Below are 72,089 nucleotides of genomic sequence, written 5' to 3'. Positions count from 1 at the left end.
ACCGAAGAGGCTCGAAAATTGCGGAAAGGTAAGTGTGCGTATAATCCATGGACTCACCTTAGTCATAAAGAAATCATATACTTATTGCAAAAATTTATTAGCCCTCGAAGGAAAGTACTACTACGCATGCTCCTAGGGGAAGGGTTGGTAGGAGTTAACCATCGGTCGATCCCGACCGCCACACAAAGGATGACAATCAATAAATACATCATGCCCCGACTTCGTTACATAACGGTTCACCATACGTGCATGCTACGGGAATCACAAACTCCAATACAAGTATTTTTCAATTCCACAATTACTCAACTAGCACAGCTATGATATTACCACTTTTATATCTCAAAACAATTATCAAGCATCAAATTTCTCATGGTATTATAATTAAAGCAAATTGCCATGCTGTTTTAAGACTCTCAAAATAATATAAGTGAAGCATGAGAGATCAATTGTTTCTATAAAACAAATCCACCGTCGTGCTATAAAAGATATAAGCGAAGCACTAGAGCAAAACTATATAGCTCAAAAAATATATGTGAAGCACATAGAGTATTCTAATAAGTTTCAATTTATGTGTGACTCTCTTAAAATGTGTGTACAGCAAGGATGATTATGGTAAACTAAAAAGCAAAGACTCAAATAATACAATACGCTCCAAGCAAAACACATATCGTGTGGTGAATAAAAATATAGCTCCAAGTAAAGTTACCGATGAAAGTAGACGAAAGAGGGGATGCCTTCCGGGGCATCCCCAAGCTTTGGCTTTTTGGTGTCCTTAGATTATCTTGGGGTGCCATTGGCATCCCCAAGCTTAGGCTCTTGCCACTCCTTGTTCCATAATCCATCAAATCTTTCACCCAAAACTTGAAAACTTCACAACACAAAACTCAGCAGAAAATCTCGTGAGCTCCGTTAGCGAAAGAAAACAAAACACCACTTCAAGGTACTGTAATGAACTCATTCTTTATTTATATTGGTGTTAAACTTACTGTATTCCAACATCTCTATGGTTTATAAACTATTTTACTAGCCATAGATTCATCAAAATAAGCAAACAACACACGAAAAACAGAATCTCTCAAAAACAGAACAGTCTGTAGTAATCTGTAACTAACGCAAACTTCTGGAACTCAAAAAATTCAGCCAAAATAAGACGATCTAGAAAATTTGTTTATTGATCAGAAGCAATTGGAATCAATATTTTATCACGTTCTGGTGATTTTTAACAATTGTTTTCGTGAACAGAAAGTTTCTGAAATTTTCAGCAAGATCAAATAACTATCATCCAAGAAGATCCTATAGGTTAAACTTGGCACAAACACTAATTAAAACATAAAAATAAATCTAACCAGAGGCTAGATCAAATATTTATAACAGAAGCAAAAATCAAAAAACTAAAAATAAAATTGGGTTGCCTCCCAACAAGTGCTATCGTTTAACGCCCCTAGCTAGGCATAAAAGCAAGGATAGATCTAGGTATTGCCATCTTTGGTACGTAATTCTTCAATAAGACACCTATTACCCTTAGGAGTTTCTTTCTCTTTATTAATTATCAAACTTCTAGGCACAAAATCGAAAAAATCATTTGTAGCAAATGGCTCCTTAATGATAGCAAAAAGATTGGGATGAATACTTATAGATTTGAGATCCGCAGTTTGTTTACTAGAGGATTCACCTTTATTTTTAGGAGCATACATAAGCTTGGCAATTTTAGTTGGAGGACTTGGAGTATTTTTTCGGAAGAGAAAGCGGTCCCCAAGTTGGTAATGATACCCTCAAGTTTATCAATTCTAGTGGAATCCTGATTTATTCTTTCATTAACTATGGGTTCCTTCTCCTTAATATTTTTCAAAGTGACTCCTACTTTAGATCCATATTGGGTAATTTGGTTGTGGATCTTTTTATCCAAATTTTCAATTAACTCTACGGTAGCAACTTTATTTTCAATAATTTCAAGTCTTTGCATTACATGCTCCAAAGTTAACATAGTTCCATTAACCAAAAGAAGTGGTGAGCCAAACAAATCTATCATAGCATTATAAGAATCAAAAGTATGGCTACCCAAGAAATTCCCTCCGGTAATGGTATCAAGGATATATCTGTACCAAGGAGTAGCGCCTACATAAAAATTGCGGAGAAGAACGGAAGTAGATTGCTTCCTGGTAGATCTATTTTGAGCATTGCAAATTCTATACCAAGCGTCTTTTAGATTTTCTCCCTCCATTTGCTTAAAATTAAGAACTTCATTCTCGGGAGACAACGGAGAAGATAGAGGATTAGCCATAATGACAAGCAAGCGAAAAAGAGGCGAACGGAAAAGAGAGGGCAAATAAAACGGCAAGGGTGAAGTGGGGGAGAGGAAAACGAGAGGCAAATGGCAAATAATGTAATGCGGGAGATAAGGGTTTGTGATGGGCACTTGGTATGTTGACTTTTGCGTAGACTCCCCGGCAACGGTGCCAGAAATCCTTCTTGCTACCTCTTGAGCACTGCGTTGGTTTTCCCTTAAAGAGGAAAGGGTGATGCAGTAAAGCAGCGTAAGTATTTCCCTCAGTTTTTGAGAACGAAGATATCAATCCAGTAGGAGGCCACGCACGAGTCCCTCGCACCTACACAAACAAATAAAATCCTCGCAACCAACGCAATAAAGGGTTGTCAATCCCTTCACGGTCACTTACGAAAGTGAGATCTGGTAGATATGATAAGATAGTATTTTTGGTATTTTTATAATAAAGATGCAAGGTACAATGAAAGGCAATAAAAATAGCTCAGTGTTGCAATATTAATATGATGGAAAATAGACCCGGGGGCCATAGGTTTCACTAGTGGCTTCTCTCGAGAGCATAAGTATTACGGTGGGTGAACAAATTACTGTTGAGCAATTGATAGAATTGAGCATAGTTATGAGAATATCTAGGTATAATCATGTATATAGGCATCACGTCCGCGACAAGTAGACCGACTCCTGCCTGCATCTACTACTATTACTCCACACATCGACCGCTATCCAGTATGCATCTAGAGTATTAAGTTCAAAAGAACAGAGTAAAGCTTTAATTAAGATGACATGATGTAGAGGGATAAACTCATGCAATATGATATAAACCCCATCTTGTTATCGTCGATGGCAACAATACAATACGTGCCTTGCTGCCCCTGCTGTCACTGGAAAGGACACCGCAAGATTGAACCCAAAGCTAAGCACTTCTCCCATTGCAAGAAAGATCAATCTAGTAGGCCAAACCAAACTGATAATTCGAAGAGACTTGCAAAGATAACCAATCATACATAAAAGAATTCAGAGAAGATTCAAATATTGTTCATAGATAAACTTGATCATAAACCCACAATTCGTCGGTCTCAACAAACACACCGCAAAAGAAGATTACATCGAATAGATCTCCACGAGAATCGTGGAGAACTTTGTATTGAGAACCAAAGAGAGAGAAGAAGCCATCTAGCTAATAACTATGGACCTGAAGGTCTGAGGTAAACTACTCACACATCATCGGAGAGGCTATGGTGTTGATGTAGAAGCCTTCCGTGATCAATGCCCCCTCCGGCGGAGCTCCGGAAAAGGCCCCAAGATGGGATCTCACGAGTACAGAAGGTTGCGGCAGTGGAATTAGGTTTTTGGCTCCATATCTGGTAGTTTGGGGGTACGTAGGTATATATAGGAGGAAGAAGTACGTCGGTGGAGCAACGTGGGCCCCACGAGAATGGAGGGCGCGTCCAGGGGTAGGCGCGCCCCCTACCTCGTGCCTTCCTGGTAGCTTTCTTGATGTAGGGTCCAAGTCCTCTGGATCACGTTCGTTTCAAAAATCACGTTCACGAAGGTTTCATTCCGTTTGGACTCCGTTTGATATTCTTTTTCTGCGAAACTCTGGAATAGGAAAAAAACAGCAATTCTGGGCTGGGCCTCCGGTTTAGAGGTTGGTCCCAAAATAATATAAAAGTGTATAATAAAGCCCATTAAACGTCCAAAACAGAATATAATATAGCATGGAACAATCAAAAATTATAGATACATTGAAGACGTATCAGTCACCACCTCTTCACGCGCCCGGACAGCGGCAGGAGGGCGGGCCTGCAATTCCTCCCGCAGAGCAGCCTCGCTGGCGAGGTCATGTTCATGCGGTGCGGGAAAAGAACGGGAGGAGTCCATCCACCCACACACCGCACGGATAGCTGCATTTGGTGTTAACAATGGTGCGTGCGTAGTAGCAGCAGGCAGGAATGAATTAAAATGTGTGCTCGTGAATCATGGATGACGTGCTACTAATGCAGTGGGGATGGAATATTTGTTTACAATGCATTAGATCCTAATCGGATGTTAGGGCTCGTGAAAGAACTAGTATATATAATCAAGTAGTGTGGCTTTAAAAATTAAGCAGATACAGTATAACAGTGAGGAGTGCAGCCGTGGGTAAACCGCGCGCACGGTGGTGTAGTGCGTAATCGGTCAGCTCGAAAAGGCTAAAAGCTATGAGATTTTATGGCCAGTAATAAAGGCGAATTTGACATTTTTTGCCATTTCGGTTGCATCCATCGATCCATCGCTTTTGCTCCGTCGTTGTATCTGGCTGCTGTTGCGCGCATGGTGAAAAGGAGGAGAGCCGTGCGCGCGTGGAGGTCCGGCGGACGCGCGACGGCGACGTGGGACGGCCGCAAATCTGCAGGGCGCTATCACCGTCGCTACAGCGGCCACTGGCCGGACGACTTTGCCGAGTCCTGTCGACTCGTCCAACGTACACATCCGGCCGGGCTGGCCAAGTGAGGTGCTGTCGGTTCTCGCTGGCTTTTCCTAATAGTGTCCGGCATGCCTGATCATCATTGATACTACAAAGACAGAGGAGATTTATTTATATATTTTTTGCGGGGACAGAGAAGATAGTTAGTACGTCACCCAACAATGGCCAAAAGCAAGAGTGCGACTGTTGTTGAATATTCTACTTGGATGCTACTCTCTCCGTAAACTAATATAAGAGCGTTTAGAATACTAAAATAATGATTTAAATGCTTTTATATTAATTTACAGAGGGAGTACGTCATATATATGGAATGCTTCTAGCTAGCTGGATCCTCTTGGCAACTAGCGAGCGCCGAGCGGTATAGTGCAAGACAAGCTAAAACTACACTCTGCTTCAGTAACTAGCTCAGGCAACTAGCTAGCGACAGCGATCGACCGATGGAGTGGCGCAGACCCGATCGATGTTGCGGCGATCCACCGTGCAAGTGGATCGATCGTTTTCCTATAAGATGAGCACATATACGTGTCTCGTTTTGGCCCGTATTACTGACGATCTGAGTCAAGCGAATAATGCATGCATGCGATGGGCGCATCTCTAGAATCCGGACGGGCTCCAGACCACCCCTTTCATGACGTAAACGATAAGCGCCTAGCAACCAACATGGCCACGTGGGTACACTGTCAGGAACAACAACACTGCTCCGGGGGCACACTCCGGGAGCTTTCCGCGCATGGAAAGGCCGTCGTACGCATGGCAACCAGCGTCGCCGGCCGGCCGGAAAAACACTTCATTTATAGCTTGGCTTGCGCTGACAACAGCCCCTGTGGCCTTGTGCCCATCTGCTCAGAAAGGCAGGAGAGTCTCAGCTCGAAACTGTCCGTTATCTGCCTAGTGCGTGTGCGCAACCAGCGATCGCAGGCCGGCCGGAAAAGTACTTCTAACACAACACCCTGTGGTACCCATCTGCTATGCTAGGAGAGTCTCAAGTCCGAGCTGTCTGTTCTCTTCTCTGCCTAGAGAAATCAGGGTGGGCGTGTAGAAAAGCTAGGCTTAAGTGTATGCACCTGCAGGGACGCGTGCGTGTTTATATGGGCGCAAGGCCAGAAGATTTACAGAGTTGGTTAGGCTTAGATTGATCTCCAAGTAATCTATCTATCTAACTACCATGAGATCATATCTCTAGCCTAACCGGTTGTTACAACAGATATACACGCGCGCACACAATTACAATGTTTAACACTCCCCCTCAATCACAACTTATCTAAGCTGAGATTGTGCCTAAAAATCTCTAGCTACCGCAAGGAGAGGGGTTTAGTAAACCCATCCGCAACTTGGTCGCTAGTAGGTATAAACCTGATGTTCAGCAACTTGTCAGCCACCCATTCTCGAACTAAGTGATAATCAATCTCTATATGCTTAGTCCTGGCATGGAAGATAGGGTTGGCAGACAAGTATGTAGCACCAAGATTATCACACCAAAGTGATGCTGCTCTAGGGTGAGAAATACCCAACTCTGTTAACAAGTTCTGTACCCAGATAACTTCAGCAGTGGCATTGGCTAGAGCTTTATATTCAGCCTCTGTACTTGATCTAGATACAGTTGGCTGTTTACGTGCACTCCAAGAAATCAAGTTACTCCAAAGAAACACTGGAAAACCTCCAGTTGATCTTCTATCATCAGGACAACCTGCCCGATCAGCATCTGAGAAAGCACTTACAAGCATTGGGTCGGACTTGCCAAGTCTGAGTCCATGACTCTTTGTTCCTTGAAGATATCTGAGTATCCTCTTTACCGCTGTCCAATGTGTACTAGTAGGAGCATGTAAGAACTGGCATACCTTATTAACTGAGTATGAAATATCTGGCCTAGTTAAAGTCAAATATTGCAATGCTCCTACTATACTCCTGTACCTGGTAGAGTCCTCTGCTCCAAGCACTTCTCCATCATAAAGAGACATCTTCTCAGAAGTAGGCAAAGGAGTAGACGACGGCTTACACCCTTTCATGCCCATTCTTTGGAGTATCTCTTGAACATATTTTTCTTGTGATAGCAAAATTCCACTCTTTAAATTTTTTTACCTCAATCCCAAGGAACAAGTGAAGGTTGCCAAGATCCTTCAACGCAAAATCTTTGCTCAAATCCGCAAGAAGAGCTTCAACTGCTTTAGAGGACGAGCTAGTGACAACAATATCATCAACATAAATGAGCATGAAAATAGTTATCCCACGTCCGTGATAGAAGAACAACGAGGTATCTCCTGTAGAAGGAACAAATCCAAGTGACTGCAATTTAGAAGAGAGCCGAGAATACCAGGCTCTAGGTGCTTGCTTCAGCCCATACAAAGCCTTATCAAGCTTGCAAATATAATGAGGTGCCTTAGGATGCTCATACCCAGGAGGTTGCCTCATGAACACTTCCTCTTCCAGAAAACCATGCAAAAACGCGTTCTTAACATCTAGCTGTCTGATGCACCAATTTCTAGATACGGCAACTAAAAGAATTAACCTGATGGTAGCTGCCTTTACTACCGGACTAAACGTGTCCTCGTAATCAATCCCATACCTCTGTTTGAAGCCTTTTGCAACTAGCCGTGCCTTGTACCTATCAACAGTGCCGTGAGATTTCCTTTTCACCTTAAACACCCACTTACAGTCAATTATGTTTTTGCCCTTGACTGGTGGGACCAAACGCCAGGTTCGGTTTTTCATTAAGGCAACATACTCTTCATCCATTGCTTCTTTCCACCGGGGTTCACCAAGAGCTTCACCAAAACTTTGCGGTTCACCTGTTGCACAAAAAGAGCCCCAACGAACACAACCATCTTTATATATTTTGGGTTTAGCAATACCGCTCCTTGATCTGGTGTGAGCAGGTGCAGGAGGAGGCGGCGCCGGTCGCTCAATGTGTTGTTGGAGGCGATTAGGTAAAACAGGCGACCCTGAATCTGCCACAGAAGATCCTCCAGGCGACTCCTGTAGCAGATCCTGCTGGATCCGAGGCGCATCAGGCACGGGGGAGGCCTCCTATGCGGAACTGCCACTTGGCGCTCCAGAAGCGCGCCGCAGGTGCTGGTCGGGGGCGCGCGCCACGCCCGAGTACGCGGCCCCGCACGGGTGACGTGGCTCGCTGCAGTCCGCTCGCGGGGTTGGCCCGCCTGGCCCCGCAGACGAAAGCGGCCGACCGAGTTGACGCGCTGGGGCCCCGCCTGGTCCCGCCACAGGTGAGGCCCGCCTGGCCACCGAATCAGGGAGGGGCGGTTATCCCGCGGCGGATTCTCCTGCCGCGCCTGGCACCTCTGTCGCGGCGGATCCCGAGGCCGATTCACCCTGATCTGCATCGGAGTCAGCGCCAAGATCATTTGTGCCTGTATACATAAAATCATGCGCATTTTCTCCATTTTCTTCATTGAATTCCTGCATGCTTGCATCAGAGTTTTGGTCAAAGGTATTGTTGTTAGACATTGACATGCGATCACCAGTATCTAGTACTCCCCCTTGATCAAAACAGGATGCTGGGAGAAGATGAGAGGGCAAGAGAACAAGCTCCTTGCCGAGTTGTGCGTCGGCATTAGGGTGTGGTGTGGCGAAGGGAAAGACGTGCTCATCAAAAACCACGTCACGAGAAATATAGACTCGACCGGTATAAATATCGAGACACTTGTACCCTTTGTGGAGGCTACTGTACCCTAGAAAAGCGCATTGTTTTGACCGAAATTCAAGTTTGTGCTTATTGTAGGGACGTAGATTTGGCCACACAACACACCCAAAGATGCGAAGAAAGGTGTAGTCAGGTTTCTTGCCAAAGAGGCGCTCGAGAGGTGACTGATTTTTGTTGACACGGCTAGGCACACGGTTGATAAGGTAGACGGCGGTGAGAAACGCCTCATCCCAAAATTTCAAAGGCATAAAGGCATGAGCAAGTAGAGATAGACCAACTTCGACTATATGCCTATGTTTGCCCTCGGCAAAGCCGTTTTGCTGATGTGCGTGGGGGCAGGAAACGTAATGGGTGATCCCAATGCGCTCAAAAAAGGAATTGAGCTTTTGGTATTCACCCCCCCCCCCCAGTCTGTCTGCATAGCAAGGATTTTACGATCAAAGAGGCGTTCAACGTGTTGTTGAAAGAGACGAAATTTCTCAAATACATCAGACTTATTTTTGAGCAAATAAATCCAGCTAAACTTGCTAAAATCATCAATAAAGCTCACATAATATTTTTGTCTGCCTACAGAGACGGGTCCAGGACCCCACACATCTGAAAAAATAAGCTCTAAAGGAGCTTGAGATTCACTAAACGATTTGGGATAAGGAAGTTGATGGCTCTTAGCCATCTAACAAGCATCACAGACCAATAAGTGGTCCTTTTTATTCGATACGGGAAGACAAAAATCGCGAAGAATTTTCTGGACCACCGGTAGAGCAGGATGTCCTAGGCGCTTATGCCACCGTGAAGTGGATGGTTTGACCACGCTAAGAACTTGACCATGAAAAGGAGCATCTTGGCGGCCGGAGACAGGGAACAAGCCATCCCTACTCCCGTTTTGCAGAATTGTCCTCCGAGTGGCCCGATCCTTAACAAAAAAGGTTTCAGGGTAAACTTCAAGAAAGGCATGATTATCTTTGATAAGTTGATAGGCAGAAAGTAAACTCTTATCTTCTTGTGGAGAGTGAAGGATATTGTTTAGGTTTAAGGAGCCATGAGGAGTAGATAGAACTGAATCACTACTGGAATCAGCTACTTTGCCACCTGCCAGCTCTTTGCCGTCCGCTAGCTGACGGCAAAGAAGCTCTTTGCCATCAGCAACCCAAAAGCAGACGGCAAAGAAACGGCAGACGACAAAACAGGCCTTTGCCATCTGCCGGCTCTTTGCCGTCAGCCAGCTGACGGCAAATAATCTTTGCCGTCCGCTGGCTAACGGCAAAGAGAGAGCTGGCCCCCACCCCCCCCCGCCCGTTTAGAAAAACTTAACGCCCCACCTCTTTGTCGTCTGCTAGCAGACGTCAAAGAGAGATAAAGGCGGACGGCAAAGATTGGCGGACGGCAAAGAGCAGACTAACTAACGGCCCCCACCCCCCCCCCCCCCCCCCGCCCGTTACTCTCTCTTCTCTCCCTTCTCTCCCTCTCTCCTCCCCGACGCGCCCCGCCACCAGATCCCACATCCACCGCCGCCGCTGCCGCCCGCCGCCGCCCCCGCCCCCCGCCGCCGCCCGGCGCCGCCCTCGCCCCCGCACCCGCTTGGCACGTCGCCCCACCACCCCTCCGCCCCCACCCCACCCGCCGACGCCCCGTCGCCCCGCCACCCGCCGCCCGGCACCGCCCCCGACGCCCCGTCGCCCCGCCACCCGCCGCCCGGCGGCGCCGCCCCCGCCTCCCGGCGCCGCCGGCACCGCCCCCGCCGCCCGGCGCCCCCCCCGCCACAGCCCCTGCCGACCGTCCCATTGCTCCGGTGAGGGACTACTTCTTTTTTTTCTTCTGTTTTTTCATTTTTTTCTGTTTAATTGTTAGTGCTAGATTGTGTTAGTGTTAGTGTTAGAAAAGAATGAGAAGAAGTAGAAGTAGTAGAAGAAGTAGAAGAAGAAGAAGTAGAAAAAAGATGAAAAAAGAAAAAGAAGAAAAGAAGTAGAAGAAGAAGAAAGGAAGAAAAGAAAAGAAGTACAAAAAAGATGTAAAAAGAAGAAGAAGAAAGGAAGTAGAAGAAGTAGAAGAAGAAGAAAAGAAGAAACGAAAAGAAGTAAAAAAGTAGAAAAAAGATGAAAGAAGAAGAAGAAGAAAGGAAAGAAGAAGAAGAAGAAGAAGAAGAGAAAGAAAGAAGAAGAAGGATAGAAGGAAACACCCCGACCCCTTGACCCCGACACCCCGACCCCCTGACCCCGACCCCCTGACCCCGACCCCGACACGACACCCCGACCCCCTGACCCCGACACCCCGACTCCGAGACCACACCCCGACACCCCGACCCCGACACGACACCCCGACACCCGACCCCCTGACCCCTGACCCCGACACCCCGACTCCGACACGACACCCCGACACCCCGACCCCGACACGACACCCCGACACCCGACCCCCTGACCCCCCAACCCCGACACCACACCCCGACACCCGACCCCGACTCCACCCCGACACCCGACCCCCTAACCCCCTGACCCCGACACGACACCCCGACCCCCGACCCCGAAACAGCACCCCGACCCCGACACGGCACCCCGACACCGACACGACACCCCGACCCCCCACACCTCCCGAAAAGGTGTTCTTTGGCCTTGCAGAGGCCGATGGGGTCATATATTTGTGAATTATTAGTTAGGTCATATATTGTTCGATTTTGTTATGAAAACATCATATATAATTGTGTTGATCGGGTAGATTTAAATGTGCAGTTGTTTCATCGCTGCGAGGTTTGGTGGTCGACGACCTCGCCGTGCGTTTGACGAGCTCTGCCCCTTCGTTCGTGGGTGAGCACAAATGACATGTCCTCCTCCCCCGTTAATTATTTGCTCTGTTCCGGTGTTCGTGCCGATGAAACTTGATAGCTAGCTATATATGTGTCTTGAATCATCAGTATGCGTAACCAATATGTGTCTCCCGTTCGAAAGCGTCATAGTTATAAATATGCATGCATTTGCATATTTATAACCTTGATTCTTTCGAATTGTCCAACGCTATCCATGGACAGCCCGAGTATGTTTAGATTGGGTTCGTTTTCCCATATGCTTTGCTCCGGATCTGACGCATAAGTTTCGTCAGTGCCTCCCCTGTTGTTCTTCGGGTACACATCCTCTCTGTTTATTGCAGAGACGTGTATCAGGAGAACAGCGGGGAGGTGCTGCCGAAATTTTGCATAGGATCCGGAGCATAGCATGGGAAAATGAACCCAATCTAAACATACTCGGGTGGGATTAGGACCTATCATTACCTATTAGAGTGTAGGTTGCATGGACGTAATAAAATTGACAAAGTAGATCAACTGATGAATATATACATGGTGAATTATATTTATATATATATATATATATTTGTTGTGTGTCTAGTAGCTCTGAAAGTCAAGATGAGTGATCGTGCGTGGATGTACACCGGTCACACTGGTCAGAACAAATGGAGCACTGAATGGTTCACAAAAACCAAGGGGTTTGTGCAAGCCGCATTTGCAAATGACCAGAGGAAAACCTGGTGCCCCTGTTTACGGTGCGGCAATTGGGAAAAGAGGACAGAGGCTGAAATGGGCAAACACCTGCAGAAGAGTGGTTTTACGCCCGATTATACGGTGTGGACATTTCATGGTGAGTCTGCCAAACGTGACCGAGCTGAGGTGGATCGTCGTCGCACCGACGAGCATGGTACCGGGATGGAAAACATGGTGCAAGACTTCGATGATGCTCGGGATTCGGACGAGGAGATGGAGGAATATGCAAAGGCCTTCAATGAAATGTTGGAGTCTTCAAAACGTCCGCTCCATGAGCACACTGAGCTTTGTCAGTTGGATGCCATCTCACAAGTAATGGCTCTGAAGGCTCAGTTCAACTTGGGCAGAGAATGCTACGATGCAATGATGACAGTATTTGGACGCTTTCTACCCAAAGGCCATGTAATGCCTGCAAACCTGTACCAGTCGGACAAAATCCTCCGTGCACTGAAGATGCCCTATGAGAAGATACATGCCTGTGAGAAAGGATGTGTCTTGTTTAGGCTTGACTATGCGGACTTGAACTATTGTCCCATTTGCAAGTCTTCCAAGTATGTTGTGGTAGACAACGGTATGGGTGAGAAGACACAGACCAAAATCCCCGTTAGTGTTCTTCGGTATATGCCAATCGTACCAAGACTTCAACGTCTTTTCATGGTCGAAGAGACAGCCAGACAGATGACATGGCACAAAACGGGCAAAAGAACCGAACTAGATGCGGATGGGAATCTGATGATAGTACACACATCGGATGGTGTTGCGTGGAAAAAGTTTGATGAATTACATGCTGACAAAGCGGCAGATCCAAGGCATCCTCGAGTTGGCATCAGCACGGATGGGTTCAGTGTGTTTGGTATGACGGCAGCCCAATACAGTTGTTGGCCCGTATTTGTCTTTCCACTCAATCTCCCCCCCGGACAGATTATGCAAAGAAAGAACATTTTTCTGACGTTGATAATTCCAGGGCCCAACTATCCGGGGAAAAATATGAATGTGTACATGCAGCCGCTTAAGGACGAATTGCAAGAAGCCTGGGATAATGGGTTCAAGACATACGACGCCTATAGCAAACGGAACTTCATAATGCGTGTCTGGTACATGTACTCGACGCATGACTTGCCGGCGTATGCGCTATTCGTTGGCTGGTGTGTGCATGGAAGGTTCCCGTGCCCCACATGCAAGGGAGCTCTTGAGTTTCGTTGGCTTCAGGCCGGTCACAAGTTTTCTTGCTTCGACATGCATAGACAGTTCCTGAATCCTCGCCATAAGTTCAGGAAAGACAACTCGACTTCATCAGAGGTCGAGTTGTCAAAAACTCTGCACCACCTACATTGACAGGCCAACAAACCCTGGATCAGTTAAACGCTCTCGAGCCAGATCCAGAGCGTCCAGGGTACTTCAAGGGGTATAATTCTAAGCACGCCTGGACTCACAAAACATGCTTATGGGATCTGCCTTACTTCAAAGACCTCCTTTGCCCACACAACATCGACGTGATGCACACTGAGAAGAATATCGCTGAGGCACTTTTTGGTACATTGTTCGGCATAGATGGGAAGTCAAAGGATAATACTAAGGCTAGAGTCGATCTGGAGGCGCTATCTGATAGGCCGTTACAAAACATGAAAGAACCGAAAGGAAAGCAGAACTGGATGAAGCCAAAGCCATGGTTCAATCTTGGAAGGCCAGCTATGAGGGAAATTATCTTGTGGGTGAAAATGCAGTTGATGTTCCCCGATGGGTATGCAGCGAATCTAAAAAGGGGAGCCAGTCTTGATAAATTGAAGATATTTGGTCTCAAGAGTCATGATTGGTACATATGGATTGAGCGGGTAATGCCGGTGATGTTGCGTGACTTCATCCCTGAGGATGAATGGCTAGTACTGGCAGAACTCAGCTATTTCTTCCGTGTTCTTTGTGCGAAAGAACTATCGCCTGGCGTGCTAGAAGAAAGGGAAGAGTTGGCGCCGGAGTTGATCTGCAAGTTAGAGAAGATCTTTCCACCGGGCTTCTTTAATCCAATGCAGCATTTGATTTTGCATCTCCCGACCGAGGCAAGATTGGGGGGGGCCGTGCAAAATCGTTGGTGCTACCCAACTGAGAGGATGCAGAAGACGCTTCGACAAAAATGTAAAAATAAACGTATAATTGAAGCATCGATGGCTGAGGCATTCATCACTGAGGAGGCGGCAAACTTCGTGACAGCACACTACGAAGCCAAAAATCGTCACTTGCATAATCCGAAGCCTCGGTACAATGTTGACGACCCTAAAAAGGGTGGATCCAACCTCAGCCTATTCAAAGGGAATCTCGCACCAGCTAGTGTTTCAAATCCAGTATCTTTGGATAACGAAGAATGGCGGACCATTTCGTTGTATATCTTCAACAACCTGATAGAAGTGTGGCCGTACATCGAGTAAGTTCTCGGTACATTGTTTCGCAAATTCTATTTCCTTTGAACTGCTCTTATTCCTGGATATTTCATACAGTCGATACGTCGCCTTATTCTCGTATGGAGCGGTGATCCAAAAGGATTCTGTCGAAGAGTATGAGCTTCTCGCAAAGCAAGGAGGCGGCTATCCCGGTTTCATCTCTTGGTTCAAACAAACGGTAATTTCTATTAGACAATTTCATTTCATTCGCTAATTTGTGCGTAATGCAACAATCCTTTCATATTAAACTTGTAGGCTAATTCAGAGTCTATGGACGCCGAATTGAGACAAGTCGCTAATGGTTTTGACTATAAGGTCCGTTCATTTGACAAATACGACATCAACGGGTATCGCTTTCGTACCTATGGCAAAGAGCTATCTATGGCCGACCGAAAGTCTACAAATTGTTGTGTATCTGCTATCGGCGAAGGAGGTACCGAGTATTATGGGAGAGTTGAAGCAATTTATGAACTTCTATTCTATGGTGAAAACCCACCGAATGTCGTAGTCTTCAAATGTTATTGGTTTCAGCCGAAGGAGACTAGAAGGACTCATGAACATATAGGGCTAGTTGAAATCAACCAAAGCACCCATTTAGATGTTCCTGATGTCTATATTACGGCTCAACAGGCGACCCAAGTATTCTATCTACCGTGGGCCTGCCAAACTAATCCAAATCTGAAAGGTTGGGATGTCGTTTATGAAGTGCCGCCACGTGCTAGACTATCTCCCCCAAAGGAAGAGGATTATGAACCTCACATTAACCCAGACACATATGAAGGAGAATTATTCCAAGAGACACGTCTTTCCAAAAAGCATTTGAAGAACCGCTATACTTCACCCCAAAACATTGAAGTAGACAGCGACAGTGAATCCAACATCACCCCAGAGGAGGAACAAGAAGAGCCGGAACAAGAAGAGGTTACTGCTGCGGATGACCTGTCAATGCTTGACCGATTACGTCAAGGAGGCCTTCCACATGTTGATGCCACTGAACCCTATGAGCCCGTCATTGATTATAGTGATGATGATGATTATGCATTTATTGATGATACGGATCGAGATTATTAGTAGTGTCAGGTATTAAATTTTTTATGTTGTACTTGATGATGATACACTTAAGTGATACACATATTATTATTCATGTCGGTCTTTTTTTTATGTTGTACTAATTTCGTTTACTGTTTGTCATGGCAGGTGTTGAAAGATGGTGGGCGCTGGTCGGGAGCGCGCCGAGGCCCCTTCTTCATCGGCGCGTGGTATGAGGTCTTCCATTCCAAACGCACCTCTCCGCCGAGCGTTGCTGGACAGTATGGCGACACCGCCGGGCCCTTCTTCGTCGAACGCGGTGCCCAGCAGGGGACGAGGTAAGAAGAGAGGAGGTGGGGCACGTGGTCGCGGGAGAGGAGGTAGGATGACTGCTACGGCGCCTTCCTCGCCGCCACCCCCAGCTGTTTCACCCGAGCACGTGACTGCTAGGGTGGACTCGTCCGAGGAGGAGGCTACACAGACTCCGGTCCACGAGCCTCCGGTCCACGGGTCTTGGGCCCACGAGCCTCGGGTCGACGGGCCTTCGGCCCATGAGACCCCGGAGGAGCACACGTCTGGATGGGGTACCTGGCCGGATCAGCCCGAGGAGCCGAGTGGCCATGCTGATGATGGCGGGGAGCCGACTGATATTGAGGAGGAGGGGGCACCGTCTACCAGCGTGGTTGTACACGGCTCCCGTCCGTGCCGGCGACCCGCGAGCAGAGGTGGTTGATTTTCCCTGATGGGGAGAGGTAAGTGCATTTAATATTTTTGTACCTTCTGCATTCACATTTCTTCAAATAACTAATGCGTTGGCCTTGTCATGCTGCAGGGGTTGGGACCACCATCATAGTGTCCGCCGGCCCAACTCCGTCCTTGGAGTTCTTTGTCGGCAAAACTTCCCGGAGTTTGTCACGTTGCCTGGTGAGGGTCAGCTTCCAGAGCTTGGATTGAGCTGGGAGCACTACTTGGCTGCCTCGGCCCCGCCGGATGAGATTATTGACGGTGTCTTGTGCAAGACGAGGGCAGACGTGGTGATCAGAAAGTTCTGGGTAATTTCTCCTTTACACAATTAAAAATCTTGAACTAGCTAGTTATTAATTGTACTAATCAATATTGTCTCATTTGATTGCAGACATTCTACAGGTGTGAGGAGGGATACGAGGAGGACGCGGCAAATGTTATCGATAACGTCTGCAAGCGCCTACTACATAACTTACGGCACGAGGCTCGGGTGCAGGCTGTTCGAGACTACTACGCCTTGCGTGGTATCAAGAAGACCAAGTCGGCGTGCCGCGGGAAGTTCCTGAGTAAGGAGCAGTACATGAAGGTAATTCTTAAGGCCTTCTACTTAAGTTCCTTCATTTAGTAATTCTTAGTCGTAGTGCTCAAGTTTCTATTTGCTAACTTAGGCGCCTCCAAGATGGTGTGCGGATCGGATGGATTGTTAGGAGGTGTTGGTCAATGAGTGGTGCTCAAAAGAATGGCTAGCCCTCCACAATGAGGCCTAGGACAAACATGCCCAAATGGAAGGTGTGCCACACCATCAAGGCAGCTCCAACTTATATCAGTTCGGGCGGAACTGGGTATGTGGTTTGCTTCATGATTCATGCAATTCATTCATCATGCTAGCTTGAGCCCTTTAATTACTAATTTACATTGTTTCTCTCTTTCAGGCACGCTACAATAAGGTGGATAATGTGCCAGAGGTGTACGACCTGTATGCCATGGCCCACACTGCCTCTTTCAAGAAAGTCAAGGCATTCTCTCCGTCTGACCTCGATGATGCAAACAACTTCACCAACATCTCCTCCCACAACAAGCTCGTGAGATATAGAGATGAGGGGAAGGCGAGGAAAGGGGAGGACTTTAACCCGAGCCAGGGTCCCATTGATCCAGAGCTGGTGATGATATCTGGTGGCAGGAGGTCCCATGCGAGAAGACCGGTCAGACCGCTCCGCCGATGCCAGTGATTGCTCCTGGGACCACGGTGAGTTTAATTTGAATGGACATTACTTGCTAGTCTTAACATTTGAGTGTCATCATGCTAACAAGACATTGGAAATGATCTTTGGTGCAGCGTAACTCCAGACAAGCATCGCACGATCCTTCTCCAGCTACCGACACGAGCCAGCCCGCTCCTACACCTCCTGGATCATGGTAAGTTTATCTAGTGTTTTGCTTAACACATGCATAAAGACCTAGACTTAGCTTTATTTCCTCCAATGCTTACCATAATGACCTAGACTTAGCTTCTTCTCCTCCAAAATGACTTAATAAGCTTACTGACCTCCAAAACCATCCATTTTACCTAAGTTAGCTCTAAAACGATCTGTACTTAGCTTACTTATGTCAAAAATTGCATAATTAGCTTAGTTAGCTCATAAACGATCCATTTTACCTAAGTTAGCTCTAAAATGACCCATTTTACCTTGGTTAGCTTATAAATGATCCAGTTCATCCAAGTTAGCTAAAAAATGACCCATTTTACCTAGATTAGCTCCTAAATGATCTATTTTACCTACGTTAGCTTTAAAATGACCCATTTCACCTAGGTTAGCTCCAAAATGACCCGTCTTACCTAGGTTATCTCATAAAGGATCCATTTCAACTAATTTAGCTCATAAACGATCCATTTCACCTAAGTTAGCTCAAAAACGATCTATTTCACCTAAATTAGCTCTTAAATGATCCATTCACCTAAGTTAGCTCAAAAAGATCCATTTCAACTAAATTAGCTCATAAATGATCCATTTCACCTAAGTTAGCTAAAAACGATCCATTTCAACTAAGTTAGCTCATAAATGATCCATTTCACCTAAGTTAGCTAAAAACGATCCATTTCACCTTAGTTACCTAAAAAACGATCCATTTGACCTTAGATAGCTCATAAACGACCCATTTCAACTAAGTTAGCTCATAAATGATCCATTTCACCTTAGCTAGCTCATAAACGACCCATTTCAACTTAGTTAGCTCATATATGATCCATTTCACGTCATCTTCTTGTTCTTCTCTTCTTGTTCTGTCTTCTTATTCTAGTCACCTATTTCTAACTTTCTTATTTTGCCATTTTGCAGATTTCATTCACTTCATGGAAGCTAGCTTGCTATGGAGTGCTTGTTTTTTCTTTCATTCTCTTCAATTATTCTTCTAGCTTGCTATGATGGAACTTGCTATCTTGATGAAACTTTGCATTGTAATATGTATGGATGGAACTTGCTTATGTATGAATGGATGGAACTTGCTTATGTATGAATGGATGAAAGTTATGTGCTGGATATGTGATGTGTTTGCTGTTAAATAGGCCTGTGAAATATATCTATATATGTCATATATATTTGCTGTGAAAATTGTTGGATTTAATAAAAACAGAAAAAAGAGCCAATATGCAGGCTCTTTGCCGTCTACCGCCGACGGCAACGGGCTCTTTGCCGTCAGCCGCAGACGGCAAAGAAGCCACGTGGCAGCCAACTGTGCTTCCTGGGAGCTGACCCATTTGGTCAGTTTGCCTACAGTGGCAGACGGCAAAGACACTAGAAAGTTTGCCTACAGTGGCAGACGGCAAAGCCTTTGCCGTCAGCGGCGGACGGCAAAGGCCTGCCGTTAGCCACTTAACGGACTGACAGCGCAATTATTGCCGTCTGCTCTCTTTGCCGTCCGCTGCAGACGGCAAAGGCCCTTTTCCGTCAGCCGCCCGGAAGCAGACGGCAAAGTAGCTCTTTGCCGGACCTTACTTTGCCGGAGCCTTTTGCCGTCCGCCGTGGCAGACGGCAAAATAGCTGATTCCTGTAGTGAATGACCAACATGAGCAATGTTCATACCTTGACCACTTGCAGTGTGGATTTGCTCGGAGCCGGTGTAGCGGTCATGGACGGCAAGTTTTTCAAGTTCACCCGTCACATGGTTGGTTGCGCCAGTGTCAAGATACCAGTTGGTATCAACTCCATAGGAGTGAGCAGCGTTGGCCGAGCGGTTGCCACCACCGCCATTGCCTCCGCCACCACCACCCCCAGCAGGATTGCGTACGTTGTTGTTGAAGTTGCGATCATAGCGCCTCCTGCAGCGCCATGCCCCGTGCCCTTTAAGCTTGCAGATTTGGCACTTCTCGCGGTCACCGCGGTCACCACGAGGATCGCCGCCGGAGTTGTTGTCGAAGAAGCGGCCCCCCGTGTTAGTGTTGTTGTAGCCACGGGAGCCACCGTTGTTGATGTTGTTGCCGTTCCCCAAACGGTTGTTGTTGCCGCGGCCTCCACCCTTTGCAGCAAGATTGGCGGAGTAGGAGGAGGTCTGCACGGCGATCCGTGATTCCGCCGCGAGCAGCAACGAGAACAGCTCGCTCAGGCCGATCGGCTGATCGGTGATGGTGCGTGTGGAGACGGCAGAAACGAATCCGCTGTACTCTGGCTCGTGCATGAGGCCCTGGATGATGTGGGAGACAATATCATCATCGTCCAGGGGCCTCCCGGCGGCGGCGAGTTCATCAGCTATCCCCTTCATCTTGGTGAAGTAGGCAGTTGCGGAGAGATCACCCTTCCTGGTGTGGCCGATCTGCTCCCGAAGCTGGATGATGCGAGCGCGGGACTGCGAGGGGAAGCTCTGGAGAAGAGCGCTCCAAGTTGCGGCGGCCGTTGAGCAGTTGCTGACCTGCAGAAGGACTTCTCGAGAAAGAGTTACGATAAAAAACGAGAGCACCTGCTGGTCCTGGGTAACCCAGATGGCATGCTGCGGGTTGGGGCTGATGGTGACCGTCTTCTTGCCGGCGACCTCCGTCTCCGCTTGGATCTCAGCGGCGGGCTCCTTGACAGAGCCGTCCAGGAAGCCCATCATGCCGGCCGCCCTGATGTGCGGCAGCACTTGAGCCCTCCAGACGAGAAAATTCTCCCGGTTCAACTTTTCGGTGATGGTGTGGCCAAGGGAGGCGAGAGTGGGCGTGGCCATGGCGGAGGAGGATGAAGACATAGCGAAGCTAGATGCGATGGAAGAGACTAGCTCTGATACCATGTAGAAAAGCTAGGCTTAAGCGTATGCAACCTGCAGGGACACGTGCGTGTTTATATGGGCGCAAGGCCAGAAGATTTACAGAATTGGTTAGGCTTAGGATTGATCTCCAAGTAATCTATCTATCTAACTACCATGGGATCATATCTCTAGCCTAACCGGTTGTTACAACAGATATACACGCACGCACACAATTACAGTTTTTAACAGGGCGGGGTTAGCAGAATAATCCAAGAGGATTAGCATGATGCATATACATGCGTCAACGGTCCACGCGGTGCCGAAACAAACCAGCAGCCCACATCCACGCACAGACCGACAGCTCACTGACGGCCACACTTGCTGTTAATAGTTGATGGTGCATGCAGTTGTAGTGGACATAGGATGTTATTGTAACCCCGCAGTTAACAATGCATAAGCCAACGTAGCAGTGAGGGTTGGAACATGGCGCGGGAGACGGTAGATCACCGGCGTAGATAGGGATACGTGTCTCGTTTTGGGCAGTCGATGGCGATACGGCACCCCCTCCTGGGCCAGGTACACCGTCATGGAAATTTTGGCGATACGTAGCACACTTGCCGGAAAAAAGGAGTATCGCTGCGTGTGTGCGTGGTGTTCAGAAACAAATTCGATTCCTTCGTCCTCAACACTCCTTCGACAGGAAAGAGGGGAAGAAAACATAGCAGAGCAAATGCACTCTGCCTCGTGAAGCAAGTCGGGATCGCCGCCCTTCCAAAAGGCCACGAACCTGTGACGTGATCTTTGCTACATCTAGCGCCTAATCAATGCATCTCTATCAACTTTGAACGTAAAATAATGGGAGAGAAGTAGCGGTGAGACATGCATGCCGCATGCGTGCGTCAACGGTCTATAAGGTGCGATCACAAAGCAGGAGTACATCACCAGTTCACCACACTGAGACTAGCCACAATGGGAGGTAATTTAGACTATGTTACTAGTCTATGTTACTGCCTCTATGGTAGGAAGTAACATATGTGTGGTAACATGCAACACTTCATTTATTAGGTTATGATATGTGTGATGTTACTACTAGTAACTAGCTATGTTAGGCTAGTCACAGTGAGGAGTAACTTAGACTAGTGTCATGCATATGCCACTGGTCTTTGTTACCATTTTCATAGTGCAAAATAACATATAAGTAGTATCATAAATAATATCATTTATTATATTATAGACTCATTTTGCTTTGGATTGCGTTTGTTACAGTAACATATTATGTTACTTCAACACCTCTCCCCTTATTAACTATATACCACATAAGCAAACTTGTCTTGAAATGCGCGCGTGCGTATCCCGCGACACCTGCCGGAAAAGTTGAGGCCATAGAGCGCGTGCGAGGACCCCAGGCACAAATTCGATTCCGTCTTCCTCGACACTCTGTCATTGATCGGTCTCGCACGAAAGTGTGGAAGAAAACAGAGCGGCGATGTACCACGAATCTATGACGTGATATTGCTGTATCTTGCGCCCAACCAATCAATCTCTATCAACTTTGAGCTCCGAGCTGTCCGCTCTTTGCCTCGAGACCGAAATCACGGTGGTTACGGTAGTGTTCGTAGAATAATGTAAGAGAATGGGCATGCGTGCGTCAACGACCCATGAGTCCATCCACACACTGATCGATCGATAGCTACACCCAGCTGGCGAGCAGAGGAGGAAACTAAAAAATGGTCCATTGGCAGCCTAGCTAATCCAAATTCTCATGCGTTGATGGATGATAGCACCAACCAACAGAGGGTCGACCAATCCACCCATGCGCATCTTTCCTTCTTTCTTTCTTACCTGACTTCGGCGCGTCCACGCGGCCTCCTCTTTGGGAACCGAACTTGCCCGATGACCTCCGGCACCGGGAAATCCACGACAGAAGAAAAATGGTGTAGCGCAAAAATCTCGGTCGCGGTCCAAAATATTGATGAAGAGATAAGCTCGAAACCCTTTTCTCATATTGGGAAGGCCTACGCAGCATCCATCAACATCATCATGTCCTTCCGATGAGATGGCTCGATGAAAATCGGCCGTGATGCCTAGAGAAATCGAAATCAGGGTGGGTTGGTGGGGCTCGTAGAATAATGGGAGAGAACTAGCAGTGCTGATGCATATATTGGCCTTACTGCTGACGAGTCTAGCATGCTTGGCTCTGGAGTCGTGCCGGCCGGCATCAGACCGATCTTTTGATGAGGTACGTATAGATGAAAGCGCACCCTTTCCTTGGGCGGGGTGCACTGTCGTGGAAATTTGTGTCGACAGTACTAGTACTACTCCAAGAGCACAAACAATCAGGAAACTTTCCGCGGTTTGGAAAGGCGCACACATGGATATGCATGCATATCCTGCAGACAAAGATGCCCACCCAAGTGCTGTGAAGTCGAGAGCCGGCCAAGGAGATCGGCGCGTGCGACAGGGTACCACGAGTCCAACATCGTCGTGCACGGACCAACATGCCCCGTGCGTGTCAATCTGCTCAGCTGGATAGCTACATTCAGGCAAGGAATGAGATAAATGCCCATTTGGCTGATCGAAGTTCTCACGCGCCGGTTAATAATGGAGGGTCGGCCAATCACCCAGCAGATTCGTATTGCCGCGGCCAACGTACGAATTGATAAATAAGACCCGCATTTAAAAATGCGTTCGGTCATAATCAGCTGTTAGGACTCGAGCTGTATATAAAAAGTAGCTAGGGGTTAAAAAATTGAGCACATATGACAGTGAGGATTGCAACCGGCAGCAGTCATTAACTAGTAAATCAAGTTAACTGGTGCAGAGTTTGTTCATGTCCACCAGCGTGAAATGAAACAAGACAATGAAACATGTATTAGCCAATTTGGCCGCATTTTCCCTTCTTTGTTGGCCTCCTTCATGGAATAATGTGCGCATCTTTCCTTCTTTGTTGGCCTCCTCATTAGGAATCCAACTGTGTACTACCTGATGACGCCCTGCATCAGAAAATTCGCGACAGAATAAGAACACTAGCCCAAAATCTCGGTTGCGTCGCAGTCCAAAATCTTGATGAAGCGATATGGTCGGAACCCTTTTGGCGTTTTGGGAAGGCCTACGCCGCATGCATCAACATCAATACATCATCATGTCTTGCCGATGAGATGGCTCGATGAAAACCGCACGTCGCTAAGGCCAAGGACGCGGCAACGTGCGGGAGAACCTAACCCAAGTGTGCGCGTGGGTAAGGAAGAAGCATGGACGGGCGAAAAAGGAAAAAGAAACGATGGTGATTGGTCCTTGTCTACCTTGCGAGCCAAGGACAAGGTGATTATCGACGTCAAAAAGATGGTAGTAGCACTGTAGGTGGCTACATACCCCGAATCTATGTCGAAATCTTTTGCTCTAGGCTCTAGCTAGCGTATAGGCACGCATGAAGCCATGAAGGCACCAATACGATACCTAGCTGGATCCATCTCCTCTGGTCCCAGCTTTGAACTCCTCCGTTCTTTGCCTAGAGAAATCAAGGCGAAGGTTTGTGCAATAATGATGGAACGGGAATTAGTGTGATGATGCATGCAAAAACAACGGTCCATAGGAGAACAAGCTAATACCAGGCATCACAATCACGAATTATTGTGGAGAAATATATGGTAATTAACCTGCTCTAAATTCTCATGCGGCGGGCACACTGCAGACAACAATGGAGGGTAGACCCATTCCAGTGCGGATTTGCATGCCCCGTGCCTACGTATTATGAAACTGATTAATAACTAATTAAAAGGTGTTGATGGATGACGTGCAAGTGCAGTGCGGATGGAATTTTATCAGCTTATAGCACGCGGTTAACAATGCATTTGGTCATGATCAGATGGTAGGACATGTCAACTGAAGATTTTAAAATTCAGCAGATATAACAGTGAGGAGTGCGACGTTGGAGACGATACAAGTAGAACCGTGTGCGGCTTCGGAGGGCGGTACAATTACCCAGTTGTTGCTTGTTGCAGAGTTTGTTCACATCGATCAGCGTGAGAAGAAACGCAAAAAATGGGCAACCGAATTGGCCGCATGTGCACCAGGGACCAATGCTGCTGCATGTGCCTCCAGACGGCCTCCTCTTTAGCAACCGAACGTCCTGCCTCCCTCTTGCCGATGCCTTGGGGAATTTTTCGGCAGAGTCCAAAAATCTCGATCTTGAAAAGATAAACCCCAGAAGATATTCGTGCCGATCACAAACACGGACGCGGCAAAGTGCGCCAGAGCAGCTAGCGCCCAACCCCAAGTGCGTGCGTGCGTAAGAAGCGTCGCCGGAAAAAGAAAGGATGGTGACTCGTCGTCCTGGCCGGGGCCGGGCAGATGGGGACGCAGCAGCGGTACCTTGGCAAGCAAGGATTTTTTTACGTCAAAAAGGCTACGGGGCTACGTACCACGAATTTATTTCCATGACGCAGCACTCTAGCTGCTAGCTCAGCTTGCGCCGAATCAATCTATCGTGCGTGCATCCACTCCATATTGTATCCTGCATCGATCTGCACGCAAGTTCTTTTTGAATGATGGAGAGATCGACTTGGCCGGTGTGGGGTTTGTGTAGAATAATGGTGGGAGGAGTGTTATTGAATTAGTGGTTGATGCATGCAACATGCCAACGAGGGTCCCTGGGGGAGGACAAATGTGGCGGAGTCCAATCTTTCTGATAGCTACGTGCCGGTGCCGGGCAGGAAGAACGTTTCATCCGGTTCGCCATGGTTCACATCAATCAACGTGAGGATCAGGGAAGGAGCCACAAAAACTGAAACATGGATTGGCCATTTGGCCGCACGAGGGCGCACTAGACCAGGGAATAATTGTTGCATGCTTGCATCTTGGCTGACTTCAGCAGGTGCGCATCCGGACGGCCTCCTCCATCTCTAGCAACCAATCTAGTAGCTTTAACTTTACATGACGCCGTCCTGAAATTTCACCACGGAGGAAAGATAGTCGCCAGCTTTTCAAGCCTTGGAGAGGCCTACACACGCCATAGCATCTGAGTGTATATCTACTGCGAGTCGACTGATGGAAAAGACCCGCCATCCATCTCCACCGAGGAGGACGCGGCAACGTGCGCGCGCCGCCAGAGAAGCGAATCCCAAGTTCCCGACCCCAACCCTGCCCTACCCAAGTGGCCAAGTGCGTGCGGGCGTAAGCAGTACGTGGAGCCTATGACGCACGTACGCATTCTCGTTCCGGCCGGCGTCACAATCCAACAACGCGCCTGTAGCGATTTGCTTTGCTCTGCTCTGCTGGAAATTTTTAGCCTTCAACTCCACCTTTGTCTTTTGGCTTCAAAATTCGGAGCCGGCGTTTTTTGTTGGAGATATAGCTCCGAGGTATGACCCGCCCAGGAGAGGCCAGGTTATACCGTTGGCAGTTTATAGTGAAGAAGGTCCAAAAAGGTCTAAGGTGGCCCAAGGTACTCCCTTCATTTCTTTTTCGTCTGCATATAATATTTGATCAAAGTCAAACATTATAAAATTTGATCAACTTTGTAGAAAAAAAGACCAACATCTACAATACTAGAGCTACATGGTACGAAAATTAATTTCATGATCACTAGTAGAAAAAGGTCGTTACTAATACCTTGGCCTTTAGTTCCGGTCCTTACATGAACCGGGACAGAAGGTCCTCCACGTGGCCGCTGCGGCCAGCCCAGGCAGGGGGGCCTTTGGTCCCGGTTGGTGACACCAACCGGGACCAATAGGCATCCACGCGTCAGCATCTGGCTGGAGCTGAGGTTTTTTTTTTTTTTAAGAGGCTGATTTAAGGGTTTTGGGGGTTAATTTAGGTTGTTATTAGGTAGCTATTAAAGAGAATTGTCCTCTCTTATATCTCCGTGCTTGGTTTACCAACGCTACGTACTGCTATGCCTAAACATGGCTTAGATTGAAGTGAAGGCAACATGTGGTGCATGTCGAAAGTAATACTAATCCTAACTTGATCAAGTTTGGATTGTACTACTTTCGACATGCACCACATGCATGTTGCCTTCACTTCAATCCAATCCATATTCATTTCACCCGCTGATATATAATAACTCTTCATGCGCGCATCATGCATCATCATATATAATAACAAGTCCTGCTAATCATCATCATACAACTTCTACTCGTTATTAATAACAAGTCATACGATCATCGTCCTCATAGTCATCGAACCAACCCTACTTAATTGTTCTTAGCACATGATCATCAGTATTAGGTAGGACCGAAATACCCATTTTAAGGTAAAATAGCATAAAACAATATAGACCCCGACTCTCCATTATGGAGAATGGTGATCATCCTGTCTCCAATTCTTGCGCTTCGCTTCCTTTTGCTTCCAAGAACCTCCTTGCGATTGTCCATACATTTTTTCCATTCTTTGATTTGCATGTCTCCACTTCTTTTAGAAATCCAGTATGGAAAGTTGAGATTCGTAGGATGACCTGGTTGTATATTCAAAACATCAAGCCTTCCATTCTGATACGTCAAATGAGGCACACAATCCTCTGGGATTATCTGTTGAAAAACATAGTAATAACTTCATAGTTAGCAATGATGTACTAGTTTTAGAAGTATGCAAAAGATGCACGGATGTCGTAATAGTAAGAAATCTTACCAGGGTATCTCCATAGTAGTTACCGTAGTTCAACACGTGCACTAGTGGCACGTATTGACCATAATGTGGAGGAGTTTTACAACAGATATTGTAATTCTCAAGATCAGTACAAAATCCGACCAGATGAGTTTTCTCCTTATAAGTTAACTCAGAGCCATCGGTGTAGTAGGTTCTGTCTACCATCTTCCGCACATTGTTTGAACAATCAAAACAAGCTGTCAATAAAAATAAGCTGTCAACTATTTTGAAATGAACAATATAACTATGTTTGAGAAACTCACATAGCGGTAGAATTGGAGGCGTATCAACAAGGACCCAAATGTCCATATTGTCTTGCTCGATGTCAGGATCACCAAGATCCATGGTGACAAGCATACCCTCATCAAAACCATACATCTTGCAAAATGCTTCCCAATTTTTGCAACCAAAATGGGTTACGCTCTCAGAATTATACAGATTTACTTCAAGATCTATATCATGATGGGTCCTTAGGTGAATTTTCATTGTTTCCATACTTTCATGGTCTTCAAAACCCATCCTCTCCAAGACGTAGCGTCTTGCATGGCATGGGATAAGCTAGCCGAATTGTAAAAGATGAAAAGTACACATTGAAATAGTTGAAGTCGTGCTTAATTACGAAAAAAACACTTGTCGTCGTTGCGTACCGTTTCAACATCGAAGATCTCCTCCAGCTTAATACTGAAGCGCCAATCTTCGTCCAGGTGAGGCTTGTCACACTGACCTCGGTCGTCGTGGCACCAGTCGCACTCCCCCGGGAGACTTTCGTCGTCCGAGTACGACATTTCCTATGTTCATAATTCAAATATTAAACGTCTACAATTAAATATATGTACTAAAAAACCTAAGTTAGATCATTATTATTCATCACGGGTTGACTATCGGTTTGTCGAGTCTTTTCTTGAAAACTCTCAGCTCAAGTGGTGTATACATTCGACTGTTGGTGATGGTCGCTCCTCCATTTGTCTCCGAGTGCATTACACCAAAATGTCTAGCACGCGGGAACAAAGGAGAAGCGACCCCCACGACAACAGTCGGGATTCTTCGTCCTCTTATATATATATGGTGGAACTCTCCCTCACTGATTCCTCTCTGACATTTGCGACCGTCGGTGATGGTAGCTCCTCCTTTCGTTCTCGAGTGCATTACACCAAATTGTCTAGCACACGGGAACGAAGGAGAAGCTACCCCCACGACAACAGTCGGGATTTTTCGTCCTCTCATATACGGTGGAGACTTGACAGACTTACAGTCAACCCGAAATATTGTTTAATTATCTTTCTAAAAGAGGATTTGGCTAGTCTCACCCCGATGTCGGAGGGGGCGGTGACGGGGACGACGACGGGGATGATGGAGGGGCCGAGGGCTCCTAGATTTCTGCGAAAACAAAAACCCTATAAACTATCAACTAATCATATGCATACGCCTTGCATAGTGCTCTCCAATTTTACCATTCAAAGTAGGAGTAGTTTTCCACTTTGAGCATTCAATAAGCAAAATCAAATCATAAAATAAAGTAGTATTCAAATTAGGATGCATTCAATTATAAGCAAAACTACATCATCTCCATGCGTCCGTATATCGTCGAATATTATCACTAATACACCTCGAATACTATCATACATATAGCATCGCTAGTACAGCTAGAACTGTAGCACCCGACGGATATCAGCCCGGGCGGTGGACACCCAAAGGGACGGAACCATCACAGGATCATAGCTCTAGTGAGATCCCTGAAGAACCTGTTGTTGGAAATATGCCCTAGAGGCAATAATAAATGGTTATTATTATATTTCTTTGTTCATGATAATTGTCTATTGTTCATGCTATAATTGTGTTATCCGGAAATCGTAATACATGTGTGAATATATAGACCACAACGTGTCCCTAGTAAGCCTCTAGTTGACTAGCTCGTTGATCAACCGATAGTCATGGTTTCCTGACTATGGACATTGGATGTCGTTGATAACGGGATCACATCATTAGGAGAATGATGTGATGGACAAGACCCAATCCTAAGCATAGCATAAAAGATCGTGTAGTTTCGTTTCCTAGAGCTTTACCAATGTCAAGTATCTTTTCCTTAGACCATGAGATCGTGCAACTCCCGGATACCGTAAGAGTGCTTTGGGTGTGCCAAACGTCACAACGTAACTGGGTGACTAAAAAGGTGCACTACGGGTATCTCTGAAAGTGTCTGTTGGGTTGGCACGGATCGAGACTGGGATTTGTCACTCCGTGTGACGGAGAGGTATCTCTGGGCCCACTCGGTAATGCATCATCATAATGAGCTCAATGTGACTAAGGCGTTAGTCACGGGATCATGCATTGCGGTACGAGTAAAGAGACTTGCCGGTAACGAGATTGAACAAGGTAGTGGGATACCGACGATCGAATCTCGGGCAAGTAACATACCGATTGACAAAGGGAATTGTATACAGGATTGATTGAATCCTCGACATCGTGGTTCATCCGATGAGATCATCGTGGAACATGTGGGAGCCAACATGGGTATCCAGATCCCGCTGTTGGTTATTGACCGGAGAGGCGTCTCGGTCATGTCTGCATGTCTCCCGAACCCGTAGGGTCTACACACTTAAGGTTCGGTGACGCTAGGCTTGTAGAGATATGTGTATGCGGAAACCCGAAAGTTGTTCGGAGTCCCGGATGAGATCCCGGACGTCACGAGGAGTTCCGGAATGGTCCGGAGGTGAAGAATTATATATAGGAAGTCCAGTTTCGGCCACCGGGAAAGTTTCGGGAGTTATCGGTATTGTATCGGGACCACCGGAAGGGTCCCGGGGTCCACCGGGTGGGGCCACCTGTCCCAGAGGGCCCCATGGGCTGGAAGGGAACCAGCCCATAGTGGGCTGGGGCGCCCCCCATGGTCCTCCCCCCTGCGCCTAGGGTTGGAAACCCTAGGGTGGGGGGCGCCCCACTTGACTTGGGGGGTAAGTTACCCCCTGGCCGCCCCCCCCCATCCAGATGGGTTCTGGCCGGCGCCCCCCCTCCCAGGGGCCTATATAAAGGGGGGAGGGAGGGCAGTAGTATTACAGCCTTGGGCGCCTCCCTCCTCCCCTGCTACACCTCTCCCTCTCGCAGAAGCTCGGCGAAGCCCTGCCGAGACCCGCTACATCCACCACCACGCCGTCGTGCTGCTAGATCTCCATCAACCTCTCCTTCCCCTTGCCGGATCAAGAAGGAGGAGACGTCGCTGCACCGTACGTGTGTTGAACGCGGAGGTGCCGTTCGTTCGGCACTCGGTCATCGGTGATTTGAATCACGGCGAGTACGACTCCGTCATCCACGTTCATTGGAACGCTTCCGCTCGCGATCTACAAGGGTATGTAGATGCACTCCTTTCCCCTCGTTGCTAGTATACTCCATAGATGGATCTTGGTGAGCGTAGGAAAATTTTAAAATTATGCTACGATTCCCAACAGTGGCATCATGAGCCAGGCCTATGCGTAGTTACTATGCACGAGTAGAACACAAAACAGTTGTGGGCGTTGATGTTGCCAATTCTTCTTGCCGCTACTAGTCGTATCTTGTTTCGGCGGTATTGTAGGATGAAGTGGCCCGGACCGACCTTACACGTACGCTTACGTGAGACAGGTTCCACCGACTGACATGCACTAGTTGCATAAGGTGGCTAGCGGGTGTCTGTCTCTCCTACTTTAGTCGGAACGGATTCAATGAAAAGGGTCCTTATGAAGGGTAAATAGAAATTGGCAAATCATGTTGTGGTTTTACGTAGGTAAGAAACGTTCTTGCTAGAAACCTATACAAGCCACGTAAAAACTTGCAACAACAATTAGAGGACGTCTAACTTGTTTTTGCAGCAAGTGCTATGTGATGTGATATGGCAGAAGATGTGATGAATGATATATGTGATGTATGAGATTGATCATATTCTTGTAACAGGAATCACGACTTGCTTGTCGATGAGTATGACAACCGGCAGGAGCCATAGGAGTTGTCTTTATTATTTTGTATGACCTGCGTGTAATTGAATAAACGCCATGTAAATTACTTTACTTTGTTGCTAAACGCGTTAGCCATAGAAGTAGAAGTAAGAGTTGGCGTGACGACTTCATGAAGACACAATGATGGAGATCATGGTGTCATGCCGGTGACGAAGATGATCATGGTGCCCCGAAGATGGAGATCAAAGGAGCATAATGATATTGGCCATATCATGTCACTATTTGATTGCATGTGATGTTTATCATGTTTTGCATCTTATTTGCTTAGAACGACGGTAGTAAGTAAGATGATCCCTTATGATAATTTAAAGAAAAGTGTTCCCCCTAACTGTGCACCGTTGCGAAGGTTCGTTGTTTCGAAGCACCACGTGATGATCGGGTGTGATAGATTCTAACGTTCGAATACAACGGGTGTTGACGACCCTAGCATGTACAGACATGGCCTCGGAACACACGCAATACACTTAGGTTGACTTGACGAGCCTGGCATGTACAGACATGGCCTCGGAACACGAAGGACCGAAATGTCGAGCATGAGTCGTATAGAAGATACGATCAACATGGAGATGTTCACCGATCTTGACTAGTCCGTCTCACTTGATGATCGGACACGGCCTAGTTAACTCGGATCTTGTTTCACTTAGATGACTAGAGGGATGTCTATCTGAGTGGGAGTTTATTGAGTAATTTGATTAGATGAACTTAATTATCATGAACTTAGTCTAAAATCTTTACACTATGTCTTGTAGATCAAATGGCCCACGTTGTCCTCAATTTCAACGCGTTCCTAGAGAAACCAAGCTGAAAGATGATGGCAGCAACTATACGGACTGGGTCCGGAACCTGAGGATCATCCTCATAGCAGCCAAGAAAGATTATGTCCTAAAAGCACCGCTAGGTGAAGCACCAATCCCAGAGAACCAAGACGTTATGAACGCTTGGCAGCAACGTGCTGATGATTACTCCCTCGTTCAGTGCGGCATGCTTCACAGCTTAGAACCGGGTCTCCAAAAGCGTTTTGAGAAACATGGAGCATATGAGATGTTCGAGGAGCTGAAAATGGTTTTCCAAGCTCATGCCCGGGTCGAGAGATATGAAGTCTCCGACAAGTTCTTCAGCTGTAAAATGGAGGAGAATAGTTCTGTTAGTGAGCACATACTCAGAATGTCTGGGTTGCACAACCGCTTGTCTCAGCTGGGAGTTAATCTCCCGGATGATGCGGTCATTGACAGAATCCTTCAGTCGCTTCCACCAAGCTACAAGAGCTTTGTGATGAACTTCAATATGCAGGGGATGGAAAAGACCATTCCCGAGGTATATTCAATGTTGAAATCAGCGGAGGTGGAAATCAGAAAAGAACATCAAGTGTTGATGGTGAATAAAACCACTAAGTTTAAGAAGGGCAAGGGTAAGAAGAACTTCAAGAAGGACGGCAAGGGAGTTGCCGCGTCCGGTAAGCCAGTTGCCGGGAAGAAGTCAATGAATGGACCCAAGCCTGAAACTGAGTGCTTTTATTGCAAGGGAAGTGGTCACTGGAAGCGGAACTGCCCAAATACTTAGCGGACAAGAAGGCCGGCAACGCCAAAGGTATATGTGATATACATGTAATTGATGTGTACCTTACCAGTACTCGTAGTAGCTCCTGGGTATTTGATACCGGTGCGGTTGCTCACATTTGTAACTCAAAACAGGAACTGCGGAATGAACGGAGACTGGCAAAGGACGAGGTGACGATGCGCGTCGGGAATGGTTCCAAGGTTGATTTGATCGCCGTCAGCACGCTACCTCTGCATCTACCTACGGGATTAGTTTTAAACCTCAATAATTGTTATTTAGTGCCAGATTTGAGCATGAACATTGTATCTAGATCTCGTTTAATTCGAGATGGCTACTCATTTAAATCCGAGAATAATGGTTGTTCTATTTATATGAGAGATATGTTTTATGGTCATGCCCCGCTGGTTAATGGTTTATTCTTGATGAATCTCGAACGTGATGTTACACATATTCATAGTGTGAATACCAAAAGATGTAAAGTTGATAACGATAGTCCCACATACTTGTGGCACTGCCGCCTTGGTCACATTGGTGTCAAGCGCATGAAGAAGCTCCATGCAGATGAACTTTTGGAGTCTCTTGATTATGAATCATTTGACACGTGCGAACCATGCCTCATGGGTAAGATGACCAAGACTCCGTTCTCCGGAACAATGGAGCGAGCAACCAACTTATTAGAAATCATACATACCGATGTGTGCGGTCCAATGAGTGTTGAGGCTCGCGGAGGATATCTTTATGTTCTCACTCTCACTGATGACTTAAGTAGATATGGGTATGTCTACCTAATGAAACACAAGTCTGAAACCTTTGAAAAGTTCAAGGAATTTCAGAGTGAGGTTGAGAATCAACGTGACAGGAAAATAAAATTCTTACGATCAGATCGTGGTGCAGAATATTTAAGTCACGAGTTTGGTACACACTTAAGGAAATGTGGAATAGTTTCACAACTCACGCCGCCTGGAACACCTCAGAGAAACGGTGTGTCCGAACGTCGTAATCGCACTCTATTGGATATGGTGCGATCTATGATGTCTCTTACCGATTTACCGCTCTCATTTTGGGGCTATGCTTTAGAGACTGCCGCATTCACTTTAAATAGGGCTCCGTCGAAATCCGTTGAGACGACACCGTATGAATTATGGTTTGGGAAGAAACCTAAGCTGTCGTTTCTAAAAGTTTGGGGATGCGATGCTTATGTCAAGAAACTTCAACCTGAAAAGCTCGAACCCAAGTCGGAGAAATGCGTCTTCATAGGACACCCTAAGGAAACCATTGGGTATAACTTCTACCTCAGATCCGAAAGCAAGATCTTCGTTGCCAAGAACGGGTCCTTTCTGGAGAAGGAGTTTCTCTCGAAAGAATTGAGTGGGAGGAAAGTGGAACTTGATGAGGTGATAGTCACTCCTTCCGTGCCGGAAAGTAGCGCAGCGCGGGAAAATGTTCTTGTGGTGCCTACACCGACTGGGGAGGAAGTTAATGATGATGATCATGAAGCTTCGGATCAAGTTACTACTGAACTTCGTAGGTCCACAAGGACACGTTCCGCGCCAGAGTGGTACGGCAACCCTGTCCTGGAGATCATGTTGTTAGACAACGGTGAACCTTCGAACTATGAAGAAGCAATGGCGGGCCCGGATTCCGACAAATGGCTAGAATCCATGAAATCCGAGATAGGATCCATGTATGAAAACGAAGTATGGACTTTGACTGACTTGCCCGATGATCGGCGAGCCATAGAAAATAAATGGATCTTTAAGAAGAAGACAGACGCGGATGGTACTGTGACCATCTATAAGGCTCGACTTGTCGCTAAGGGTTATCGACAAGTTCAAGGGGTTGACTACGATGAGACTTTCTCACCCGTAGCGAAGCTGAAGTCCGTCCGAATCATGTTAGCAATTGCCGCATACTATGATTATGAGATATGGCAGATGGACGTCAAAACGGCATTCCTTAACGGCTTCCTTAAGGAAGAGTTGTATATGATGCAGCCGAAAGGTTTTGTCGATCCTAAGAATGCTAACAAAGTATGCAAGCTCCAGCGCTCAATCTATGGGCTGGTGCAAGCATCTCGGAGTTGGAACATTCGCTTTGATGAGATGATCAAAGCGTTTGGGTTTACACAGACTTATGGAGAAGCCTGTGTTTACAAGAAAGTGAGTGGGAGCTCTGTAGCATTTCTCATATTATATGTGGATGACATACTATTGATGGGAAATGATATAGAATTCTTGGAAAGTATAAAGGCCTATTTGAATAAGTGTTTTTCAATGAAGGACCTTGGAGAAGCTGCTTATATATTAGGCATCAAGATCTATAGAGATAGATCAAGACGCCTCATTGGTCTTTCACAGAGTACATACCTTAACAAGATATTGAAGAAGTTCAATATGGATCAGTCCAAGAAGGGGTTCTTGCCTGTATTGCAAGGTGTGCAATTGAGCACGGCTCAATGCTCGACCACGGCAGAAGATAGAGAAAAGATGAGTGTCATCCCCTATGCCTCGGCCATAGGGTCTATTATGTATGCCATGCTGTGTACCAGACCTGATGTAAACCTTGCCGTAAGTTTGGTAGGAAGGTACCAAAGTAATCCCGGCATGGAACACTGGACAGCGGTCAAGAATATCCTGAAGTACCTGAAAAGGACTAAGGATATGTTTCTCGTTTATGGAGGTGACGAAGAGCTCGTCGTAAAGGGTTACGTCGACGCTAGCTTCGACACAGATCTGGATGACTCGAAGTCACAAACCGGATACGTGTATATTTTGAATGGAGGAGCAGTAAGCTGGTGCAGTTGCAAGCAAAGCGTCGTGGCGGGATCTACATGTGAAGCGGAGTACATGGCAGCCTCGGAGGCAGCACAGGAAGCAGTCTGGATGAAGGAGTTCATTACCGACCTAGGGGTGATTCCCAATGCGTCGGGCCCGATGACTCTCTTCTGTGACAACACTGGAGCTATTGCCCTTGCGAAGGAGCCCAGGTTTCACAGGAAGACCAGGCATATCAAACGTCGCTTCAACTCCATTTGTGAAAGTGTTCAAAATGGAGACATAGATATTTGTAAAGTACATACGGACCTGAATGTAGCAGATCCGTTGACTAAACCTCTCCCTAGAGCAAAACATGATCAACACCAGGACGCAATGGGTGTTCAATTCATCACAATGTAACTAGATTATTGACTCTAGTGCAAGTGGGAGACTGTTGGAAATATGCCCTAGAGGCAATAATAAATGGTTATTATTATATTTCTTTGTTCATGCTATAATTGTGTTATCCGGAAATCGTAATACATGTGTGAATATATAGACCACAACGTGTCCCTAGTAAGCCTCTAGTTGACTAGCTCGTTGATCAACCGATAGTCATGGTTTCCTGACTATGGACATTGGATGTCGTTGATAACGGGATCACATCATTAGGAGAATGATGTGATGGACAAGACCCAATCCTAAGCATAGCATAAAAGATCGTGTAGTTTCATTTGCTAGAGCTTTTCCAATGTCAAGTATCTTTTCCTTAGACCATGAGCTCGTGCAACTCCCGGATACCGTAAGAGTGCTTTGGGTGTGCCAAACGTCACAACGTAACTGGGTGACTATAAAGGTGCACTACGGGTATCTCTGAAAGTGTCTGTTGGGTTGGCACAGATCGAGACTGGGATTTGTCACTCCGTGTGACGGAGAGGTATCTCTGGGCCCACTCGGTAATGCATCATCATAATGAGCTCAATGTGACTAAGGCGTTAGTCACGGGATCATGCATTGCGGTACGAGTAAAGAGACTTGCCGGTAACGAGATTGAACAAGGTATTGGGATACCGACGATCGAATCTCGGGCAAGTAACATACCGATTGACAAAGGGAATTGTATACAGGATTGATTGAATCCTCGACATCGTGGTTCATCCGATGAGATCATCGTGGAACATGTGGGAGCCAACATGGGAATCCATATCCCGCTGTTGGTTATTGACCGGAGAGGCGTCTCGGTCATGTCTGCATGTCTCCCGAACCCGTAAGGTCTACACACTTAAGGTTCGGTGACGCTAGGGTTGTAGAGATATGTGTATGCGGAAACCCGAAAGTTGTTCGGAGGCCCGGATGAGATCCCGGACGTCACGAGGAGTTCCGGAATGGTCCGGAGGTGAAGAATTATATATAGGAAGTCCAGTTTCGGCCACCGGGAAAGTTTTGGGGGTTATCGGTATTGTACCGGGACCACCGGAAGGGTCCCGGGGGTCCACAGGGTGGGGCCACCTGTCCCGGAGGGCCCCATGGGCTGAAGTGGGAAGGGAACCAGCCCATAGTGGGCTGGGGCGCGCCCCATGGGCCTCCCCCTGCGCCTAGGGTTGGAAACCCTAGGGTGGGGGAGCGCCCCACTTGACTTGGGGGGTAAGTTACCCCCCTGGCCGCCGCCCCCCCATCCAGATGGGTTCTGGCCGGCGCCCCCCCTCCCAGGGGCCTATATAAAGGGGGGGAGGGAGGGCAGTAGTATTACAGCCTTGGGCGCCTCCCTCCTCCCCTGCTACACCTCTCCCTCTCGCAGAAGCTCGGCGAAGCCCTGCCGAGACCCGCTACATCCACCACCACGCCGTCGTGCTGCTGGATCTCCATCAACCTCTCCGTCCCCTTGCTGGATCAAGAAGGAGGAGACGTCGCTGCACCGTACGTGTGTTGAACGCGGAGGTGCCGTCCGTTCGGCACTCGGTCATCGGTGATTTGAATCACGGCAAGTACGACTCCGTCATCCACGTTCATTGGAACGGTTCCGCTCGTGATCTACAAGGGTATGTAGATGCACTCCTTTCCCCTCGTTGCTAGTATACTCCATAGATGGATCTTGGTGAGCGTAGGAAAATTTTAAAATTATGCTACGATTCCCAACACCTGCCAGGTATTGTCGAACCTGCCCTCCAACGCAACCATGTAGCGACGGACGTGTTGGTCCTCCTCGCTGACACGGTGACGTACCACCTCCACGGTGTCCGGAAGCCTCGGCACCGTCACTGGCCCACGCGACCGCCACCAAACAAGGATCGGGTCAACGACGGGCTGGCTCCTCAGCAACCTACGCCCACCGGAAGGTAGCACCTCCCAAAACCAGCCCGGCGGAGCCAGTCCCGGACATGGCCCCTCTGATCAAGCCGGCCTCCTCCGCCGAGTCGACGACGAGGATGCGGGATAGGCATCTTCGACGTCGATGCGGGAATAATTGCTTTAACTAAAAAACAAACTAGTTCTATTAATTTCCTTGCTAAAAATAAACTACTTCTATAGTAAAATAAACTAGTTTTGTTAAATCAACTAGTTCTACTACTAACTAAGGACTTACTATAAATAAAATAAAGTAGTTTTATTAATTAATCAACTAGTTCAACTACTAAGCACTTAATATAAATAAATAAAATAAAGTAGTTCTTACTAAAAATAAACAACTTCTATATATAGTAAAATTTAATAAAGTAGTTTATTAATTAATCAACTAGTTCAACTACTAAGCACTTACTATAAATATATAAATAAAGTAGTTCTTACTAAAAATAAACTAGTCTAACTAGTTCTATTATTTTTCTAACTAATTCTGTTAAACACTTTCTCTTCTTATTCTATGAACAAAATAACAACAGAAAAAAAATCATAAAAATTCTATGAACAAGATAAAAATTCTATGAACAAAATTACAACAGAAAAAAATTATAAAAATTCTCAGAAAAAATTGACATATTCTTTGCATATATATGAACACACAAACATTTGCATATTCAACAATAATATCACAAAAAAATCTATGAACAGAAAAAAATTCTAACATTTGCATATTCTAACAGAAAAAAATCTATGAACATCTATACTAGGAAAATTCATATGAGCTCACAAAGGGGGCGGCGTTCGACCAGGAGGCAGGGCACGGGGGCGACGGTGAGGGGCGCGGCCACGGGCGACGAGGAGGCAGGGGGCGGCGACGGGCGACGAGGAGGCGGGGGCGGAGGTGAGGGGCGCGGCGACGGGCGACGAGGAGGCAGGGGGCGCGGGGCGGCGGCGGCGTCTGGGCGGCGCGGGACGGCGTCGGAGGCAGGGCGACGACGGCGACGGCGAGGCGTAGAGGGGCAGCCTGGCGGCGTCGTCAGGGCGGGATCGAAGAACTAAACGAAAAATTTCACAAGTGCTGTATATATAGACGGAGCATTGGTCCTGGTTCGTGACAGCAACCGGGACGAATGCGACCTTTAGTCCCGGTTGGTGCCACCAACCAGGACCAAAGGCCTCTTTTCAGCAGCCCAAAGGGCGCGAAGCGGTGGCCTTTGGTCCCGGTTGGTGGCACCAACCGGGACTAAAGGGGGACATTGGTACCGGTTAGTGGCACCAACCGGGACTTAAAGGGGGGCATTGGTACCGGTTGGTGCCACGAACCAGTAGCAATGCACCCCTTTAGTCCCGGTTGGTGGCACCAACCGGGACCAAAGGCCTCTTGCTGCTCGCGTCGCGGCCAAAAGTTTAGTCCCACCTCGCTAGTTGAGAGGGCTCGAGAGTGGTTTATAAGCGCTGCTGCGCCCACCCTCTCGAGCTCCTCTCAACTGCAGGCTTTCGGGCCTAATCTCTCACTATGTGCCTGTGGGCCTACTGGGCCTCCTGCGGGCCTGAATCCTGGCCCATGGATGGGTTTCTAGTCGTATTCAGGCCGTGGTGGCCCAGTAGGTGGCATATTTTTTATTTTTTGCCTGTTTTTTTGTTTTCTTTTTTGCTTTATTTATTTTGTTTTATTTCTACTTACAACAAAAAACTTATTTATTTTATTTTATTTTGTTTCTAATTACTTATTTATTTTTCTTTATGATAATTCTTTTTGCTATTAAAGTTTCTATCAAAAAAATTTCTTTATGAAAATACTTTTTGCTTTTAATGATTTTTAACAGAAAATACTTCGATAATTTTAGTTGCATCACTTTTATATGATTTTAGTTTCAATAATACTAGAGGTTTATTATAATGTTTTGAACAGAAAATACTTTGTTAATTTTAGTTTCATAAATTTTATTAAAGTTTATTTTATTTTGTTTCTACTTATATATTTTAATAAAGTTTATATTATTTTGTTTCTAATTACTTATTTATTTTATTTGTTATTTTTCATGCACCATTTTTAAAACTTATTTGAACTCCTGACTTTTTGTGTGTTCAAAATGCACCATTCAAAGTCATAAGACCCTAAAATTGAAAAGCATTTCAAATAAATTTTAAATTGAAAAGCATTTCAAATGAACTCTGAAAAGGTTGAAAGTTGGCATGGTATCATCATTTCACCCACATAGCATGTGCTAAAAAGTTGAGAGGGTCCCGGCAAAAGGTGGATCGTGAACAAAATGGACGATCTCTTTCGAAGTATCAGGGTTTCGGACGAAAACTCATGTGTTACAAAGGGATTTCATTTTCTTGAACTTATTTGAACTCCAGACTTTTTGTGTGTTCAAAATGAACCATTCAAAGCAGAGACTGATTTTGAATGGTGCATATTCAACACACAAAAAGTCTGTAAAGATCGTCAACCCCAACATAAAAAAGAGAGCATAGATGCGCTTATAGAGAAAATTCAACCTAAATTCATAATAAATTTCTATGAATTTCAGAGAAATTCACTATGAATTTAGGTCAAATTCCCTGTATAAGGGCATCTATTTTCATTTTGAGAGGAGCTCAACAAGGCAGAGAGGGACGGGCTTATAAACCGGTGTGAGTGCCCTTCGATTGGCGAGGTGGGACTAAACTCTGACCGCAACGAGGACCAACCCTTTACTCCCGGTTTGTGGCACAAACTGGGACTAATGGTCATGGGCCAAGGGCGAGGCCCATTGGTCCCGGTTCATGCGTGGAACTGGGACCAAAAGGTCCAGACGAACCGGGACCAGTGGCCCACGTGGCCCAGCCGAACCCTTGGGCTCACGAACCGGGACTAATGCAGCCCACGGGTCCCGGTTCGTGCACAACCGGGACTAATGGGCTGGCCAGGCCCGAACGAAATCCCAGTTTGCTACTAGTGGATGCATGTAACAACATTGATTCATATTGTGAATCTTTATATATATTTCTATAAACTTAGTCAAAGTTAACAAAGTTTGACTTTGACCAAATTTTATATGCAAACTAAAAAGAAACGGAGGGAGTATGAAAGATGGAGGTTCATAGGAGCAGGCCTGGTGAAAGCCCAAGACCCGGGCCTATGATCGGCCGTACGATGACTTGCTATGTATGGCATGATTAGTTGGAAACCGAGCCGGTCACGTTGTGTGAGCCGGCAGGGACTCTGTAAGCCTCCGGGTCTCTACCTGTGTATATAAAGGTGAGACCCGGCGCATAAATACGGTTGGATTAGCCATCATGCAGCCGTCGTGCATGTATACATCGCCGCACAACAGTTTCGCAATGGGTGTGGCTAGGTCTCAGTCGACTGAGATTTAACCATGGCGCAATCAAGTGCCATAACATACAAGAGAGAAAAAGAAAAAACTAAAGAAAAAAAATACATGAATCTCAATGTAAGATCTCGTGGATATAGCATCGACTGAGACTTCGTTAATTTTCAGTCGACTGAGACTTTGCAAGACCGTTTCGCAATCATAGTGCGATTTCGCTTGAGTCAGCTGAGCCGAATTTAAGTATACTCATGTGACGTGAATGACGATGGTTTTAGTACTGATTTACACTTTTTTTTCCATCAGGAGAACAAACAAAAGTACTTTTCAGTTGGGTCGCATTTTCTGAAATTCAGATACTATCAAAAAGTTCTTTCTCTTTATAGTAGTTTTTCTCGCACTCTACAAACTGATGAGCAGATGCACGTAGTACTACATCTTGCAAAAAATAAGCCAAACAGCAGCTATCGATGCAACCGGTAGTTACACGGTCGTATTATACTATACGTAGCTGTAACGCTCGCCGTCGATCGCTGGCTTCGCTGCGGCAGGTAGGCTGATCAGTAAAGCAACTACCAAGTACTGTCCACTGGCAGCGGCGGCGGCAGCAGCAGAGGAGGACAGGCGGGACAGCGACGGAATGTCCAAGGGGCAGGGGTGGGCACCGACGCCGATCAGCAGATGACGCACGAATTGGGGTCCTCCTCGGCGCTGCGGACGAAGTAGCGCGGCGGCGGCGGGTAGCCGTATTGCGCGTAGCCGTAGGGCGGGTACGCCTGCATGACCGGCTTCGCCTCCTGCTGCTTCTTGTCGCCGTCCTTCTTGTCCCCCTCTTTCTTGTCTCCGGCGGGCTTCTTGTCCCCGCCGCCATCCTTCTTGTCGTCCTTCTTCTCCTCCTTGGCCGGGCCGACGGAGACGATGTGCACGGCGGGGAAGAGCTTGCGCAGCTTGCCGACGACGGCGACGGGGTCGACGGTGCCCACGATGGTCATCTTCTGGTCCTTCATGTCCACGCCCAGCTGGTCGATGCCTGAGGCAGTCCAAATTCAAGATGGATAAGGATTCTGGCCTTCAATTCCGCCCATAATTACTTCCGTGCGACGAAGCAGAGCAAGATACTAGAGCAAGACGGAAGGAGGAAACAGGGATGAGCTCGTACCGTGGAGGCCGGAGACGGCCTTGAGCGCCTTGGCCTTGTGCCTGTCGTCGTGCACGTCCAGCTTCAGCACAACCTTCTGCAGCGATCAGACAAGAGCCAAAAACAAAAATCAGCAACCAGAGCAAGCAGCAATCAAGAACCGCAAAAGGGAACCAAATGAACCCCCAGCTCGATCGATCGACAGCAAGCACGCACGCACCTTCATGGCGGCGAGCGACCGGGGAGTGTGCTTCAACGGCGGCGAACTGCTCGGGGCGAGCCGGCGGGAGCTGAGCAACGGGACAAGGCGGGAGGGCGGAGCGAAATGGAACGGCCGGAGTGCGTCGTGTACTGTGTATCTCTCTCTTGGCTTTGGTGATGATTTTTGTGGTCACTGGCGACGGACAAATGGTATGTGTATCTGGGCGGCAAGGGGAGTGGCCAGGCCACTGGTTTTATAGGCGGCTGGCACCGGAGCGCGACCCGGCGTGGCGTGGCGAGAGCATGGCCCGGCGTTTGCGTTTACGTTGGGGCCAAGGAAGCCGCGACGAAGCCCCCCACTGGCGATGGACAAACACCGGTGGATTATGCCACATTATTTTTGCCACAATTGCCTAACTTGAGTTGCTCAAATTGTTAGTCATATTTTGGCTTGCCTAAAAGAATCTTGCCACACATTTTATGTCTATGACATGTGAGGTTCATTACTCATAAAAATATTCATGCCTTAGGTATGGTTAGAACCAAATAACCACCTAACTTGATTAAACTTGTCTAACCTAAGGTGTGGCAAAGTGTTGCTAGAAAACAAACAGCCCGTAGTTTCTTCTTGAGGGGTGCCGCAAGCCGTACTTTTCTTTTGGCAAGACGTACTACTACTACTAGTACGTAATCGTAAGGATCGATTCGACACCTTTTTTTTTGTTGTGGCTCAGTGCGTTCTCGAGGGGTCCTGCGTTGGTTGCTTGTGCTTGGACGAGTGGGCAGGTGGGTGGAGTAGTATACTACTGTGCAGTACAGAGCCGTGTGCGCGTGGAGGTGCGCGGAGCCGGGAAGGAGCACGACGGGGCCAGTGGGCTCGCGCGGTGGCCAGTGGCCGCCTGGCCGGGACGGACGACTTCGCCGGGTCGTCTCGTCGATCGTACGTACACGTGCAGGCCGGGCTGAGTGAGCATTGACCGACTGACTTTGGAGATCCATGGACCGATCTGGCATTGGAGTGTAGCGCAGTGCTGTCGCTGGCTTTTGCCAATTCTGGGATTCGATTTGATCCCAAGACACCCGGCCTCATGATGGCCATCGTTTTTGCTACGGCCAGCGAAGACAGTCAGACTAGTTCTGCGCACGCAGCCGGTCAGCCGTCGACCACGTACAGCCCGGAATTAGTACGAGCCCGCAGCAGAGTTTTCTGGGGAATCGGATGTACGGTTAACGGTTTGGTCACCGCGGACGCGGTTTCCTATTGAGGAACCAGACAGACTTTGTTCCGTGTAACGCGCCTTCCTCGTTCGAGCATGCACCGCTGCTTTTCAAACTCCGGTCGCCACAGAAGAAAATCGGTCCAAAAGCTCGCAACCCTTTTCCACGGTTGAAGAGATCAAGCTCGATCACCGCAGACTAGACCATTTCTGCCTTCCTCGATAAATGAAGTCCAAGTGCGTGGGTGCCTGATTAACGACGATCCATTCGTTCTGGACACACACATGCATCTATCGGAACCTTGAGAGGCAAGGATGTCCGTAAAAAAGGCGCACTACTCTCGCTATGGAAATGGAAGCGTGCTTATTAATTCCATGGTGCACTAAACGTCCAGCTCTCGCGTTGTTCCGTTGCTGATTAATGGATAAAATAGTCCTCACAAAAAGGTTAGAAGAAAATTCTTGGTGGACCGGTGACGTACGGGTCAACAGTCCATGCGTGCATGAACATGAACGGGGCCGGAGGAGTCCATCCACCCACACACCGCACCGATAGCTACATTTGGTGTTAACAATGTTGGGCCGACCCTGCTGTCTGCTGAACTGCAGAGGCCCTGGTACGTAGTAGCAGTGGGCAGGAACTGATAAAAATGTGTGCTCATGGATCATGGATGACGTGCTACTAATGCAGTGGGGATGGAATGTGTTTTTGTTATTGCAACCCACAGTTAACAATGCATTAGGTCGTAATCGGATGTCAGGACTCGTGAACGCAGTATACATCATGTGGAGATTTTATTAAGCAGATTTAACAGTGAGGAGTGCAATCGTGGGTAAACCGCACGGTGGTGCAGTGCGTAATCAGTCGTGAAAAGCTGAAAGCTCTGAGATTTAATGGTCAGTACATAAAGATTGAGTTGACATTTTTTTCCCCTTTCGGCTCCATCCGTCCATCGCTTTTGCTCCGTCGCTATAGCTGGCTGCTGTCGCGCTTTGGTGGTGAAGAGGAGAGCCGTGCGCGCGTGGAGGTCTGGCGGATGCGACGGAGCCAGTGGCTCCGGGGGACGGACGACCTTGCCGAGTCTCTTGCCAACAGTGTCCGGCCTTGCCTGATCATCATTGCTACTACAGCGACAGAGGACATGGTCAGTATGTAACCCTAACCCAACAAGCAACTCCTTACAACTAGGCACTACACAGTGTAGTGCAGCGCCTAACTGTTGGACGCTGCACATGTGTGGCGTCTGAGTATTAGGCGCTGCAGAGTAGAGTGCAGCGCGTCGCTGTCGGGCATTGCACATTAGGGATTGGTTGTGACGTTGTGTGAAATACTTTTAAAAATAGTTTAATTTATGAAATAATTTCGCCCTGAGGTTAAATTTGTGCGTTTTGCCAAATTTCGCCTCCGGGTCCGACTAGCCACTTGTGGGATTCAATTTGATCCTGCGTCTGGGTTCGGGTCTCGTGATCATAATTGCTGCTACGGTCCAGTTATGCGTCCACCGCCAGTCAGCCATCAATTACGTACGCCCCGAATTAGTAAGAGGGAGGAACTCCACAGTACGAGCCCGCTGGGGAATTGGATATACGGTTAGCGGTTTGGTCGCATGTGCATGCAGCCAGTCAGGCAGGGGAATAATGAGCGTCAGCACGGACGCGGCTTCCTATTGAGGAACGACACTTGTTCTGTGTGGCACGCCTTGGTCGTTCAACTGCATACACCGTTGCCTGCCTTTGAAACTCCAGCCGCCACAGAAGAAAATCAGTCGAAAAGCTCGCAACCCTTTTCCACGGTTGAAGAGATCAAGCTCGATCATCGCAGACCATTTTTGCCTTCATCGGGAAATGAAGTCCAAGTGCGTGATCAGTGACGATCCATTCGTCCTCGACACACACATGCATCAATCGAAACCTTGATAGGCAAGGATCTCCGTCAAAAAGGCGTAGCGCACTAGTAGGACGATGGCATCTCTCTCGCTATGGAAATGCAAGCGTTCTTATTAATTCCATCGTGCACTGCAGCTCTCGTGTTCTTCCGTTGCTAATTAATGGATAAAATAGTCCGCATAGAAGAAAATTCTTGGTGAACTAGTGACGTAGGCGTCAATGGTCCATGCGATGCGTGAACGGAGCCGGAGGAGTCCATCCACCCACACACCACACCGATAGGTACATTTGTTGTTAACAATGGTGGGTAGAAATGTGATCATGGATGACGTGCTACTAATGCAGTGGCGTGCTACTCAATGCTACCAATGCATTAAGTCCTAATCGGATGTTAGGATTCGTGAACGAACTAGCATATATAATCAAGTAGCGTGGCTTTAAAAATTAAGCAGATATAACAGTGAGGAGTGCAGCCGTGGGTAAACCGCGTGCACGGTGGTGTAGTGCGTAATCAGTCAGCTCGAAAAAACTAAAAGCTATGAGATTTTATGGCCAGTAATAAAGGTGTAAATCTGCAGGGCGCTATCGCCGCCGCTACAGCAGCCATTGGCCGGACGACTTTGCCGAGTCGTGCCACGTACACGTCCGGCCGGGCCAGCTATCCAACATTGCCTACGTACAGCTAGAGTGAAGGGCTGTCGGTTCTCGCTGGCTTTTCCTAATAGTGTCCGGCATGCCTGATCATCATTGATACTACAGCGACAGAGGAGATAGTTAGCACGTAACCCAGCAGTGGCCAAAGCAAGACAGTGACTGTTGTTGAATACTCTACTTGGATGCTACGTCATCGTCATGGAACGCTTCTAGCTGGTTCCCCGTGGCGGTGGTGCAAGACAAGCTAAAACTACACTCTGCTTCAGTGTAGATAGCGATCCTACACCACGGCTCTCCGGATAGATCAATCGATCGACCGGTCGAGTGGCGCAGACCCGATTGATGTTGCGGCGATCCACCGTGCAAGTTGGTCGATCGTTTCCTATAAGATATACACATATACGTGTCTCGTGTTGGCCCGTGTTGCTGATGATATGAGTCAAGCGAATAATGCATGCATGCGATGGGCGCATCTTTAGAATCCGGACGGGCTCCAAACCACTCCTTTCATGACGTAAACGATAAGCGTGTATCCCCTAACATGGGTGCCTTTCCTGGGTCGGTCGGGTACATTGTCACGGAAGATTTGGCGACAGAACAGGAACAGTGCTCTAGGAGCATAATCCGGAGCCATTTCGCGGCATGGAAAGGCCGTCGTACGCATAGCAACCGGCTATCTGCATAGAGAAATCAAACTGATAAATGGAGAGATGTCGGTTATCTGCATAGAGAAATCAGGGTGGGTGGGTGGGTGGGTTCTCCGAGCCCTTCCCACGTGCGCGGCATCGCCGACGCCGTCCCCTTCGCCCTCTCCGTCGCCACCACCAGCTCCACGCATGACAGGGGAGGAGGAGGCTCGGCTCCTTCAACGTGTCACAGAAGACTCCATGAACACGCACGATGAGCGCCAATGGGAGGGCCTGGAGACCATGATTGCCCTCTCTGTGGTTGGCGACGTGGCCGTGCCGGAGCTGGAGATGAGGGACGTCAAGGAGGAGGTGAGGGAGGAGGTGCTGGAGGAGCAGCCCGTCACCGCGTTCCACCCGGGCTTGGTAGGCCAGCAGTGGAGCTGGTCGTGCACGGCCACGGACATGGCCGACGGCGTGGGGGCCGTGAACTGGTGCCCTACGCCGCCGCGGTCACCGGAGCGCGAGACGTCGCCACTGGTGAGGTGGTGCAGGCGCCTCCCGCCTTCCAGGGACTGGCCCCCCTCTGGACGCCGCCGCCCTACATCGACCTCACTGGAGAAGATGACGACAACGGCAACGTGTGAGGAGACGGCGACGGGCACGACAGGAGCGAGCGGGCGGCTCTTTTCTTTTGTTTTTTTATGTTAATAATGTCTATGTGAACTGTGGAACGGGGCCGTTCTGGGGCTGTGATGTTTAATTATGTTCTTTATGTTTTTATGTTTGCGTTTATTTTATTTTTTTGCATTTCTTTTGAGTTTTTACGATTTTTTTATATCACGTCCACCCGGGACATGATATGGGGTGCGGCCGCACATTAGACGCATCGACACCACAACAGCTCCAATCGGACATGAGCGACCTCATTGCCGCACCAAACAGACTAAAGCAGGTCAAAACGGACGTTGGTTTGGGTTGGTGGACTGGAGTTGGCCTAAGGGCGTATCCATCACGGCTACGAGCTGTCCCTTCTCTGCCAAGAGAAATCAGGATGGGTGGGTTGGGTTCGTAGAATAATGGAAGAGGATTAGCAGTGATGCAGGTGCATGTGTCAACGGGTCAATGCAGTGCCGGAACATACCGGCAGCTCACATACACGCACAGACTGGTACGTAGCTCATTGACGGGACCCTTGCCATTACCAACGGATGGTGCATGCAATTGTAGCGGGGTTGGGATGTTATCAATAACACGCAGTTAACAATGCATTCTGTTATGATCAGACATTAATAATTGATCTGAAAATTGAGCGGATGAAACAGTGAAGATTGCCACCACGCAACATGGCGCGGGAGACGGTCCATCACCGGCGCAGAAGTAGATTTCTTTTGTTTCAGACCTGGGCAGAGGCAGGTAGAGATACGTGTCTTGTGTTTGGGCTGGGGCAACCTCTCCTGGGTCAGGTGCTCTGTCGTGGAAAATTTGGCGATACGTAGCACTCAAAGAGCTATCGAATGGCGGACACATGCACGCATATTCCCGGAGACAAAAAAGGGGTACCATGGTGCGTGTGCGTGCGTATCCAGCGACACCTGCCGGAAAAGGAGTATGGCCATGGAGCGCGTGCGAGGACCCCGGACACAAATTCGATTCCGTCTTCCTCGGCACTCTCTCATCGATCCGTCTCACACGAAAGTGAGGAAGAAAACAGCGCAGCGATGTACCACGAATCTGTGACGTGATATTGCTATATCTTGCGCCCAACCAATCCCATCTCTATCAACTTTGAACTCCGAGCTGCCCGTTCTTTGCCGCGAGACCGAAATCACGGTGGGTGCGGTTGGGTTCGTAGAACAATGAAAGAGCAGCGGCATGCGTGCGTGCGTCAACGGTCCATGAGGTGAGCAACACACTGATCGATCGATAGCTACACCCATCTGGCGAGCAACGGAGGAAATTAAATAAATAGTAGTCCATTGGCAGCCTAGCTAATCCAAATTCTCATCCGATGATGGATGGCAGAACCAACCAACGGAGGGCCGAACAATCGCCCTGCAGATTTGCAGGCCCTCACGAACTGAATTAACAAATCGAAAGGTGTTGATGGATAACATGCAATTATTGCAGTGGAGACGGAATATCAAGACGCCCTAGTTAACAATCTATTACTAGGTCCTAATCAGATGTTAGGACTCGTGTACAATCTACATGTCAAGTTGGGCTTAAATAAAATATCAAGCAGACATCACAGCCGAGGATTTGCAACCGTGCAATCATGATGCCGGAGACGAGACGGTCGATCGCCGGTGCAGAAGGACAGGTAGATCGAGATACGCGACTCATTTCCAGCCGTGTTGCTGGCATGACGAGTCAATCAAGGGTAGCATGCTTTGCTCCGGAGTCCGGCCGGTGCCGGCGGCATCCCTCCAGGAAGTAGACCGATCTTTTTATGACGTACGTATAGATGAAAGGGAACCTTTCCTTGGCCGGGTGCACTGTCGTGGAAATCTTTGGCGACAGTGGTACTACTCCAAGAGCACAATCAATCTGAAACCTTTTGGCGGTTTGGAAAGGCGGACACATGCATATGCACGCATATCCTGCAGACAAAGTTGCCCACCCAAGTGCTGTGAGCATCACCGGCCGGCCAAGGAAATCGCCGCGTGCGTGGAGTCGAGAAACAAATTCGATTCCAAGCTACACAGAGGGAAAACGGAGCCATGTATTGTGCGTCGCAATTCGTAAGAGCATCTCTAGCAGACCCCGCATAGTTGGTCAAACCCGTAAAATAACCATTTTTTACAGTTCCAGTCGAAAAAGCGGGTCCGAACAGACCACTTTAAATCGTCTGACACTTAAATTTTTTAAGGGGCCCCGTGAACGCGAAGCCGAAACCCTCATGTCTACAGTTTTGAAGGCAACTTTTTCAGGGCACTGAATACCAGTCAACGTTGGCGGTTGAGAAATCTCTGCTCTCGCCAACGCCATGAAGCTCGCCCGACCGCCCGGCCGCCGCGCCCGTCCGCCCGGCCATGAAGCTAGCCCGGCCGACCGGCCGCCACCCGTCTGCCCCGGCCGCAACGCGCGGCGACGGAGGAGCTAGCTACCTAGCTCGCACCTGAGTGGATTCGAGCTAGGCTAGCTAGCTAGCTAGCTCCTGGATGGATTCAAGCAGAGCTAGCTCTTGATCGATTCGAGCAGAGCTAGTTAGCTAATGGATGGATCATGCGGCTCCATTTTTGACCGCTTCGTGTATTATTCGTCGGTTTTGTGGGAGCAAGCTACCTGACCATGGACATGGACGAGGGGAAGAAGAAGACATGGGAAAAAATATAAGCGAATATTTTGTTTTACAGTTTAAGTTTGAGGGGTCTGTTCTGTCGAAAAAAAACCGATCCCTAAAACGTGTTTTCCGCAAGCTGCAAACACGTTTTGCGGGTCGGCGGAATGCGGGGTCTGCTAGAGATGCTGCCTCCTACGCCCATCCACGTAACACGAATCCCTCGTCGTGCATGGATCAACATCCCCATGTCGATCTAAAAAAAAAATCCCCCGTGTTGATCTGCTCAACTGGAAAGTATCAGCTTTCAGCTCCTAGCCGCCTGTTCTTTGCCTCGACAAATCAGCGTTTAATTGATCTTTCTTTATCGGTGGTGCATGCAAAAAACAACGGTCCATGAGGTGCATCACGCACTGATAGCTAACATTCCGGCAAGGAATGAGGGAAATAGCCCATTGACCAGCTTGGCTGATCGAACTTCTCACGCGCCGGTTAATAATGGAGGGTCCGCCAATCGCCCAGCAGATTCCCCGGCCAACGTACGAAGTTGATTAATAACACATGGAAAAGGAGTACTGGTGGAGATGTTAGGACTCGAGCTATACAAAAAGGAGCTAGGGGTTAAAAAATTGAGCACATATGACAGTGAGGATTGCAACCGTGCGTCCGTGCAACGTGACGCCGGAGATAGTGTTCCCAGCAGCAGTAATTAACTAGTAAACAGTGGTGGAGCTTTGTGGAGCCAAAGGGGGCCATTGCCGCTCTATTCTAAAGAAACTCTTAAGTATACCCCCGACTCCATCGCGACCCCCGACTCCTCCCGTGTCGCCCCTGCGCGGCGACCGGGGGGAACCTTAGCGCCGCCGCGTCCTCGTCCCTCCCCCGACCTCTCCTCCTCGCCGCCGCCGGGCAAAGCCTGGTCGGCGTCGGCGGCGGCGGGATCTCTTCTCCCACGACTCGCTGGATCTGGCGCGGGCGGATCGCGGCGGTTGTTGCGGCGCGCTGGAGGCGGGGCGTGCCGGCGCGGGCTTTGGGGCGACGGCAGGGCTCACGCTTGCGGTTTCCCCTGGTGTGCGTGGGAGTCCGCTCGGGGCGCGCGGCGGCGGCCCTCGGCAAGCGGTGGCGGGCGCTGGGCTCTCGGCGGCGCTCGGGCGTGTGCAGGCGGCGGTGGTCCCTGTGCGCGGTCGGCGGCTCCGTCTCTGACCCGGACGGCGCGGGGGATGGCGGCGGCCCGGCGTGGCCGGCGATCTGGATGCGGTGGTGCCGGCGGCTCGCTCATCTGCTGGTGCTCCAGGGTTCTGCTTGATGGTGCTGGTGGTGACGTCGGCCCGTGCACGAGAGTTGGATCCCTTCGAACTGATCTGGGTGAAAACTTGCCTTCGGCGTCTGCTAAGGCCGGCGGTGGCGGCGCTATCTGCGTCGTTCCCTTTTTGAAGGCATCGCCGTGGAGAAGTTCAAGGCCACTCTCTACTACCTCCGGGGGAAACCCTAGATCGGATGATCGGATGACGGCGGCGCTCTGGTGTCGTTCCTTCCTTGGGGGCGTCATTCTTGGAGGTACACACGTGATCGAGAGACCAGAGGACGGATTCTTTGGTGGAGCGGTGATTCATCCTACACACTGATGGCGACGGATCTTGACGGCGTGGCGCAGTGCAGATTCGGTGTTCGCTGTGGGAGGATGGACTCGCGCAGGAGGACGACGTTGTCGGGCGTCGTGGTGGCGTCGATGGCAGAGAGACCTGGCACGGTACATGCAACAGTACAACTCTGAAGATGGATTGGTGGCAGGTGGCTGCGGCGGCCTCATACTCGGCAGGCGTCCTGGTTGAGGAGTGCGCCGGACTGGTAGGTGCCCCATACCCGGCAGACGTCCTGGTTGGGACCTCAGGTCTTAGTTGTTTAGGCTTGGCTGCGATGTCTGTTTGGTATTAGGCCCAGACTATCTGCGCCCCTTCATCAAATGGATAGGTGTAGCGATAGTTGTTGCTTAGACGGTGGCTTTAGTCTTGCTGTTGTATGGCTTTGTAAGGTCTTATGAAAATAATTAATAAAGTGGCCGTATGCATCGCCCAGATGCAGAGGCCGGGGGTCATCCTCCTTTTCTAAAAAATACTCCTAATATTATTAGACTTGAATATCAACGATTTCTCAGTTCATGCATAACTTATCTTCTTCACCCCCTCCGCCGCTGCTAGTAAATCAAGTTAAATGGTGCAATGTTTAGTCATGTCCATCAGCGTGAGATGAAACAACAAAATGAAACATGTATTGGCCGCATTTGCATCATGGAAAAATGTGCGCATCTTTCCCTTTTTGTTGGCCTCCTCACTAGGAACCCAACTTTGTACTACCTGATGACGCCTTGCATCAGCAAATTCGCGACAGAATAGAAACACTAGTCCAAAATCTCGGTCGCATCGCAACCTAAAAATCTTGATGAAGGGATAAGGTCGGAACCCTTTTGGCATTCTGGGAAGGCCTACGCGGCATGCATCAACATCATCATGTTCTGCCGATGAGATGGCTCGACTAAAACTGCCCGTCGCCAAGGCCAAGGACGCGGCAACATGTGCGAAGTGCGTGCGTAAGCAAGAAGCGTCGCCGTGCGAAAAAGGAAAAAGAAATGCTGGTGATTCGTCCTTGCCTACCTTGCGAGCCAAGGGCAAGCATATTATCTACTCCGTCCGTTCCTAAATATTTGTCTTTCTAGAGGTTTTAAATAGTTACCACATACAGATGTATATAGACATATTTTAGAGTGTAGATTCACTCATTTTGCATCGTATGTAGTTATTTGTTGAAATCTCTAGAAAGACAAGTATTTAGGAACGGAGGAGTATGTCAAAAAGGTTGAACTGTAGCCTGTAGGTGGCTACATAGCACGAATATATGTCGAAATCTTTTGTTCTAGCTAGACTACTAAAGGCACGCATACATGATCAAGCTATGAACGCACACCCCTAGCTCTAGCTGGATGCATCTCCTCTGGTCCCAGCTTTGAAATCCTCCGTTCTTTGCCTTGAAAATGAAGGTGAAGGTTTGTATAATACTAGTGGAACGGGAATGAACTCCAAATTCTCGTGCATGCATGCATGCGCCGGGCACGCTTGCAGTCAACAATGGATGGTTTACCAATTCCCGTACGGATTTGAAGCGCCGGACTGCGTGTACGAGCTGATTAATAACTAATTAGAAGGTGATGATGGATGACGTGCAACTATAGTGGAGATGGAACTTTCATTCCGTGTATAGCACGCGGTTAACAATGCATTCAGTCATGATCAGACGGTAGGACTTATGAACGAAGGTAGTATGTCAACCGGAGTTTTTAAGATTCCCAGATGTAACAATTAGGAGTGCGACGTTGGATACGTCCACCGGCCGGTGAAGAGATAGATACCACAAGTAGAACCTTGTGCGGCGACATCGGAGTAATGCAAGTACCCACTTGTTGTAGACTTTGATCATATCGATCAACGTGAGAAGAAACGCAAAAAAATAGGCAGTCCAAGTGGCCATGTGCGCATCTTGGCTGACTTGCATTGAGCGCCCGTCCGGACGGCCTCCTCTGTAGCAACGGAACGTCCTGCCTCCCTCTTGCCGGTGCCTTGGGAATTTTTCGGCAGAGTCCAAAATCTCGATCTTGAAAAGATAAACCCGAGAATATACTCGTGCCGATCGCCAATGGACGCGGCAACGTGCGCGAGAGCACCTAGCGCCCAACCCCAAGTGCGTGCGTGCGTAAGAAGCGTCGCCGGAAAAAGAAAGGATGGTGATTCGTCGTGCTGGCCAGGGCCCGGCAGATGGGGACGCAGCGGTACCTTGGCAAGCAAGGATATCTTACGTCAAAAAGGCTACGTGGCCACGTACCACGAATGTATGTCCATGACGCAGTCGTGATATTGCCTCTAGGCTCTAGCTTGGCTTGCACCCATTCCATCGTGCATACAGACCGTGTCCTTTCTGTCAATCTGCTCGGCTGGAAGTTTAAGCCTTGAACACGTTCGTTTTGATGGAGAAATCGGTGTGGCCGGTGTAGGTTTTGTAGAATAATGATGGGAGGAGAATTGGTGTTCGTGGTGATGCATGCAACTGGCCAAGAACGGTCCATGGGAGAGGACAAAGGTGGTGGAGCCCAGTCCAGACTGCTGATAGGTACGTGCCAGGCATGAGAAGATTTTTGTACTGCTAGTAGTCTACGAGTTTACACACGAGAGCATCTTCAACGGCCGCCGAACGCGGCGTACCGCGCGCCCATCGTCTGGTTTGGCGCGGCGGCTGTTGAAGATGCTCTGAGGAGAGTGGAGAGACACAAAAAAAAAAACATATGAATTGTCCATTTGGCCGCATGAGCGCGCACTAGACAAGGGAGTAATGTTGCATACGCGCATCTTGGCTGACCTCGGCAGGTGCGCGCATCCGGACGGCCTGCTCGACCTCTAGCAACCAAACTAGTGCTACAGAGGAAAGATAATTCACCATGTTTTCGCGCTTTGGAGTATCATCGAACGTATTCTCAGGCGAATCGACCGACGGAAAAGACCGGCCATCTCCACCGGCGACACGGCAACGTGCGCGCGCCGCGAGGGAAGCAAATCCCAAGTTCCCAACCCCAACCCTGCCCAAGTGGCCAAGTGCATGCGGGCGTCAGCAGTACGTGGAGCCTATGACGCACGTACGCATTCTCCTTCAGGCTCCATCCAACAACGCTCCTGTAGCGATTTGCTCTGCTCTGCTGGAAAGTCTCAGAATTCAACTCCACCCTTCTCTTTTCCCTTCAAAATTAAATAGGAGCCAAAGTTTGTAGAACAATAATGGAGCAGGAATTATTGGTGGCGATGAAATGATGCATGCAACAGCGACGGTCAGTGTGACAGGGACGCAGGCGGGCACATCTGCAAAGGTGTAAATACACGACGAATATCGCGTGCGATAAATTCCTACGTACTGTATCTCAAAAGACATGAATTTCCAGGTTATGACAAAGCCGCCTGTGTTTCGTCAATTTTGTGATAAGTGAGTTGAATTCCGTTTAACAAGTGCGCCTAGCCACACTGCATGGCTCTTATACCATGTCGATTACGCACACAACGAAGACGCGACTTGTCCACCCAGTTAGCTAGCTGCGACACCACGGCGTGAGAAAAACAATAGGGGTTGATTTTAGAGGTATCACAAAAGTCAGCAGCAAAGATTTGCAAACAAATGAGATATGCTGGATATTCAGATGATGGACGGATGAAATTTACCTGGATTCACAGCCGGCGGTACCACACAAAAGTTGTTAGGTATACATGTTCAGAACTCCATGCAGTTAGAGGAGCGATTGAGACCCGCTGTTAACAACGTATATTTTGCGAGATGGGCGGTTAACATTGTATTACTACGTCCTAATCATGGTATTAGGAATCTCGCTACTTTTTGCGTTCTCATCGGGATTACTCACTGAAAGCAACTCTAAAGGGAATATGCGCGAGAGAAGCTAGCGGCTAACCCAACCCAACCCAATCTAATCCAAATGTATGCGTGCGTCAGTGGCGTCGCCGGACAAAAAGAGATATAGAAACAATAGTGATTCCTCCTGGCAAGACGTGTGGACGCGGCAAGCAAGGATTATCGAAGAAAAGGAGTATGACAGTATGGTGCATTATTCTTAGCGTGCGCCCATTCCGTAGTGCATGCACACACCAAGACCCCCAGCTGGATCCATCTACTTCGCGGGAAAGGTTCAAAGTTCAGCTCATCCGTTCTTTTTCATGGAGAAAATGCGGGTGTGGTTTGTAGAATAATGGGAGAAGAATTAGTGGTGATGCATGGAACGCGACAACATCAGTCCATGCAAGGACAAAGCTGGAGTTGATTGAGACTGATAGCTATGTGCCTGGCATGAGTAGATTTTTTTAGAAGGGAAAGGGGGTGGGTGGCAAAAGTCCTATTCTGCTCTCGAGCTTAAATACTCCCTCCTGAACAGTAAAATCGAAAAAATAGTTAAAAAATCAAAAAGTTACGATTTTTTATTATGGTAAACTTTGACAAATATTTTGTATGCTTACAATATTTCAGCACCAAAAGACATTCGTGGAAGGCATGGCAAAAACAATTAGCACTCCAAAATGTTTTCAAAACAAGCATTTTTGCAACATCGTTTTGTTTTTTTGCCATGACTTACACAAATTTCATTTCGTGCTGAAATTTTGTAACCATACAAAACATTTGTCAAAGTTCGCCACAAAAATATTTCAGAATTTTTTGAATGTTTTTACTTTTTATTTATTTTACTGTTCACGAGGGAGCATTTGAGCTCGGGTGTAGATACTCCATGTCTGGTGGGGGTGCCTTTACATTGTGCAATTAAACAAGATGTTAAAGTTTTACAAAACATGGAGAGAGAGAGAGAGAGAGATAGATGATTATTGGACATCTCAATGTAAAACAAGTATTGAAATCCTACAATCGGAAGAGGTTCTACATGGTCCCATAAGATCAATGGCACATAATCTTATGCCCCACAAAAAAAGGCACACAATCTATGAATACTAGAGATGATACCCTGCGCGTTGTTGCGGGGATCGGTTCAAATTTTTTTAGTGAACTTTGTTTATGTGAAACAATAGAATTTGGACTAACAATATATGAATTGAAACTAGCTTATAGTATCATATTTGCTTATTCTGAAGGTGTATAATATTTATTAAATATGAGTAGTATGCATGGTGCATTTTAATGTGGGTCTTTTCTCATGCAGGCATGGTGGCATCATGTGGCATATTTGTATGTTAAAAGAATTGAAGATAGTGGGGATCAATTATTAGGTTATCCATGGTGGGATGATGAGGCGGCATAGTTGCATGTTGAGAGAATTAGAGTTTGTGGGAATCAACAATTTAGGTATATAGGATTAGTTCATTGCGTATGAAAAGACATGACGCCATGATGTTCATTCATTTTCCTTCTAAAATACTTTATTGGTCCCTCACCCAGATAATGCACATGGTCACATTTGCTATTTAGGAGTATATTCACGTTTTCACCCTTTTGATGGGGAAATCGGGGTGGGGCTTGTAGAATAATGGGGGGAGAATTAATGGTGATGTATCAAACAAAGTCAGAAAAGAGTTTATGTACATCACAAGCATTGCCATAGCCAAAACAACAGGACCACTCTCCCGGGATTATACCCCCTCCGGTCATTTTTCGTCTGCGTATAAGTTTTTCCTAAGTCAAAGTATTTTTACTTTCTCCTGCAAAAAGAAAGTATGTTTAGTTTGACCAAACTTATAGGAAAAAATATCAACATTCACAATAGCACATAAATATAGTTAGATTCATTACGAAACGTAGTATATATATTTGGTATTGTAGATGTCGATATGTTTTTAACATAATTTTGGTCAAACTTTGCAAAGTTTGACTTGACACAAATATAATGCACGGAGTAAAATGGACCGGAGGAAGTATTACACTAACATGACGTGCTCTGGCATTTACGCAAACCGACGCTTCTTTCTTGATGTTAGAGAAGATTATAGTGGTCCTCGTGTATCGGAAGACCCCGGCATTGTGTTTGTGACAATTGCGGCTAGCAACACCGCGTTGCTTAAGTGTGATGTTGAACACACAAATTCCCAATGTATAGACTACTTCTGCCCAATCCGCTGTCCCGTTGTCCTGGCATGTGGGTTTGATTTGTCTGTATAGAAAAAACATACTCCGTACTAAAGTTATACTAGAGATGCGTCAATTAACATGGGTCTGAGAGAATAATAAACATACTAAAAACCGTCATGGCGTCACCACATTAGTCACAGAGTGAAAATTAAATGAAGCATCTTTGTTATATTTTTCAATAAGAGGGGCCACATGACCCCATTTTCATTATGAAAATGAAGTTTTTGTTTACTGGGAAAGAGCAACAACAGCTTACATCTCCGAACATACTACATCACGGATGTCAAAGAAACACCAAGCAATACCTTAACACTAACAACATCAATGCAACAATCATCACTTTCATATCCAAAGAAAAGTGATCTATCTTAAATCGAACCAACACCAGCAGAATGGGGGTCCAAAACACTCACAAGCATCTTCGGTACTGTCAAAGTTAAATCGTGTTATTTATTTCAACAAAGGTGATAAACTTATGGTGAGCTCGTCAATCCTAAATCTTTGTGGCTGTAGTGTTCTGCAGACGTTGCCTGAGTGTACGTGCGGGTGCAGCTTCCAAACAAAACAGGGGGAAGATTTTTTACCTGTTGCTTTCTAGAAAAAAAAAAGGGTGTTTGATTCTTTAATTGTAGTAAAGTTATCACAATGTCAAGCAAATAATTTTAAAACACAAAGTCAAGCAAATAAGTTAATGGGCGGTTAAAATGTGCACGGCTCTGCAGTCGTCGGTAGACAACAAAAGATGTTCGATGGTACTGAAAGCGCCATGCTGCTAGAGCAACGATTTGGACCTGCAGTTAGCAATTTAACAAGTTGTATTTCATGAGATGGGCAGTTTAACAATGCATTAGGTCCTAATCATGTGTTAGGACTCGTGAGGGAGGTGCCGATGGGGCTCGCTCGCTGTCAAAGAAAACATCAATGAGTAAGTGATTAGAAGCAGTCCAAAATCTTGGACACCTTTTGGTTTTGCCATCGAGATCACTGACTGGCTGAAAGCACCTCTCAGGTGGAGCACAGCCGGACAGCTTCAGAGTTTCTATTAGTAAATGTAAAGTTGAACGAGGGACCAATCTAGCTAGCCGCCTGAATTTTGCATCGATCTCATCTGACTCGCTCAAGCTGCCGCACCTCCGGTTTATTTATTTCAGCACTTACTTGTCACCGAATTCACTGAAAATTCCAAGTGGGCAGTTCTATTTAATTTTTCTTCACACTGTGATTCCATTCTACATCTGCAACAGAGGAGGAAATCGGTGGCGCGCGCCGACTAGGAGATGATGCACGAGTTGGGGTCCTCGTCGGCGCTGCAGGCGTGGTGGTACGGCGGCGGCGGGTACCAGAACGGAGGCGGGTACACCACCTGCGCCTTCTTCTCGCCCTCCTTCTTCTCGCCTTCCTTCTTGGCGCCGTCCTTCTTCTCCTCCTTGGCCGGGCCGACGGAGATCATCTGTGCCATGGGGAACTTGCTGCGCAGCCTTTCGACGAGGACGACGGGGTCGACGGTGCCGATGACCGTCATCTTCTGGTCCTTCATGTCCACGGCGATATGGTCGATGCCTGAGGAAGAGCGACAGTTGTCGGTTAGGCGCATGATGACAGAACAGACTGGTGCGCTACGATGAAGATCCTGGCCAGCTCCTCTGCACGATCAGGACAGAACCGGAGAAGAAGGAGAAACAGGGGATTACTACCTTGGAGGGTGGAGACGACCTGCATCGCCTTCTGCTTCTGCCTGTCGTCGTGCACGTCCAGCTTCAGCACAACCTGAATTCCCCGGCCGCCAAACAAGAAAACATGATCAGCAAACATGAGCAGGAATCAAGAGCCGTACTGAAATCAGAAGAGAAAGAAATCCCAAATCCCAATTCGGTCGATTGTAAGCAACAAACCTTCTTCTCCGCCATGGATCCAACCTGGCCGGCGCTGACGAACGTCGGCGGGTGGGAGCTCAGGGAACCGGCGATGGGCAAGGAAGAAAGCGCGGTCTGATTTGGGAGACACAGGGCCGGCGGATTCTTATAGGCGGCCAGGGCGGGGCCGGCACGCACGTGACCAAGCTCGCGGCGCAAAAAGTCTCGGGCGGACGGGTTCCTTTCAAAGACAAGTGTGGCGGCAAAGATGGCGCTGCGTGACAGCGGAGGGGAGGCCGGTGGATAGCCAGCCGCACCCCGGGTTAAGGGTAATTGTAACCAGGGTTTAGGGGCTTGTTTATTGGTGCTGATCATCGTGTTCCTGCGGAGCGGTGGGCGGTCGTCGCGTCAACGGGCCGGCGGAGTCTCCGTGGTTGCTTGATTGCGAGCGTACTGACTGATTTAATCGGGAGCCTGTGCTGTCGCTGGTTGGCGGTTGCTTATAGTAGAAGTCTAGAGTGCTCATCCCCGGCCCAGTCCCTCCTGCCTGCAGACGGCATCGCCATTACTGCCACAACAGCGACGGCAAATGGCCATGCCGCCACAAAAAATAAAAAGAGGGAAGACGATATTAGTTGCTGACCACAACTGTTCCATGAATGCTACGCGCCGCGATCTTCTCTTCAAATGTTTTAAACCAACTTTTTTCTTGCGGGGGGTGTTTGGAACGATTCAACTTTGGGCACTTCATGCCCGGTCGTCTCTCATATGCTTTCTGAAACAATCCAAGGATAATTAGCGGCGATGAGGGCTGAGGCAGCACAAGTCCGTGCGAGGACAATTGTGGAGTCCACGTACACTGGCTGATAGCCACCGGTAGCTGACGAATCGTACTACGCTCCATTCCTCGCCGCCGTCGTGTTGTTGAAAAGATGGCAGTGCGGGCGCTTGAAGCGGCAGAGAACTATGGATGGCTGAGCATATACAGACGCTGCGGCTGGGAGTCAAATTAACACATGCATGAGCTTTCACGTGGGACCGGGCGGTGGAAAATTACCACCGGAAAAGAATCACACGCGCACTGAAGCTCAACGGGGGAGTATCTGGTCGATCTCACCTCCAACTGTCACCTAATTCTACCGCTTTTGTTGTTTTTGCCCAGAAAGAGAGATTTAAATTACTAGCTCATGATAGAAGCACAATCACGGTCGCTGGACTCCGCCATGGCTCACTACTTGTTTTTTTTTCTTTCTAATGTACTACTCCCTCCGTCCCATAATGTAAGATGTTTTTTGACATTACAATAATGTCAAAAAACGTTTTACATTATGGGACAGAAAGTCAAAAAACATCTTACATTATGGGACGAAGGGAGTACTTGTTTGTTACTACCTACTCCCTTCGTCCGGTGAAGAGTGTACATCTAGTTTTAAAATTTATCCACAAAAGAGTGTACTTCTATCTTCCTAATGTACTTTAAAGTAGAAAAAAAAATACTTCTCTCTCATTACACGGTAGTCAAGACCAATAGCAATCTACACATGGTCTTTCTTAATTTCTACATGCACTTAGCTTATTGGGGGTTGGTTAATTAAAGAGGAGAGATGGTGGCTTGCACCTTTCCAACGCATTTTTTACTGAACTCCATAATTTGTCTGTCTTAAAATTTCTATATGTATACTCTTCACCGGACGAAGGGAGTAGTTCACAACTATTTACACTATATTCGACTAGTATATTTTAGTTGCTATATATTACCTTGTGCATATTTATGCTAAATTTCATTATTTTCATAGACCGACAACCTGGACCCATTTCGTGGGAAACATACATCAGTTGGATCTTATTAAATTATGTCAAATAACCTGCCTTTTTTTATCAAATCATGTAAATTTATCTCAAAAAATAAAAATTGTGCTCCCGTGCTCTGTCAGTTAGTCCCTAAGGAAGACATCTCCCACTTCTCTACCTATTGACTAGGCGCCATCCTGATATGTCGGTATGACTTGTTGGAAAAAATAATAATAGAGTAAATAATGTTACAACATCACAACTTAGGGCATCTCTGGCAGATCCCAAAAACTACTCATATTTAGAGAGGAAAATTGATGCTTGAGCTTTTCACAAAATAAAGAAGTGATGCTTAAGCCCAAAAGACCCAACTAGGAAATCCCCTAAACCCAAAACTTACTAAATTTGAGTTTGATCCCAAAATCCCCCCCCCCCCCCCCCCCCCCAAAAAATAGTCTGTGCCACTCGGCAGACTATAACCCGCATGGCACTTCCCACCCGACCCGACGATGTCGTCCCGTTAGTCGCCGCCGGGATACCCCTTCCTTGATAACCGACAGAGTTGGTAGGCCATCCCCACGGCACCACTAGGCACCATCGATGGCACCCGAGACCTGCTGGTGGCCACAAATTTGGCGACACAACCTCGAAAAAGGCGATGACAAGGAAGGAACTTATCGGTAGTACAGTGTCGACGACTTCTACTTGTGATAGTGTCGGGATTTATAAGCTCAATGGGAAGGATGATGTAGTACAGTAGCAGATAGTCTTTTTGTCCGTTAAGAAGCAATACTTATCGAACCATGGTTTACCCAAGGGAAAGGGTGATGTAGTATAGGGCCAATTGGCAGCTGAGATTAAGGCTCTCATGGTTGATAAAGAGTTTGTTCGCAGAAGATTAGTCGCTCACAAAATAGGGTAGCAGATTCGATAGCGTTTATAGCCGTACGGACTCCTGTACATTTGTATGGTTGCATTGTGGACCTCCATGTATTGAGGACCTCATGCCTCTAGATTGTAACCCTATACTATGGAATAAACTATTTCTCATCGCAAAAAAGAAGAAGTAAAAAAGACACGGCCGCCCTGGCGGGCGTAAGATGGAGGAGAGTCTTAGTAGACAGATTGCAAATGAATCCAATCAGTATCAATTCCATTGATGATTATTCCACAGCGGGAAGGGGCGCAAATGCGGGAGGAAACCTTCGTGTCGGTTGCGGGCTTGGCAATCGCACGTGTAATTACAAAGAGGGAATTATCTCCTTGTACATGGCCATGGCCATGGCCTTGTCGAACAGAAGGCGGCGCGGCGGGCTTTCCGCGAGGCGGTATATGCGAGCTGCGAGCTGTACATGGCCATGGAGGAGGAAGACGTGGTGGAGTAGTACCGGCGGGCGGGCAAGCTCCACACCTACGATCCGGACAAGGAGGTGCAGAAGCGCCTTGCCAGGGTCGCCAAATCCTACCCGTATCCATGGCCCAAGAAGATAGCCCCAATGATCGAACAATATACAAAGTTTCTGGAAGAAGACGAGGACGACCATAGGATCCGACTTTATTCGTTCCTTGGGTAAGAAAAAGATTACTAGTACTCCCTTTGTCCCACTAGCAATTATATCATGAGACAGAGGGACTAATTTTCATGTTTTTTCTGTCTGATCACTAAATTGGATTATTTTCCTAACGTGGAACAAAAACATTCCAATGATAGCAAGGTATCTCCGCAACTTTAGTTTCTCAGATCAGATTAGAAGAAGAAAAAACTTCAGTCTTGGGTTGACGATCTGAGTGTATCACAAAGTCAAGCAATGTTTTTTTTAATAAAAACCTAAAAGTCGAGCAAATAGGTTAACGAAATGCGCACGCCTCTGCGGTCGTCGGCGGAGACTGAAAGCGCCATGCGGTTAGAGCAGCGATTACGACCTGCGGTTAACATTTTAACAATGTGTATTTCGTGAGATGGGCAGTTAACAATGCATTAGGTCGTAATCATGTGTTAGGACTCGTGAAGGAGGTGCCGATGGGGCTTACTCGCTGTCAAAAATCTTGGAAACCTTTTCGCTTTGTCATCAAGATCACTGACAGGCTGACTGAAAGCAACTGACAGGTGGAGCAGAGCTTAAGAGTTCAGAGTTTCTATTCGCAAGTGTGAAGGTTCAGGAGAGACCAATCTAGCTAGCCTGACGCGCTCAATCTCTTGCACCTTCAATTTATTTATTGGGCTTCACTATTTTCTTTCCACACCAGAGAGCAGAGCACTTGATCTAATTATTTCACTACTCTGTTATCACATTGGAGAGCAGAGCACTCGGTGAACTTTCACTCAAAATCCAACTCCAGCAGTTCTATCTAGTAGTAATTCTACACTACACACTAATAAATTCCATATCTGCACTTTATAAACTAAGCAGATGCACAAGCACAGCAGCCGGATCACTGGCGCAAAATCCTTAAACGGCCTTAAGTATGGTGCACGCCGTCGATCACCGTAGCAGGCATGGTCGACCGGCAGGCAGCAGAGCACACGGCCAGCTACAAAATGTACAAGGGAGCGGCGCGCGCCGATCAGCAGATGACGCAGGAGCTGGGGTCCTCCTCGGCGCTGTGGTTGTGGTAGTACGGGTGCGGGTGGTACAGCGGCGGCGGCGGCGGGTACCACGGCGTGTACACCGGGATCGGCTCCTTCTTGTCGCCATCCTTCTTGCCGTCGTCCTTCTTGGCGCCGCCGTCCTTCTTCTCCTCCTTGGCCGGGCCGACGGAGAGCATCTGCGCCGTGGGGAAGAGCTTGCTGCGCAGCCTGCCGACGAGGTCCACGGGGTCGACGGTGCCCACCACCGTCATCTTCTGGTCCTTCATGTCCACGGCGATCTGGTCGATGCCTGAGGCAATGGACAGTCGTGGTCATCGAACATGTCAAGCTGAGACATGATGAAAATCCTGGCAATCGCCTCCATGGAGAAGGAGAAGAGAAGCAGGGGATTCTTACCGTGGAGAGTGGAGACGACCTTGAGAGCCCTCTGCTTCTGCTTGTCGTCGTGCAGGTCCAGCTTCAGCACGACCTGAATTCCGCGGCCGCCAACAAGAAAACAAGATCAGCAAACCGGAGCACAGCAACCAAGCAAGAGGTGCAACCAAAGTAAATCAGAAGAGAAAGAAATCGTAATTCGATCAACCATGCTGTAAGCAACGGACCTTCTTTTCCGCCATGGATCCAACCTGGCCGGAGACGTTGGCGGGCGGGGGTGAAGGGAACCGGCGTGCGGCGCTTCGTCTGGATCGGCGACGGGGAAGGAAGAAAGCGCGGTGTGATCTTGGACTTGGAGACAGACAGGGGAGTGACTCTGAGCACTGGGCGGGCGGGTGGATTTATAGGCCGTGGCACGGCGGGGCACGCAAGCACGTGACAAACCTCGCGGCGAAGCTTCCGGAGACTGGCCCGCGTGACGGAGAATCCCGGCGGTTCACCGGAACCAGAAAACCGAGCCGGACGCCTCGTTGTCTCGGTCGCTTCTTCTGTGGTGGCTTGCGACTGGACTCGGGCGCGTCCACTGGTGGGGAGCGGAGCCGTGTCCCGTGTGCTTGCGCGTGGAGACCCGGCGACAGATACGGGGCGGCGTCAACGGCGTGGCCTGCCGGAGTGTTGGTACGCGTCCACGTCGGGCCCTGGTGGCTTGATTGCGAGCATATGGACTGACTGACTGACTGACTGACTGACTTTAATTGGGAGCTGTCGCTGGTTTGAAGTGGGTTCGTCCCTTGTCCCGCCTGACTGCAGATGCAAATCACCGTTATTATGACAAGAGCGACGGCACTGGAGCCGCCAGCCATGGCCAGGAAAAAAGAAGAAGACGATTTCTGGTCCTCGGTCACCGCCACTGTTCCTTGAATACTATACCTATACGTCCTGCCTTCAACTAGAATACTGCTGAATACCCCATATCTGGAAGATGCTTCAGGAGAGATGCAAAGGCACAGACAGGAGCTGCAAGAGTTGAGTGACTCACACCGACACCGACCGGCATCAGAAGAGAACAATCACGAGCCGACGTACATGCAAATCTGTAGGAGACCAACAACATACCGCGTACGACCGGCCCCCGCTTTAGCAACCGTGCCTCCAGCCTCCAGGGTCAAGGCAACAAGAGGATCCATCAACGCACAAGAAAAACTGGCCATGGGTGCACATCGTTGCGATCCGCCTGCACGGCTGGACCAACTTTTGGTTTTTTTAATACTAGCAGTGAGTGTAACATGACGTTAAAGCTTTCCTGTGCACATGTGCAGATGGACATGTTCCAACACTCCACCTCCAAGCCACCTTGCCGGCTAGCTACACCCTCAACAGGCGTACCAACAGAAGCTGGGATACAATGTTAAAAGGGCCGGATATTATTAATTATTGCCATGATCAATTATTTGCCTGCACAAATCTTAAGTCCTGGGCCGCAAACGGTGGAGCACACATCGCTCTCACCGGCCTGACGTTGAAAACCTGACATCATGGTCTCCTACCTGGCTTACCTCACCAACATACCACCTCCGTGTAGGTGAATAAGTCACTCGCGTAGTTCTAGATCATTGATTTAAGGAATTAAATATGTGTTATATGTCATGAAAAGTATATCACTAAATTTCTATACGGACATAGTTTCTAAATATATATTATTTGTCACATATAATACATATTTAGATAGTTAAATCGTCGACCTAGAACTACGCAAATGACTTATTCAGCGAGACGGAGGTAGTACCTCATATACACTAGCTTCTTACATTATCGGACGGAGGGATCCGTGACAGAATCTCATATCTTCTATATCTTCGAGGGATCCATGACAGAATGGGCAGCACGTACTACGACAGGATAGACCTTTAAATGCAGTTATCGCACATGAGCCGGCAACGGTTTCTGGTTTCGTCTCGAAGCCTATGTCGCTAATACTCGAATCAGCGTATGCGGTTTTCGAAACCGCTTGCGCTAATGATCCAACACAAGCGTTATATGCACACAAACCGTCTTCAATGGTAGGATGCCCAGAGGAGGTTGCGTATTTGGAACCGCCTTCAAGATTTTCAAGGGTTGTCGTTCTATTTTATGATCAGCCCTGATTTTGAAATTCACATAAAACTAAACAATTATCATACTATTTTACAAAACATCAGACGAGTTTACATACAGTACGGCTTAAAACATGAAACAAGCGATATAAGATAGAAAACAAAGTAAAACATAGTATTAAACATGAAAACAAGTGCGAATGATTTTGACACGTCGACCGGGGTTCTCCCCCCTATCCGCTAGATCCCAGCGTGGTTAACTTCATTCAATGCGGTCAAAGAAGAGGAACGCTGCCGTTTGCCTCCATCCACGCACCCCACTGCAAGATACCAAACACAACCGCAAAACTAGACTTCAAAGCCACACGGGAGAGTGTCGTGCGTCGACCATTGGACACAAATCTCACCGGACCCGGAGACCGGGAAGAAGGCCGAGCCACCTGCTCCTCAGTGTTTCCCATGAGGAAGAGCAAAAGCAGATTATCCCGACATGGCGCCATCTCCATCATTGATGCAGCACCTCTCACAGAAAACTACGCCTACCCTATCTCCCTGTCGAAATGAAGATGTCGGGGTCCCCGCTCGCTCTCGCCCCTGGAGCAAAAGACGAGGAGGATGAGGACCCATGGTGTCTTGCAATGGGTCCCAGGAGAGCGAATGAAGCGGTTGAAGACTAGGGAAGTTCCATCTTGATATGACTTATCAAGTGTGGTTGTAGCCCTTGGCCACTAGAGATCAAATTCTTAAGTTTTTACGATTTTCATATGTCATTAAATTAGATTTGATTTGTCTAACTGGGATGAAAACATTCCAACAATAGAGAGGTATCTCCGAAACTACAGTCCCCGAATCGGGTAAAAAAGAACCAGTCTTTAGTTTACCCTCTTTGCGGGGAGTCTTCGGCCCTGTTTGTTTCAGCTTTGATCTGATTCGAATCACCGGGGGATTCACTTTGGTAGCAAAGCGAATTCACAGTTATATAAGACCGTGTTTGTTTCAGCTTTGATTGGATTAGAATCACCTATAGTTTCGCTTCAGTGGTAAAGTTGACTCACCACCGAAGTACAGTTTGAGGTGCTTCAGCAAATTGCACTAAAAATGGCCTGAATCGAGATTCAACTTCACTAGCAAAGTTGATTCGAAATGGCTGTTTGTTTCAGATTCCGGATCCAGCCTCACTGGCAATGCTGATTCACAATAGTTGTTTATTTCATATTCCAGATTAAGCTGAATCTGGTTTCTGAAGTTCAAACCAACAGGGCCTTCCATTGACTTTGTGAGTGCATCTTGTTGTTTGTAGAGAAAAGATTTGATTTTTTTTCGAAAATAAAGCAGAACTATGGCAAAGTCAGCCCAATATAGAGTGATGAACGGATAACATGTGCATGGGTTCGCAGCCGTCCGTAGAACACAAAAGATGTTCGATACAATCATACAAAATGAAAACCCTATGCAGTTAGAGCAGCGATTAAGAGCAACTCCAACGGGCCGACCCAAACGGATGGCGATTTCGTCCGCTTTTTGTCCGTTTGGGTTGGCCGCCCGCCCGGCGTCCGCCCTGTTTTTCATATGGGTCGGCAGCGCGCCCAACGCGCCGACCCATATGTGCAGGCGTGGCCGGCTGGCCGCCCAATACATTGCATTCAACATATTATGAAATGAAAATTTAACAAGCAAAATAGTTTAGCCGCCCAAATAAATAGTATAGTTTTACAGGCCAAATAAAAATAAAAATGTTTCACATAGTTTTGCAAACGAATAAAATAAGATACATCTATTGATTGCCAACATGAGTCCACATATGCTCAACCAAATCATTTTGCAGTTGCACGTGAGTTTCCCAATCACGCATGTCTTCATGAAACTGAGTGAACTGCTCAAATGTTGCCGCTACTCCATGCTCAGGCACAACATTCTCACCCTGAAACTGAAAGCCTTGATCGTACAGACGTTCCGGGCGCTCGTCTTCTACGATCATATTGTGCATGATCACACAAGTAGTCATCACCTCCCATAGTTTCTGCGTGCTTCAAGTAATAGCAGGATACCGAGCGATGCCCCATCGAGATTGCAAAACACCAAAGGCATGCTCGACATCCTTTCTAGCACTCTCTTGCTCTTGGGCAAATCTTTTCCTTTTCTCTCCGACAGGGTTGGGTATTGTCTTTACAATAGTGATCCACTGAGGATAGATACCGTCACCCAAATAGTACCCTTTGCGGTAGTTGTGGCCGTTGACAGTAAAGTTCACCGGTGGGCTGTTGCCTTCGGCAAGCCTAGCAAACACCAGCGAGCGCTGAAGCACGTTGATATCATTGTGTGATCCAACCATGCCAAAGAAAGAGTGCCAGATCCAGAGATCTTGAGACGCCACGGCCTCTAGTATGACAGTGCAAGCCCTGACATGTCCCTTATACTGCCCTTGCCAAGCAGAAGGGCAGTTCTTCCACTCCCAGTGCATGCAGTCTATGCTGCCAAGCATCCCCGGGAAGCCCCTGCTAGCATTCATCGCCAACAAACGGGCTGTATCTTCAGCTGTCGGCTCTCTCAAGTACTCAGGGCCAAACACAGCAATCACAGCCTTGCAGAACTTATACAGGGACTCTAGGCATGTAGACTCTCTCATACGGACGTACTCGTTAATCAGATCGCCGGGCACTCCGTATGCAAGCATTCGGATGGCGGCAGTGCATTTCTGATAGGAGGAGAAACCAATCTTGCCGACGACATCCTCTTTGCACTCGAAGTAGTCATCATAGCCGACCACTCCCTCTCTAATACGATTGAAAACATGCCTACTCATACGGAACCGGCGGCGGAATTTGTGATGTTTGAACAACGGGTTTGTTGTATCAAAGTAGTCCTTCCAGAGAAGGAAATGCCCGCTCTCCCGGTTACGATTCAACGCCGGAAGGTGGCCCGGAATGGAGCCACGGAACAACGGCCGCTGGTTGTTGAGGTGGTGATGGACCAACACGGCAGCCAATATCTCCTCCTCGTCGTTGGACGACGAATCGTCGGAGACGCAAATGAAATGGTGGAAAAAGAACTCGTCGGCGGAGTCCATTTTCGTACCTTGGCAAACTGTCGAACAGCTTGCGGGCGTCGAAGAAGGAGACGGCCGGCGAGGGGAGACGCGGCGCCCACAGACCAGCTAGCTGCCCTGCTGGAGTCCGATGAGTGTGACGGCGTCCGACGAGCGTGCCGGTCGTATGTGGCGGGGGCGGCGAGGCTTCTTCTTGGTTGCGGGCGGCTGGGCGGTGGAGGAAGCGACGGCGGGAACCAGTTTGCTCCCCGGCGGCAAAGCAGCGGCGGCGGGCGACTGGGGGCAGGAGCGGCGTTGCTGGGCGGATGTGGAGGCGGCGGCAGCTGGAAGAGTCGCCGGCAAAAATGGGCGGCGGCGTCGGTGACGGAGGAGGCGGGGGCCAGGGTTGCTTGTTGGCCGGGGGGAGGGGAGGCCAATGTGCCACAGACCAGCGGGCCCGGGGACAGGAGTAGGTGAGCGCGGGCGTCCGTCGCGTGTCCGCGCCGACGCAAATCAGGCTAAAAAATGGGCCGGGAATGAGTCGCCCGCGGACGAAAAACGGACGCGCGTCCGTTTGGGTCGGCGCGTTGGGCCGCCTTTTCTGTCCGCGCCGACCCAAACGGACGGCCGCAGACGAAATGGGTCGCCCCATTGGAGTTGCTCTAAGACATGCAATTGACAATGTATTTTATGTGAGATGGACGGTTAGCAATTTTATAGGTCATAATCATGCCGAGGAAAACACACGTGAGTAATAAAAACAGTATAAAAGCTTGGAAACCTTTGGCTTTGTCGTTGAGGTGACTGACTGGTTGACTGAAAGCAACTCTCAAATGGGCTTCAGAGTTCAAACTTTTTACTGGTAAATGAAAAGATGCACGAGGGACCAATCTCGCTGGCCGCCTTAATTAAGTTCTCTTCTCTTTGTGGCTGGCTCGCTCAATCTGCTGCACCTCCGGTTTATTTGTTTCAATACTTTCTTATCACTAATTTTGGGCAATACATTGGTACTTAAATTCACCTAAAACTACTATTCTACAATTACTAGAAGAACGCTCGTGCGTTGCAACGGGCCATATTAACTTTAAAAGTTCAATATCAATTATGTTAATATTACATTTAATATTCTCATACATATTAAGTGACATTGACGACCTTTTTTACTATCAAATTCTCACACACACCCTCTCCCCCCTTTTCCTCACTCTCTCTCCCTTTCTCCCTCACCCGGGAGGTGGGACGAAAATAAACCCGGAACGGAGACTACCAACTGAGACATTAGGAGTAGAGATCATTTAGTTGATAAGAATAAATAGAAAACAGTGTTAAAAAGGAGAAACAGATTAGAATACATTGAAAAACCAAAAGGACGATGTAAAAGGGGATCCGCCCTGCCCCCCGGGCCTTGCCACCGAACTGGCTCAGCGGTCCAGTCCCCGCGCGGTCGTCTTCTCCTGTTCCCCGAGCCGCGTCGCTACAGAGCCGGGCTCCCGCCCGACCACCTCGCTGGCATCGAAGGGGAATGGATAAGGGTGACACCCTTCCTTCCCTGCCCCATGGCCTCACTCCTCCTCGACGCCCCCTCCCAAATCCACTTCTCCTCCTCGCTCGCTCGATCCCATCGATCTGGACGAAGTCAGACGCCACGGCCACCATGACCGACCCCGTCCACATGGCCACTGCCCTCCCTTCGGGCTAGGAGCTTGTCGAGGAGCTCCAAACGCCTTCGCTACTTCGTCTGCGCCAACGAGATCAAGTCCAGCACCCCCGCATCGACGTCGCTGCCGTCTTCCTCAACCTTGGGCCACCGCGACATTGCCGTTCGATCCGCGCCGCCCCGAGCTCCCATGTCTTCCCCTAGGGCGCCATTGACACCGCCATGATCTCCTCTTGCCTTTCCCCTGTTTCCCCTCTCGTTTGCTCTCGTTAGGTATTTCACCGTGGCCGAGAACCGCCGTCCGCCGTGGCCATTGCAGGGGTAGCCACCGAGCTCCTCGGATTGACCCCGTGGCACATGCCCGCTCCTATGCACGCCCATGCCCGAGCCAGCCGCTCTTCTTTCGCGCCCGCGGGGCCACTCCCTCTCCATGCCCACGCCCGTGCTACACCGCGTCGGTCGCGCCCGCCGCTGCCGTCGCGCTCGCCGCAGCCACCGCACCACTGTGCCCCGCGCGACACACATCCTGGCCGCGCGCCACACTCTCGCTGGCTGCGCTCGCCCCGTGGGCATCTTCAGTCGTGGCAATCTTCTGCCGGCCGCCCCCTCAGCCACGCCGGCCGCATCTCTGCCCTCCACCGTCGGCCGCTCGCCTCGCCTGCTGCGTGTTGCTTCCTGCTGCTATGCGCTGCTCTACCGCTGGTACACTGCTGCGCCATGCCCTCGACACCGCCGTGGATAAATGTGGCGGAGGGATTGTTAATGGAGTACGAGAAGGAGGTGGCGGAGAAGGTGTGGAGAGGCAGGAGGTCTGGGCGGTGTCACCTGGCTGTGGTGGAGGTGTTTATGCGAGAAGGAGCCGGAGTGGAAGGAGAGGTCACAATTGGAAAGAATCGCAAAAAAAATCATAACCCGAAGATCTCAGTTCAAAAAAATGCTAATATCGATGGAGGGGTGATTTCCTTCAATAGGTGGAAAACATAGGAAATATTGGTTGTTATCAAGGAAAGGTAAAAAATTAGGAAAGTTACGGTTTTTGAACTGATTTCTATGCAAATGGGGTTTTATT

The 72,089-nt window shown here is 48.2% G+C and overlaps 3 protein-coding genes across 3 annotated transcripts; all 3 read right to left on the bottom strand.

Moving 5' to 3' along the window:
• Window positions 1-41,300: 41,300 nt before the first annotated feature.
• LOC109753565 (heavy metal-associated isoprenylated plant protein 39) lies at window positions 41,301-42,527 on the bottom strand. The gene is made up of 3 exons (XM_020312487.4): window positions 42,318-42,527; window positions 42,119-42,194; window positions 41,301-41,989 (listed from the first exon to the last, which is right to left on the bottom strand). Exons 1-3 carry the CDS (start codon window positions 42,321-42,323, stop codon window positions 41,634-41,636), a joined length of 438 nt encoding a protein of 145 aa, XP_020168076.1. The 5' UTR covers window positions 42,324-42,527; the 3' UTR covers window positions 41,301-41,633.
• Window positions 42,528-58,759: 16,232 nt separating this feature from the next.
• On the bottom strand, window positions 58,760-59,820 carry LOC109753564 (heavy metal-associated isoprenylated plant protein 39). The gene is made up of 3 exons (XM_020312486.3): window positions 59,529-59,820; window positions 59,331-59,403; window positions 58,760-59,196 (listed from the first exon to the last, which is right to left on the bottom strand). Exons 1-3 carry the CDS (start codon window positions 59,541-59,543, stop codon window positions 58,907-58,909), a joined length of 378 nt encoding a protein of 125 aa, XP_020168075.1. The 5' UTR covers window positions 59,544-59,820; the 3' UTR covers window positions 58,760-58,906.
• A 3,649-nt stretch (window positions 59,821-63,469) lies between these two features.
• Window positions 63,470-64,646, bottom strand: LOC109753563 (heavy metal-associated isoprenylated plant protein 39). Its single transcript, XM_020312484.4, has 3 exons — window positions 64,473-64,646; window positions 64,267-64,339; window positions 63,470-64,159 (listed from the first exon to the last, which is right to left on the bottom strand). The coding sequence occupies exons 1-3, from the start codon at window positions 64,485-64,487 to the stop codon at window positions 63,846-63,848; spliced, it is 402 nt and encodes a 133-aa protein (XP_020168073.1). The 5' UTR covers window positions 64,488-64,646; the 3' UTR covers window positions 63,470-63,845.
• Window positions 64,647-72,089: the final 7,443 nt, after the last annotated feature.

Source organism: Aegilops tauschii, chromosome 2 (genome assembly GCF_002575655.3).
Source record: "Aegilops tauschii subsp. strangulata cultivar AL8/78 chromosome 2, Aet v6.0, whole genome shotgun sequence".
NCBI classification, from domain to species: domain Eukaryota; kingdom Viridiplantae; phylum Streptophyta; class Magnoliopsida; order Poales; family Poaceae; genus Aegilops; species Aegilops tauschii.
Note: the sequence above shows the minus strand (reverse complement) of the source record. Positions and strands in the feature narration are given on the sequence as shown.

Bases quoted from the DNA above. Each gene is read 5' to 3' on its own strand.
- LOC109753565 (XM_020312487.4), bottom strand. The intron at 41,990-42,118 runs GTACGAGCTCAT...GGACTGCCTCAG, and splicing joins GGCCGTCTCCGGCCTCCACG to GCATCGACCAGCTGGGCGTG.
- LOC109753564 (XM_020312486.3), bottom strand. The intron at 59,197-59,330 runs GTAGTAATCCCC...GCTCTTCCTCAG, and splicing joins GGTCGTCTCCACCCTCCAAG to GCATCGACCATATCGCCGTG.
- LOC109753563 (XM_020312484.4), bottom strand. The intron at 64,160-64,266 runs GTAAGAATCCCC...CCATTGCCTCAG, and splicing joins GGTCGTCTCCACTCTCCACG to GCATCGACCAGATCGCCGTG.